At 41.7% G+C, this 72,089-nt stretch overlaps 1 protein-coding gene across 1 annotated transcript; it reads right to left on the minus strand.

Annotated features, from left to right (window-relative positions):
• Positions 1 to 12,541: 12,541 nt before the first annotated feature.
• RAP2A (RAP2A, member of RAS oncogene family) lies at positions 12,542 to 49,075 on the minus strand. The gene is made up of 2 exons (XM_034758234.1): positions 48,719 to 49,075; positions 12,542 to 16,308 (listed from the first exon to the last, which is right to left on the minus strand). Exons 1-2 carry the CDS (start codon positions 49,030 to 49,032, stop codon positions 16,071 to 16,073), a joined length of 552 nt encoding a protein of 183 aa, XP_034614125.1. The 5' UTR covers positions 49,033 to 49,075; the 3' UTR covers positions 12,542 to 16,070.
• Between the last annotated feature and the right edge of the window lie 23,014 nt (positions 49,076 to 72,089).

Raw genomic sequence — 72,089 nt, forward strand, 5'->3', positions numbered from 1 at the left:
CTCTGTGGATCTAGAAAGTTTCTCTCTTTCACCAACAGAAGATGCTGCAATAAAAGATATTACCTCACCGGCCGTGCGTCTCACGTTTTTATTTGATAGCACTAACTAGATTTTTTGCTTGGTGTTTTTTGCTTTTGTTGTTGTTGTGGTGACAAAGTCATAGAATTGTTAGTGTCAAAGAGGCCCTAGCAGATCATTTAGTCCAAGTCCCCAGGTTTTTTTTTTTTTTTTTTTTGGCAGGAATCAGATTTCTCATCAACAGGTTTGTGTAGTGTGAAAAATAAGGCAGGCATGTCAGGTACTTGCATTCATTCACACTTTCAGAATATTACTGTTGTTGACCACAACTACAGCTTGGGGAAATAGTGCAACAGTTATCTATTAATAGTTGGTAGTAATTTTAAATGTGTTTGCCCGATTGTGTTCATGACTCCTTAGCATACTCCATGTAACATGTTACTTAGATCACTCAATGCACTACTAGAAGGCACTCAGATGCTATGGTGATGTGGGCAGTATAAGAACCCATGTAGAATAGCATTTCCCATATAGAAAATATTCTAGACAAAAAGTTTACTGGCAGGGTAGTTCACAGAAACAGTGAATTTTAAATGATTATAGAACATTCATGGAAAGTACATTTTAAATGAATGACTACAAGTATTTGGACAGGGTAAGTTAATTCTAAATGCTATGTACAACAACAGAATAGGTGATATGCCCTGTAATCGTGTATCCAATTAACACAGCTTAAAGGTGACATGAATCTCAGTTACCACAAGCAGCCCTCACAGCAAACTTTTAACAAGTATTTCATACACTAGCACAAAACATTCACATGAGAGAAATAAGACAGCACATTGTGCCTCTGATGAAGGCACCTGAACTGTTATTCATCACAAATCTAACTGGAATTGTGAAAGGATGGGCTCTCTCACTGAAGGCTTATAAAAAAAGTGTCAATTTAAAAAAAGGTTAAAAGGGGAGGGGAAAGCAAATACAAAGCCAAGCTACCACAGTCCATTTTCAGGAATTCTCCATTGACTGGAGCACAGCTGAGCATATAGCCAGATACTATTGTCTAGAGCCAAGTTTCTGCCTGCTCCCAGTTTCTGTCCATCAGTACCTGAGCTCTGCTTGGCAAGCCCAGGCTCTGCCCATTTTATAGGAGATTATGTATAATCTCTCACCTAAAAAGAGTTAAGATCTCTCTCCACTGAAAGGAAAGATACCTTAGTGTCCTGAGAAATCAGAAAGGAATCCTACAAAAAGTGGAAACATGGACAAATTGCAAAGGAGGAGTACAAAAGAATAGCACAAGCACGTAGCAAAAAAATCAGAAAGGCTAAGGCACAAAATGAGTTATAGCTAGCGAGAGATATAAAAGGCAATAAAATAATGTTCTTTAAATAAATATATTAGGAGCAAGAGAAAGATGAAGGAAAGTGTAGGTCTACTACTTAGGGCAGGTCTACACTTACTTCCTGGTCCGGCCGTAAGCAATCGATCTTCTGGGATCGATTATCGCGTCTAGACAAGACACGATAAATTGATCCCGGATCGATCCCGGAAGTGCTCGCTGTCGACGTCGGTACTCCAGCTTGGCGAGAGGAGTACGCAGCATCGATGGGGGAGCCTGCCTGCCACGTCTGGACCCGCAGTAAGTTCAAACTAAGGTACTTCGAATTCAGCTACGTTATTAACATAGCTGAATTTGCGTACCTTAGTTCGAAGTGGGGGGTTAGCGTGGACCAGGCATGGAGAAGGAGAGCTAATAACTGATGATATCAAGCTGTCTGAGGTTTTAATGCCTATTTTGTTTCAGTCTTCACTAGAAAGACTGATAGTGACCAACACAATTAATATTAACAAGATGAAAGGAATGCAAGCTAAAATAGGGAAATGATGAGTTAAAGACTATTTAGACAAATTAGATGAATTCAAGTAGGCAGGGCCTGACGAAATTCATCCTAGGGTTCTTAAAGAACTAGCTAAAGCAATCTTGGAACAATTAGCAATTATGTTTGAGAAATCATGAAGGATGGGTGAGGTTTGGAGGAGGACTGGAGATGGGGAAACATAGTACCTATCTTTTAAAAGGGAAACAAAGAGGATAGTGGGAATTATAAGCCAGTCAGCCTAATTTCAGTGCCTGGAAAGATACAGGAACAAATTATTAAGCAATCAATTTGCAAACACCTAGAGGATAGTAGGGTTATAAGGAATAGTCAACAAGGATTTGTCAAAAACAAACAAACAATGCCAAACCAACCTAATTTCCTTCTTTGACAGTGTTACTGGCCTAGTGGATAGAAGGCTTATAAAAAAAGTTGTGATAGATCTTGATAGCAGTTGTGATAGATCTTGATTTTAGTAAGGCTTTTGATACAGTCTCACGTGACATTCTCATAAACAAACTAGGGAAATGTGGTCTAGATGAAATTTCTATAAGGTGGGTGCACAACTGGTTGAAAGACCATACTCAGAGTAGTTTACTGTCGAACCAGCAGGGTATATCTAATGAGGTCCTGCAGGGGTCAGTCTTGGGTGTAATACCATTCAATATTTTTATTAATGACTTGGATAATGGAGTGAAGAGCATGATTATAAAATTTGCACCTGACACCAAGCTGGGAGAAGTTACAAGCACTTTGGAGGACAGGATTAGAATTCAAAACGACCTTCACAATTGGAAAATTCGTCTAAATTCAACAAGATGAAATTCAATAAAAATAAATGTAAAGTACTACTCTTAGGAATGAAAAAAATTAAATGCACAACTATAACTTCACTAGGTGGCAATACTGCTGAAAAGGATTTGGCAGTTACAGTGAATCACAAACTGAATACACTGCTCTATAGCCAAAATGCTTCTGAAATAAATGTAGTCAAACTTTACTAATTCTGGGTCACTGAGAACGAAAATGATGCTTAAAATTGTTGATTGGCTCTAGTTTTCAATATATGCTATTGGGTCAGTATATACGACCCTTGACTTGGGAATGGCGGAGGATAAGTGAGTTATAAAGGGAAGAGATCTCAATTTAAACCCGAAATGACTAAAATACATCTTTTACTGGATCTATGAATAAATCTATGACTGGGTTTGGACAGTTCTTGCTTTTTAGGCAAAACAATAAATGATGCAATCTGAAGCTGGTATTGTGTCATGCATGATATGAATTGCATCATGTTATTCCTAGAAGTCATGGATGATGCAATCATAACAAAGCTTACATCACTCTGCTGAACAAATTGCCCTATATCAGCTCTAGAAATCATACAGTGTCGTGCTCTCTTATTTGTCCGTGTTTGATTTTGCAAAAGGACACATTTCTGTTTAGCCGAAGTGAGCAGAGATGCCTCGTACTTGTGTGAACAGTGCAGATAACTTCTGCTATGTTTGTGGCGAAATGACTTTTGCATCACAAAAGCGCAGTATAACCACTATGGTTAAGAAAGCCTATCACCTTTATTTTGGCTGCAAAATTGGAGATCAGGACAAGAGGTGGGCCCCACACATATGCTGCAACACTTGTGCAACAAATCTTCGCCAGTGGTTGAACAGGAAAAGGAAATCTATGCCTTTTGCAGTGCCAATGATTTGGAGAGAGCCAACAGATCATACCAGCAATTGTTACTTCTGCATGGTGCCTCCAGTTGGGAAAGGTGTGTCAAAGAAGAAAAAGTGGACTGTGCATTATCCAAACATTCCATCAGCTATACGCCCAGTACCCCACAGAGAAGGACTGCCGGTTCCTGATGCACCAGAATCACTCTCACTTGAGTCAGACGAGGAAGAGGATGAAACTTCTGGTCCTGAACCATCAATGTCACAGGACCCACATTTTCTCCCATCCTCCTCCTCTGAACCACACCTCATAACACAAGGTGAACTGAATGACCTTGTCAGGGATTTGGAACTACTCAAGAGTAAGGCAGAGCTGTTGGGCTCCAGACTACAGCAGTGGAATCTCCTGGCAGGTGATGTTAGGGTTTCCATGTTCCGTGACCGTCAAAAGGATCTTGTCCCATTCTTCTTCATGGAAGGTGATCTTGTAGCCTGCAACAACATCAATGGTGTGATGGCAGCCCTCAACATCGTTCACGATCCAGATGAGTGGAGACTGTTCATGGATTCATCGAAGACGAGTCTTAAAGCTGTTTTACTGCATAATGGCAATGTTTTGCCATCAATTCCAGTTGGTCATGCAGTCCATATGAAGGAAACCTATGACAACATGAAACAACTTTTGAGGTGCATAAACTATGACCAACATCAGTGGCAGCTTTGTGGCAATTTGAAGGTTGTTGCTCTCTTGCTTGGTCTGCAGACTGGATACACAAAGTACTGCTGTTTTCTCTGCGAATGGGATAGTCGTGCAAGAGATTCCCACTACATCAAGAAAGATTGGCCACTCCGACAGTCATTGGAGCCTGGGAGGAAAAGTCTTCAGCATCCACCACTTGTTGAATCAAGGAAGATTTTGTTACCACCCTTACACATCAAGCTGGGTCTGATGAAGAACTTTGTCCAGGCCATTGACAAAACACAAGCAGCTTTCAAGTACCTCCGTGGAAAATTTCCAAGGTTAAGTGAAGCTAAGATAAAGGAAAGTGTCTTTGTTGGTCCTCAGATTTGTGAACTTCTTCAAGATGATGCATTTGACCATGCACTGCGTGGCAAGGAAAAGACGGCATGGAAAGCCTTCCAGTTAGTGGCAATAAATTTTCTCGGAAACAACAAGGCAGACAACTACAGGTTGTTGGTGGAAAACCTCCTCAAGGCATACAAAAGCCTTGATTGCAACATGTCACTAAAGATACATTTTGTGCACTCTCATCTAGATTTTTTTCCACCGAACTGCGGAGCAGTGAGCGACGAGCACGGCGAGCGATTTCAACAGGACATTGCAACAATGGAGAAATGTTATCAGGGCAAATGGAGCCCATCAATGCTTGCAGACTATTGCTGGACAATGACAAGAGATGCTCCATTTAATGAATACAAGAGACAAGCCAAGAAGCGCCGAGTAGACACTGAATAGGACTAAACTATGTACATAATAGTTTTTTGCCTTTTGTTTCATAATAAATTCTATTTATATAACCCTTTTGCTGATTTTTAAAGTGTTACATAAACAGGACAGGTGAAATATTATCATCATGTAAAGCAACCATAAATACATGAAAAGACCTAGGTTTACAATTTAGGATTAAAACTCTACCATCTACACAATATACATAGACATAAAATGTAAAAACTTAAATATCTTAGAAACAGTAGCCAATCAGTTGTTTTAATTGTCATATTTGAATGCAGCACATCAAAATACATAATAAATAGCACATTTTATCTCTGAAGCAGACGACTTCTCAAAAATTGTAGACCAGCGTAATTGGAGGTATTTAAGAGCAAGTTGGACAAACAGCTGCTGGGGATGGTCTAGGTTTACTTGGTCCTACCCAGTGCGGGGGGCTGAACTTGACCTTTTGAGGTTCCTTCCAGCCCTACCTTTCTATGATTCTATGAAAAAGAGATGTACTTGCATGTGATGCAAACTGATAACACCCTCAACCTGAAAACACAAATATTATCCTTATCAAACACAGCCTTTAGTTCGAACAGTTACAGTAAACTGATAATCTGCAGAGCGATGATTCCCTTAAATACAACATGCATATACACCTCTACCCCGATACAATGCGACCCGATATAACACGAATTTGGATATAATGCGGTAAATCAGCGCTCCGGGGGGGTAGGGCTGCGCACTCCAGTGGCTCAAAGCAAGTTCTATATAGCGCAGTTTCACCTATAACATGGTAAGATTTTTTGGCTCCCAAGGACAGCGTTATATCGAGGTAGGTGTATGTGCAATGCAAAATGACCAAGCAAAAATGCATGCTGGTGTGGAAGCTGAATTCCCCTTTAAGTTTCAGCAGAGGAGACCAGGATTGCAGCCTATTGTTCTTTCATTCATAGGAGAGAGAAATTGGTCCCTTCAAGTTAAGATTGAGGCAAATAGGTCATACAATGGAAGGTGGCTTGCACTACCAGAGCTTTATGCCCATTCTATCACTAAACTGATGTCAGTCTCCAGTACCAATTAATTCTGTCCCTTTTGTGAGCCCTCATATTAAGGTAAAATAAACATCTAGACGTTGTAAAATTGCAATTTATGCAAGCAGCAGAAATATATTTTCATGTCCAGCATTTCCAATATAACTGTTCACAAAAGTGTGGGAAAAATCTAACTCTGATCAAAACTATTGGAAGGAAGTTATTCTGGCTGAGGATTCCTCAAGGCTAATCTTCACTTTTGGAACGTCCCAAGAGAGCCATTTTAGAAAGCTGTAATAAATATAAACTTCCCTTTATTCATGACAAAGCCCTGTATGTGACCCACAACTTTTTTTTTTTTTTGAGTTGAAACCATGAGAACTTTTCTGAAATTATTTCTCCTTTTACAGCCAGCTGTTTTTTCATTTATATTAAATGGATTCCTTCAAATGGTGGATGGAGAATAATAACCTTAAGAAAAGTATGTCATTTCCAGAACCTGCATGGAAAGTGCTGATGATATCAAAGCACTAATGCAGTACTGGAAACTCTGGCTTTCTATTTAAACCTGTAGCTCCTGATGAAAGACACCCAATCCTGAAATTATTTTGAAAACTGGTTCCATTTCAATTAAGACGATTTCACTAGCATGTGCCAGCTGGCAGCAGCACAGAAAAGCTTTCTGAAAACAATTTTCAGCAACTATAAGCAGCACTTTCCTATCCATGCACATCAGTAAAGCTATACACTTGAAACAGTTCTCAAGAACCACTCATGAAAACTCTCAAGAATCAGGCAATTTTGATAGTGTGAATCAGGATTTAGATTATTTCCTCACCTTTCATCTTTAGAGCGTGGTTTGGGGGTTGTATTTTTGTTTGATTGGGTTTGATTGGTGCTGTTGTTTCTGCAGGGCAAGCTCACAAACTGGCTGGTCTATGCTGTAAGCCTCCCGTCGAAATTTCTCTATCAATAAAGCAATTATAGACATGTCTCTCCCGCAGGTTTCTTCTAGATTTTACATTAATTTATAGCTCTCAGTCCTACAGCATACATGGTACTCTCTGTACTGTTGAACTCAGAGTGCATTGTACTGAAGAGGATCTGTCTCTGTGGACAAAAATCTGTAAAGTGCCTAGTTGGTTCTCTCTTCATTTGTTCACTATGCTTGTCAGGCTGGATACCTTCCCTCTGTGTATGTAACCTCAATTGTTGCATTCACAAAGCGATGGCTCATTTTTGATTATTTTTCTCCAAACACCCTTTCACCGATTAGGAAAAATTACTGTTCAGAGCTCATAAATCCAAATTGTAAAAAAGGATTATATAGAAAGAGAAACTTGGTACCTGCTTGCTTTTCTAGGTCATATTTACCAACCAGAAAAAAAATAAAAAAATCAGGGCCCTCTCCCACAAGCAGTATTATATATAATTGATTCATTACCACTGGTAGGAGAAGAGTACCATTTAACACATGGATTTTTTCCACAGCATTCCCCTTGCCTCTCACAATAGCACTTTTCTGGAATAATTCTTGCAAATTTATTAAGCCTGACCTTCCCGTTTTCCTGGAACTATAGTCACTTAAGATACTTTCTGCATCTTTCTCCACAAACAATGCCAAATTAATTGGCGTAGAATTTTTGTGTTGCTCTAGACCCTTTAAGTACAAGTTTTATGAAAGCTGCTTTTTTGTTCATAAAAATTTGTAAACAAGAAAAAATAGTTTAGGTCACAAGTATAGTATAGCAAACAAATACAAAAGAGTGGTTTATAACATTCTTCCTTAACTCCACTGGTGCTTATTTTTCCCACGTTAATAGATCTTACAACCACTGTCCAGGACATTGGTTTTTCACATTTCTTTGGTTTCTAAGTTTTAAGAAAGCTTTCCTCATTTTTTGTTATTGTAATAGGGTGATAGCAGTCTGGTAGTTAGAGGAGGGTGCTAGGAGTCAGAAGCCCTAGATTTCATTCTCCACTTTGCCACTAAGTGTGTATGCAACATTGGGGAAATAACCATCTTTCTGTGACTCAGTTTCCACATCTGTAAATGGGAAAAAATAATATTTACCCACTTTTATCAAGAGTTTGGAAATTTACCTGAAAGCATGATATTAACGCAGTGTACTAGCAACAGTAGGCTTTAAATATTTTTTCCCAGTTTATTTTCCCTCAAGGCCTTGTTATCCATGGGCTGTTTGGTTGGTTACAAAAGTCCACGACCAATTCTATTGAGTGTCCTGAGGGAAGGCCATTCCCTTAAAGGGTGTTTGAGCATAAGAAAATTAGAAAGATGCCTCAGAGTCCTCCTAACTAGAAATGGGTAAAAAAATTTCAGTGAATTCACCAAATAAAAAAAAAAAATAAAAAAAAAAATGCAGTTTTGAGTCAACCAACATGGTCTGCAAATTCAGCTAGTAGTTTTGCCTTAAAAAATGGTAAAAGAAATTCCAAAAGATTTGAAACATAGCTCTGGACATTTTCCAAGAGAAAAGCCTTCAACTTTTTGTTTCAAAATGTAGCTAGATTTAACTAAAAATCAAAAGATTAAAAAAAGCACATGAAAACTAAATGAAATATTTCATTTTGGGTGGAACAAAACATTTTGTCAATATATTTGAAAATGTAGAAAAACATCCAAAAATATTGAATAAATTTCACTTGGTATTCTATTGCTTAACCGGGTGATTAAAACTGTGCTTAATCACAAATTTTTTTGAGTTAATCGCATGAGTTAACTACAATTAATCCTCAGCCCTAGTGGCTAGCAATTAGAGGTGCTCAATTTGTGTGTCCTGAATTTGTCACTGGATTTTCAAAAGGTGAGTACTTAGCACTTCCAGGAAGAGTGGTTTCTTTAGGGAGCAGTTGTGTTGGGGGAGGGGAGAGGTTTTAAAAATCAGGCTTTTAACATGAAGCTAGTTTCAACTTTAACCATGGATCTACTATTAACTTGCAATAACATCCAGAAGAAGTTTCCAAGGTATTTTATTCCTAATGGTTATTGAGATCTGCAGGTATCCCTCCCCTTAGCTGGTGTGATGGGTGGAGTCGTCTCTGCCAGACTGGTACGTAGGGAATAGAGCACCATACTTTCCTCCAACACAAGCTTTTCTGACTCAATGGCTGGGCAGTCAGACACATGCAGAAAGAGGGGCAGATTGCAGTGGCTATAGGACTCTCTTTCAGTACAACAGCATTTTGGCCACATGTCATGGGCTGCTAAAGCAGCTGATGCTAGAGGAGTATATAGTGTGCCCCATGTGCACACCGGTGGGGAAATGCAGGAAGATAACTCTCCGTGCAATAGTTACCATAGTTGTGGCTATACACTTGGGAGAGGTCTAAAATGGTAATAAATAAAGCCAACCTTAGCATGCGGGTTTTTTTAAAGGAGTGTGTGGGCAGGGGGATTACAGAATTTGACAATTTATATCCACGGGTAACAGCACTATGCACAGCCAGCCTGTGGTCTGTGAGGAGGTTGAGCAAAATGATTTCATTTCACAGAATGAGAGTTCGGGGCGGGTGAGAGGGAAGCACCTTCAGGTTCCCTTTGCTTGCTGCAGAAGTGGAGCCCAGCTGAATCTCCCGTTCTAGCTTTGCAATTAGATCACATTTATGTATCTGTATACTGTACCTATACATACACACACATATACATAAAAGCTGAGATTCTTCTTTACAAGAGCTCAGCCCCCATTCTCTTGCTCATCACTAATTTTGGCAACACCTGATCCCTTTCTGCTGTAGGCAAGCACGTCACTTCAGAGTCTGTGCTGAGTAGGATTATGAGGACAGATTGGTCTTGCAGGGTGCTGTATGGGTGCAGACCCAGTACTTTGGGGTTTGCTCTGTGTTTTTCACTTTCCCCAACACAACAGCTGGGGCAGACTGAAAACTAATCCCATTGTTTAGTTCAGTTTTAATACAAAGCAGGGTTTCTGCTCAAGAGGTTTGCTTTGTAAAAGTGGGATTAGGGTTCACTGTATCACCTCTCTCAGTAGCACAATATGCTCAGTTTACAAGCAGAGAATAGTTTTTCATAACTGTCATATCCACAAACACATCTTTGCAACTCAATGTCAAGCTGGGTTCTGTCCGGCTCAGGTTTGCAACATTAAACCAGAATAGAACCCAGCTCCTATTTCGGAGCTATTTTGGGTCTGCAGGACTAACAGCAGTAAAAACCAAGCAAAATACATACAGGTATAATTGTGAATAGACAGGCAACAGGCCTATTGAATAAAATAATTATGCAACCACTTTTCAGAGTAAACTGTATTTGAAAGATATTCAGACCATAGTGATGAAAACAGAGATGAAACAAAAAAAATAAAACTACAATCCTGGCACTTCTTGAAGCTGCTAGTGGTATGTTCATTCCTCAATTCCAGGAAGAGAAGAAAAACAACTGTGGCACCAAAGGCATGCAGAACCAAAGGAGAAACTCAACTGAGGAGCAATGAGGCTCAAAATCCAGATGTTTCGACAACATAAGGTGTCACATGATATCAGTGAGCATGGACAACAGGGGCTAGAGAGCCCAACAACTCAACGTATCCGCAAATTCATTTCCTCCTGGAGCAGTTACTGGTTGATGCTTTGGATGCATAATACAATGAAGCCTCACATGAGAAACTTAAATAGTATGTTTATTAAAACAGACTCAGAAGTTGCAAAGAGGGATGGCAAGGTTAATATTACTATGTTCTAGGGCAGGGGTCGGCAACCTTGGGCAGGCGGCTCGCCAGGATAAGCATCCTAGCGGGCCGGGCCAGTTTGTTTACCTGCCGCGTCCGCAGGTTCGGCCGATCGCGGCTCCCACTGGCCGCGGTTTGCCGCCCCAGGCCAATAGGGGTGGCAGGAAGCTGCAACCAGCACATCCCTCGGCCCGCGCCGCTTCCCGCCACCCCCATTGGCCTGGAACGGCAAACCGCAGCCTGTGGGAGTCGCGATCGGCCGAACCTGTGGACGCAGCAGGTAAACAAACTGGCCCGGCCCATCAGGGTGCTTACCCTGGCAAGTCACATGCCAGAAGTTGCCAACCCGTTCTAGGGTGTCAGTGTGTGAGCCACACAGCCCACAAAGCCCTGTTAGTACCATGGGAATTTCTCCTTTACATGTAGTCTGAAAGGGACTGATCTTACACTAGAGAGAGGACATAAAGCAGCATAGCACCTAAAAGGATAGGAGAGATGTTCCTATGGGCCATTTTTAGAATAGTTCAGCACTCTGAAGATGAGCAAGCAGTCACTATACGACCTAAGTGATGGAAGCCAAGGCTTGCCAAGTGAGTATCTCTGGAAAACAGAAAATGTGACAGATTTTTTTAAATTGAAAAACAGTGTAAAGTTTTCCCAGAAGGAACCAGCAGAACAAGTGAAAAAATTCAAATATAATCTAAACAAGTGTTCCTGCATTCCAAAAAAAACACACAGTGCTATAGCATGTTGTGTTTTTTAGCTATTCAGAACAGTGCAATAAATGTCAGTAACACCCATGTGGCTATTCCCTAATACAACCCCCCTCCCACCCAAGGATTCTACTAAATTAATATAATGTTGCCAGGGGTTGTCCAGTTTTAGCCAAAGATGCACTGGAAATTGGTTTACAGAATGAATGGGCCAGTTATCAGTGACTAGAGCAGCTGAAGGCTGTGTAAATTAACATAATTTGTCAATCTTCACAGTGTTGTCCACAGAATAAAGAGTTCTTACAGAATACCAGCCTCCAACTTCTGGCACCTTAAAACCCACATGACCTGTAAACAAAACACAAACACCCCCCCCCCCACCCATCAAGTTCAAACACAATAATACATTATAGTCATGTCAGTAGCACCAAGATGCAACTGCTAATCCACAATTATCTAGAACAATCCTGTTAACATTAGCATCATGACTGTTCAAATATAGCTATCATTGCAGAGATGTATAATGAAATTCTTGCTAACACAATGTATTTTGTAGAGTAATGCAAGACTAAAAAAATAAAATAAAAGCCCAGTCATCAATAGGACAGCTGACATGATCAATCCTTATCTTAACCCACTGCAAATTTTATACAATAAAAGTAACTGTATTTCTGGATATTACATCTTCATGGTTGACCAAGTTCAGCTCATTACATCATTTTAGTACACTTTACAGCAATCTTTATTCAACCTTTCAGAATGAGACGTGTACATTAATAAGCTTCCAATCCATTGGCCTTTTCCTGTAGCACACTTTGTCTTAATATTTTATCCAGTAGCAGTGTATGTGAGGCTACAGTATATGTGCATATGTGAAAATGGAAATAACAGTATTTGCTTGCATCCATTCAATTTATATCAACAGAACATTTCAACAGGAGAGCGTCTCCGGAACTCTAAATAGGTCTGTTTAGTGCTGTTTACAAGTGGTTCTAATTGGCTTTGGATGAGCTATTTGACAAAACCAAACTGTATGATACAAGGAAATCCAAGGCAGGTTTCATTAAATAAATTTATTTGTTAAAATAATTTAACTCCAAATACAACTGCTGAGTTTGCATTGAGTTCTATGTACAATTCTTGTTTTTATTTGAAACATCAAGGTTTAACAACTGACATTGTTACAAAACAATAAATTGTTGCTCCATCTATAGGTTGCCAGTTGTACTAGAGTTCAACAATTAACTGTGAAATATATTTATTCACCTCTGGGAAACCCCAAATCAATACCGTTAAGCCTGGTTCCAAAACCCACTGCAATCATTCTTGAGACCTGATGCACAACAATGCAGATAAAAGCCTCCTGCTGTTGTCAAACATTTGCTTTGTCGCAGAGTTTCACCATTAAAGCCTAACCAGTATTTTGATTCTACACTGGTAAAAAGAAAACCAAACATGCACAACCCACCCCCAACCAAATGGCTGACATCTTTAGGCAACATTCTTTATACACGAAAGCAAATACCAGTAGTTTTCCCACAGAAAAGCGATGGCAACTGTAGCACTGGGGTTAGAGAGAGGCTAGTTACTTGTTGGCCAGAACAGAAAGTCATCAAAAACTGCTTTTGATGCTCTAATAAAAAACCCCATGTGTAATACTTTTGATCTGATGCTGGTTTATTAATTTTACCTACTTTTAAAAAGTGGGAGCAAACAGTTACTACCATTATCACAGCCGAAAAGAATGAAAGTTGCAACATAAAAAAAAATATCAATAAAACTTAAAAAATGTGGTCTTTGTAGAAAAGTACAAAACTCTACAAGACCAGTGAAAGAAAACATGGGTCTTTGGATCAAACCATAATATTTTAAGGCATGTTATAAAAAACGTTCATACACTATATAAATTGCTAGTCTGATCGGGGTACAAAGTAAAAGGTGACCCAAGACACCACTGACTTTCTCCAGGTGGCCACCCATCTTGAATGTGGCTCATTTAACTACCCTCTTGCTATCCTTATGCCTTCAAAAATATCTTAGCCAAATGCAACTGTCATTGATTCAAGCTCCACTATATTCATAGAAGTGGAAACACAAATAGTGCACAACTACCTCCTTAGAATTATACAATAAAGAGAAGAGCATTTACATTTCCCCCTGTCATGTCCCTGGAATGTTGTGTGTTGATGTGTGTGTTAATTAGACATTACAAATGTAAAATGGTAAGGAAAAACAGGTCTCGGAAGTATCTTTTTTATTACAATTTTCTGTTTAGAATTTTACTTGTGCAATTTTTCCTAAATTAAAAGCCCATATGTTTTATGTTACACACTTCAACTTAAGCCCTTCATACATATTATTTATACCACTTTATTGGTCGCACAGCAATTTTTTATATAAGATCTTAACATTTTGTATAACACTGTAAATTGATATCAAATCTGATAATGTTTTTGAGCACTCAGGCAGTAGCTCTCAAATTGACAAGCTGCCTATTTTATTAATAGATTGTATGGTTTCATTAGACCCCTCCTCCATTTAGGTATTTTAGGAAGCGAAGATACCATTGATTCAAGTCTCAAATTTTGCTTATGCACACACACATGGTTAATATTATGTGAAAAAGGTGCAACAACATCCAAGATCGTGGAAATCAGCTGGTAGGAAAAACCTACATTACAAGGATTTAGAAAAATCTGAATAGTAGGGCCTCACGTTTATCAGACTTAACATCCTTGTTTTCTTGAAAAGCTTTTCAAGGACTAAGGGCAGTGGTGGCCAGTTCTCTTCCATCACTAATGTTTCCGTTAGCTGTCACCCACTGAACAAGATTAAAAATGTTACTATATTATATAAGAAATTTTGTGAAGCTGTTTTATATTTGAGTTTCTCATTTCAAAGATTAAGAGCATTTTTAAAGCAGTTCTGCTGATGGAGGTAAATCTGTCAGAACCAAACTCCAATTACAGCATTTCTAAGGGATACACACACACGCACACACTGAACACATGCACCCATTTTCACTCATTTACACACAAGGAACTACACTGTTACTGCACAAGACTGAGAAACTAATAAAAGCATGGTGGTATTTAGACCACAGGCTCAGTGATATTGCATTTTGATAACCAAATTTTATCTATAAAGGTCCAGCTTAAGACAATCGCTCCAACATATAAAACTTAGATGTTTTGATTGAAAACTTTTCTATACTTGATTGTAAGACTTCAGAATAGATATTTCTGTGCCATTACTCATGCAAATGATAAATACTTCACTGCTAGGAAAACTAGAATGTCAGAGATCGAGCACCCTTGCAAAACAAAATATTTGCTCCCACTACTTGATACCCTAATAATCAGGGCAATCTTTGAATAGTGTGTCAGGCAATTACACAAAAGCTTTTTCCTTTCTCACCTAAAGTAGAACCATAACCTATATTCCTCCTGTGAGCCAAAATGATTTCACATGGTTATTCAATTAACAAAAGTTGCCAACATTAAAGCTATGAAATAGCAAACTTGATTTCCAAAGGTTAGTTAGGGATCACACCAAAAAAAAAACTTAGCCCTTAAAGGCAAGAAAGAAATTATCTTCTTTAGCAAACTTAAAAATGCAGGATGTTCATACTGTCCCATGAGGTTTCTGCAAAAGGGAACATCTGGATGCAACATGGCTTTGTTTTCCTTACAAGATGGTACTAGTTAATCTATTAAAGTGTTCCTTGTTAGTAAGGCTAAGCGATTTTTTTCATCACAGTTGCTTCCTCCTGGTTCAGTAAAGTGATAAAGATGTTTCCTGCTTTGTAAACAAAGGGTTTTTGTTTGGCTTTTTGTCTGACCAAAACCTGAAGTGATCCTCCATTCTTGAGCAGCAAAGTGGAAGATTTAAAACATTCCAATGCCATATCGTGTTTTTTTCACTAGCTATTAGTTTTTCAGATCTTCTCTCTCTTCTTTCAAGTACTGATGCAGTGCTTTCTATTTCACAAGATGGGATAAAGTGTAGAAATTGCATCAATTTTTGGGGAAAAAAAAAGAACTTTATAGGTCTTGTAGATCATATCTGCCTGTAAAACTGTCAGAAGTTCAGATGAAATAAACATACTTGTTTGTGTAAACTTGGCCACAAGCAAAAGTACAACTCCTGAAATTCAGTATATCGAAACTGAAAGGCTTTTCCCTCCTTTTGTGTTTATCAGTATAGAATATGCTAATTGCACATCATCTTCACAGGTCTTCTCTCTAGCGGTTTCAATTTTCATCACCAGGAATTTTCTAATGTATGAAATAGCTGCTGCTGTCTGACATAATGCAAATACATATAGTTCAACTGAGATCACCCCGTAGATCAACTGTCTATGACGAAATTGTACGTGCACAAGGGGGTATTGGGTGAGACGCTGTAGTTGTTTAACCCCATTATGTTCAGAGACAGCGATTGACTTTCAATGCTCAGCTCTGACTTAAAGTTGTTACTTCACTTATGATTTATTCCAAGTAACCCACAAACCAGGAAATGAGGCAGACAGTTTTACCATCTTACAAAAATTCTGCAAATTAGGTCCAGGTTAGGTAATTTTTAATGCTATTGAATATTACATGCAGAACAGCATGGATCATCTTTGTCTGGCTGAGCTGCATAGTTCATTTGTCTAACGATTTCTGCAAAGAGCTCATCCACCATTGTTTTACTTTTAGCAGAGGTCTCCATAAAAGGACAGCCCCATTCTTCAGCCAGAGCTCTTCCTTCATTTGAAGATACTTCCCTCTCACTCTCCAGGTCCACTTTATTACCAACCAAAATTACTGGCACCTTCTCATACCTATAATTCAAAACAAAAAGAGAATTAAGATTCCTTAAAATAGATGATTTTTCTCACATACACACAGTGCATACCATGAGAAATAGTTCTGTCATTCATCAAAACCTATTTTATAGTTCGAAACGCAACACAAGCTTTTGCTTTTTCCCCTCATTCTAGTTTGTTGCAGCACCCCCCCTCAGAGTTTTCTAATGAATGCTTCTGCCTCTTAATTTTCTCTCCAGTGAGGAACACTTACAACCCTAGCTCTTTCGGTGTGGAACAAAATTTCTTCCCACTCCAACACAGTCCAGATTAGGATTTGGGATTGGCTGGAGGTTCAAGCCTCCCTCCAATTTTTATGAATTTATGTCTACATTGCAGCTGGGAGCACGCCTTCCAGTCCAGGAAGACAGGACTCACAATAGCTGAGTTCAAGCTAGCGTGCTAAAAATAGCAGTGTGAACATTACGGCTCCAGAGCAGACTCAAGCTAGTCACCCGAGTTCAGACAAAACAAAGAACACACCGTGAAAGAGAGTTACTTAAAGCTGCAGTGTCAAACACTCAAAAGTTAGGAAGTGCAAGAATAAGGATGCACAGACTACTTTAAATTCGGCCCCCTGGTGTGAATGCATTATGATACAGCCTTTAACTACACAACTGTTAATTATTTTTCCCCACAGACCTGCACCACACTCAGTGGACTGGATGGTGCTCAATGAAAGACAGCTATTCAGTGTTTTTTACCCTCATAATTCTATGTGGGTCCTATGCTTTATTTGCTGTACAGCACCCAAACCCTGCTCTGAATACAGCATTACCCATTTCTGTGTCATTTTTTGTTATGTTTAGTTGCCTCAGAAACATAAGTGAATTTATTCTCACAACTCCTTGGGTGATGAGTATTAGCCTCATTTTACAGATGAGGAAACACATTCAGAGCAATTTACCTGAGGCCATACAATGATTCATTGAGAGTCAGCATTAGACAAAGAACATCCTGATTCCCAACCCTGCACTCATTCTTCAGATGACACTGCCTTACTGCCAGAGGTATTGAGCATCGATAGCTCCCAATTACATAATTATGAGTGCCTGGCACTTTTGAAAGTCAAGACAGCTGGGGCCTCATGGGGGCTGAGAAAAGGAACAATTGTGGGGGGCTGTGAAAAGTCTGGTTTAACTGATTTGCTCAACATCACACAAACTCTGTAACAAAGGTAGGAACAGAATCTAGTTCTCCTGTATTGTGTTCACCTGCCTTAACTAGGCCATCCTTTTACTTCCTACATTCCCCAGCTTCATTCACTTCATACCTTCCAATTACTAGACTCTATAGCGTATAACAGAGATCTTACAGATATCAGCCTTATTCACTACACAAATCCGTGAGCACAGCCCATCATGTACAGCCCATCCGTGAGCACAGCCCATGGAACAAGGTTGGGACCTGCAGAGAAACAGGGTGATCATGTGATAAGAGACTGTCATAATGCATAGGCACTATGGGGCTGAATTCAGGTTGCCTATGCAAAGTAAATTCTTGCATTACTTAACTTTTGAGGACCATTTTTCAGTGTAACAATTTTTTTTCAAATTGTGAAGTGACATACTAAAAAAAAAGAAAAGAAAAAGAAGGAACAACTGTATTATGTGCAACTGAAACTAATTTGATGGGAGAAGAAAGAGGCACAGTCCCTTTCCCCTGTCAAATTTCTAAGGCCTGAGGCAAATATTTGAGGGGTTATAGGTTGCAAGAATTTTTTACAATGGAAACTGTCAGAGAAGCATTAATATAGATGTTGCTTCCAGTTCTCTCTATAATGACGATGCACTGAAATGCATATTTTAGGGCAAACATTTACAGTATAATGTGATAAAGGCACAAAGATAGAGCCTTGCTTTACTAGATTAAGTTTAGGACCAAGGATTTTACAGAAGCAACTATGTACATAGTGAAGTCTTTGCAGAACGATATGCCAAAGCCGGTCTCAAAATGGGTGTACTCTCTATCTTGAGATTGAGAGGTACGGACAACTCCTACAGATGTTACATGATCAGGCTCTTTGTAGCCAAATCAAGAGACATTGACACTGATTCAATTTTCACCCTATGTGGGCTTTTACTTCTGTCCAGTTATATTCCCACACATCTAAGACAGCAAAACACTGAACTAACCTGTTCTATAGACATCGCTTTGTGCTACAAATTAAATTAACATGTATTAGGAAATAACACGTTAAAGAATTCCAACTAGGGCAATTAAGTGCTACATAAATTCCTTCTGTAGTTCTAAATGAAAAGTGTTTTTGACTTCTTGTTCTTCATTGCTGGGTACCAGGTCTGTGCACTATCGAACAGTTGTTACCGCACATGACTGCGTTTCAATTTTGCATGAAGTGATCTAGGTTTATAGTTTAAATACCAGTTCACCGAATTTTAAAGACATTTTAGGATCCTTCCAGATGAAAAATGTGGTATAAAATGTAAGAATGTCAGAAATGTTAGCTCATTAGGTGTGCAGCAATTCTCCAAGAAGGGCCCTGTTTTTTGGACTTTCATGTACCCTTCAAACACACATCCACATCATTTGAAAGCTTAGTTTATGTAAGTTTAGATGAAGTATGAGGTGGCACGGCCAAGTGGTGCCACATGCCTGTAGGTGACATTCTCATTGTTTTATGTCATTTTTTGCACAGTTCCAGAAACACTAAAACATGACTATGACTACAGATTTTGCACTTTAGTTTAATTTCAACACCTTGATGTGGTGTTTATTGGTCAAAGCTACCAAAACAACAATATCTTAAAAGATTTTTATTGGTTTTACATGGGCAATATTTTCCCCCCAGAAATGAAGCAGTTTAGCATGTGGCAAAAAAATGCCAAATATCAACATTTTACAAATTCTTGCATGAAATGTTTTCACATTGCATATTCTTATTTTTATTACTATATCTCACAAGTTGTTTTAATAGTTTTCTGTATTTCCAATTGAAATTTCCTGACCAGATCAGTCTCACACTGAAGGCTGTGCACGAGTAGCAGTAGATTGTGTACTCATAGTTTGTACCACATAGTAGGTAGATATAAATGTATGTGAATTCCTAATGTAATGCTTCTTCATCTGTAAGCTTTTGTACATACAACGTAGCACCTAGCCTGCCTGGTAGAAGGTTGGAGTTTGTAATTGCCCATGCATAGTGCAGAGTCTGTCACGGAGGCTGTGGAAGTCATCGATTCCATGACTTCTGCAGCGACCAGTGTGGCTGACCAGAGGGCCACCCAAGCAGTTGGCTCTGGAGCCAGCACCTTAGGTGGCCCCGGGACCAGCCACACTGGCTGGCCACTGGAGTGGCCCCGTGGCCCGCCAGAGCAGCAACCGGTGCGGTTGGCCCTCGAGACCACCTGAGCAGTGATCCCAGTGGTGGCCAGAGGCGGCAACTGGTGCCGCTAGCCCACCCCCCAGCATTAGACAAGGGTATTTACAGTATAAGTCATGGATAAGGCTAAGTTTTTGTCACAGGTATTTTTAGAAAAAAAAGTCAGACAGGTCATAGGCAATAATGAAAAAAATTCATGGAGCAGCAGGGATTCCCCCTTGCCACCTGCGGCAGCCAAGAGCAGCGGATTCCCCCTGCCGTCCATTGTGGCCAGAAGCGGTGGGGGAGCTCTGGGTACCCCGCAGCTTCCATGCACCACAGGCAGCAGGGGCTCCTGCAGCTCCCAGCCAGCACTGCCTGAAGTCATGGAGGTCTTTGGAAGTCACGGACTCCATGATTTCCATGAGCAAATCGCAGCCTTAGTCATGGACAAGTCACAGGCTGTGAATTTTTGTTTATTTCCCGTGATCTGTCCATGACTTTTACTAAGAATACCCATGACTTAAATCGTACCCTTACCCATACATGCAGTACCAGCCTTTGAAATATTCCAGAAACTAGCTTTTTATTCAGTGACACTTATGCACAGATCAGTATTAGTATTAGAGAGGACAATACACAGCGGGCTTCAATCAAAGTGCTCACTAAACAAAACTGTCAAGTTTGATACTAACAGATCTCATTTGTGCAAGTATACAGACTTGTGCTAAAGATGAAAAATGGTGGTAGTGGCGGTGGTAATGCTAACAACATTCTGTGGGAATTTTACCTCTACAGGAAAGAGAGAGTGTATGAAAACATGGAGGATATGAGCCCCTTAAAGCTTACATCAAAGAGAAAAGCAACAGAGGGTCCTGTGGCACCTTTGAGACTAGCAGAAGTACTGGGAGCATAAGCTTTCGTGGGTCAGAACCTCACTTCTTCAGATGCAAGTNACTGCTAGCAGAGCACCTCACCCTCCCTGATTGAACTAACCTCGTTAACTCCACACTGATATATACCTGCCTCTGGAGATTTCCATTACTTGCATCTGAAGAAGTGAGGTTCTGAACCACGAAAGCTTATGCTCCCAGTACTTCTGTTAGTCTCAAGGGTGCCACAGGACCCTCTGTTGCTTTTTACAGATTCAGACTAACACGGCTACCCCTCTGATATCAAAGAGAAAAAGACTCTCCACAAGTTTGAAAAATGCAGTCATGAAAATCAAAAGAATGCAAAAAACTGTCAGGCACCAGTGCTGGAGAGATTTCTGTGATGCTGACAGCAGGAGCCAGGAGAGATGAATTGTACTAGTGGCCACTGGATTAATTTTTTAGTTTAGATGATGTGCCACCAATACTCTATCATAGGGGCTACTTTCAGAAATACATAAGCAAGTAGAATTTGGCACACATCAGAGTTGTAGAGAACCCAGGAAAGAACCCAGACTCTTAATCTGGTCAGATAGCATCATGTTCACCTACATCTATAGCATGCACGTCCTCCAGGAACTGGTCCATTTGCATTGTTAGCTTGAGAAAACACACACAAAAGGAGACAAACTTCATAAAAGGGAAACATTTGGGAGAGCAACCAATCTAAGGGAGGTGGCTCTTCAGAGGAACTGACATGACATGTTGTGAAGAATATCTATGGAAGACTTGATTGCTAAGGATGCAGTTTATCACTCAACATGCCTTTCTTCCTACTTGAGTAAAATGAAATCTTAAGGCAAAACCATCTAGTTACAATGCAACACTACAGTTACCTTATGACACTGCATTTTATCAGCTGACTGAACAGACAATGATCTTATGTACAACAAGAAGGCTCTTCTCCGGTCCAAGCTGCTACAAAGATATAAATCCCTATTTCCCTCAGATGTAGAAACTGCAAGATATTTCAATAGCAAATTACAGTCAAGATTAGAAAAAAAAAAAAATATATGGTTCTGCAATTCCATTACATGCACAGCAAGGACAAGGAAAGTCTACCATTGTTCTATGCAGCACAATAAAATTAGCTGATGTTATCCAAGCTGCTAGTAATCTAAAGCAGGAACTTAAGTCATCCAAATGTTTTGTCGATGTTCTTCTGGCAAGTGAGCCTGATAAACAGCTTTGAAATGAACAAGTGGTTTTGTGTAATGCCATTTCAAACCTTTGGTCTGAAATAGCCAAAGGAGAGCCTCAGAATATTATCCAAAGCCAGGTGATTGAACTTTACAGAGGTCAGTTACTTTTCTGCCTTAGTTGGTACAGAAGTTTGTCTTTTGGTTAATAAAGAGGCATCTAATTCAGTCAGCAATGAGTATCTCCTTTAGAAGACCATTCAAAGAAGGTGCCTCTCAATTGTGGAGTGTACACTATTTAACAGTCCCAAAATTATCACACCACTGCATATATACCTTGCTACACTGTGAATTTGGATCTCACAATTTAATTGACATACCCCACCTTCATGGATTCTGCAACAATTATGGTGAGATGAAGAAATTCATCACTAGTGCTGCAAAAAAATGAAGTAGAAAGACTCCAGGAAGGTGTGTTCATTCCAAATGGAACTGAACCACTTCATGCTGATGGAAATCTCATCCATGAAGGAGCTGATAATATTAGGGTTACCATTCGTCTGGATTCCCCCAGATATGTCTGGCTTTTTGAGTTAAAAATAGCGTCCAGGGGGAATTTGTAAATGTCCGGACTCTCCCCCCCCCCCCCATGCAGAGCGCGCGCGGCTAACAGGGCAGCCGGCCGGATGGTGCCACTTACATGGGGCTCCAACAGCCAGAGAGAGCCTCTCCTCCACTTCCCCTGCAGCAGAGATCACTCCCTCCCTCCCTGCATTCACAGATCGCCTCCAGCAGTCTGGAGCTCCTCCCCTGCTGCCCAGCATTCCGGGATGAGTGGCAGGGTAAGGAGGCCAGGGGGGGTCGGAGAAGGGGCAGGGAGGTTCTGGAGGGGGCAGTCAAGAGACGGGGGAGGGCATGGATAAGGTTTTGGACAATCAGGGTACAGGTAGGGGGTATGGTCCTGGGGGGCAGTTAGGGTGGGGCTGTCGGGGCAGGGGTGGGGAGAGGGATCGGAGCAGTCAGGGGACAGGGAGCAGAGGGGTTTAGATGGGTCGGGAGTCCTGGGGGCAGTTAGGGGCAGAGGTCCCAGGAGGAGGCAGTCAGGGGACAAGGAGCGGGGGGAGGGTTGGGTATTCTGAGGGGGGTGGGAAGTGGGAGGAAGTGGCAGGGGCGGGGCTAGGGCAGGATGGGGGCGGGGCTAGGGTGGGGCTCCTCCCATCCTCTTTTTTGCTTGCTGAAATATGGTAACCCTAGATAATATGGACATCAACGATCATGGATGGAAAGAATACCTTCCATTCAATGGCTTGAACTACCACTCTAGCACAGTCTGCAGACAGTCCAACATCACAAGAAATAATCACTGAAAATGGAAAGAAAAAAAAAAAAGTCACTACTCTCCCTGGGCAATCAGAGTCTCTTATGCAGCATTTGAAAAAACCCAGAACACATCCAGAACTGACTCACCATCAAGAAGAACTTGAGAAAAATCAATTATGCCTGTAGTGAGAACAAACGTCCCTGCACATAACTCCGCTTGCCAAGGCAACGAAGTCTGCGGTAACTCTCGACAGAGATCATAATGATGAACAAGAGGATAATGATATTGACTAGAAATGTCACCACTGGTATTACATTTCAATGACACCTGTACAAATTTATTATCAGATTTTGTTTTACCCTGTAGATTGTTGTTGTGGTACTTTGGAGGTCACAAAGAAATCCAATTCTGTGTCTTAATTTAATGGCTCTCTGTATTATTTCAAGAGAAATGAACACAAAAATATTTCAGAAGTGGGCACTTTAATGTGTGGATTGTATCAGTTTATCCCCCATTGCTATGGTAATGGTACCACTTGACAGCTCCACATTCTACCTCATCTTAAAAGTAGATAAGATTTTTTTAAAATTTATCAGGTGTGTGTATAGAGAGGGTCCATTAAATTGACCAAATTGGTGGTGGTTGCTGCTTGCTTATATTCCCCCACCCCAAACCTAAAAGGTACATCCGGAGATAGAAAACACTGCCCAATGACTGAATCCATGTCTGAAAATTTTTATCCAGCTACTTTTCAGTCTTTGGATCACAGTTGTAACTGACTTGTCAAAAGATGACATGAAGTGAAATTTCTTCACAGAAGGAGATAAGATGACATATAGCAAGCCCGATAGTAAAGAGATAATTTTTTTTAAACTCTGAAAATACCCAGTACCAATCAATCACAAAAAAACTGTTAGAGTTGACCTAATTTTATGTTCTATCATTCACTGCAGACAAATCTGTCAGCTTTTCTAGAATTCATTTTTGTCCATATTTCAAAAAATACTGACGAGATGACATCGAGGTCCCTTCCAGTCCTATGATTCAAAACAGAGCCAAACACATCCAACTAGCTATGCAGAAATTTTTTCTGCATAAAAGTTCAATCTGATCTAGGAACGTATAGGGCCCTACATTAGCATTGATGGGAGTTGAGCTCTGTGACCCCCTTGATGCCACTTGGCAGAGGACACAGGGGGTGCACAGAGATCCCCTGCTTGGATAGTTGCATAATAGTTCAAAGTGTAGCATGTGAGGTCTCTCCTGAGAGCGAGCATTCCCGTGGTTGTCATAATCATTGTGAAATGTGTGTACAGATAATTTCCGGAATAGATACATATCTCAAATATTATGTTCTTAAGGCAGGTTGCCAGGACATGACATACCTCAGAGATGTTCCTTTCAAGCAGGAGGTAAATTACACCCATCTCCCTGCCTGGCCATTTGTGTATTGTATGCCTTGCACTGTATGCCTATTTGAATACTGTGCCAGCTGCAATTGAGAGATTGCGAAAACTACAAGGGAGGACATTTACAGGAAGAAAAACAGGATGGGGATGTCCTGTTCTGAATAAAGACAAAGGATTTGTCTGGTATATCTTGGAGTGCAAAGACATACTGAATCCTTCACCTAGGAGGAAAACTGATAGCGTGCATATCTCATGAGAGAAGGGTCAACAGTTTCTGGGTATGTCTACACAGTAATAAAAAGCCCATAGCACCAAGTCTCAGAGCCCAGGTCAGCTGACTTGGGCTCATGGGGCTCATGCTCGCAGGGTCCCATCCCACAGCCTGGGCTCCAGCCCAAGCCGGAATGTCTACACAGCAATTTTACACCCCGCAGCCCAAGCCTGTGAGACTGAGCCAGCTGACCTGGGCAGCTGCAACCGTACCCTTAGTCCTGCTCAATCAATCTCTTTTAGGACTTTCAGCTCCTAAAGAGCATGGGGGATTGGGTGTGGTGGGAATCCAAGTCCACGGTACTAGAGCAGTCTTCACAAAACCATTGTCACTCCTGACATAGCTCTCAGCATCAGCCTTACTTCCTGGTGCCACATACAACTCATCCCCCCTTTTCCTCGGCTAGAAGTGTCATTTTAAACTATTCCTCCACTGGGAACGTGCCCTCCCTAGCCCAGTACAATAGAACCTCAGAGTTACAAACATCTTGGGAATGGAGGTTGTTCGTAACTCTGAACAAAACGTTATGGTTATTCTTTCAAAAGTTTACAACTGAACATTGTCTTAATACAGCTTTGAAACTTTACTATGCACAAGAAAAATGCTGCTTTTAACCATCTTAATTTAAATGAAACAAGCACAGAAACAGTTTCTTTACTTTGACAAAAAAAATTAAACTTTCCTTTTTATTTTAGTAGTTTACATTTAACACAGTACTGTACTTTGCTCCCTTTTTTTGGTCTCTGATGCTGCCTGATTGCGTACTTCCAGTTTCAAATGAGGTGTGTGGTTGACTGGTCAATTCATAACTCTGGGGTTTGTAACTCTGAAGTTCTACTGTATTGTTCTACCCCCAGCCCTGGTTCAGTGTGGGGTCTGCCCTTTTATTAAGTGCTAAATCCTGGGTCCACTGGAATTAATCCTCTGTAGGGATAGTTATGAAATTAAAAAAAAAACTAGTTAGCTTCAGTTTGCTTAAGTAAGATATTTGCTAGTCAGTAGGCAAAAGCCCTAATTAGCAAATAAAGTAAGACTGTGAGAATAAGCCAAGACCAGAAATAACGTGGGAAGGATGGATGGTTTAAAAGTAACAGATAAAATACAGGACTGCAGTAACAAGGCAAAGAAAAACCGTCTTAAACGAAACAAGAACAAACCTTTCCACTATTCTGCTGATAAGCAAGGGCAGAGGGAGGGAAGAAAAGAAAAGAAGGTCTTGGGGGAAGGAAAATATCAAGGATAAAATGCTTCAGGCTAGGTTTTTGCTAGAGCTAACAGATTAACTGAAGGGTATAAAGAGAGCCATGAATCTGAAGGTTCTTTATCAAATCCGGTCTCATCATGCTGGAGCAAGCCAGGATGAGAGGACTATTCTCTGGTACATCTGAGTATAACTGATCATACACTTATGAATGTATGCTACTCTACTGGATGTAGTCAACTGCTTATTATTTAGGCACATTTAAAGCAACTGAATAATTACCATGTGGCCTTTGGATTTAAAGAAGATTTATGGTTATTTAATGTCTGGTGGTGCCCTGTATCATTATTCATAAATAATAATTCAAATACCACTTTTACGTCAATGACTGTAGTGTTCATGATAATCAGAAAAGTTTTGTACTTGTAATCCTTCTTTAAGGTGTTATTTCAGACTCTAAAGTTTATTCTTTCCTCCGGTTACTATGTGTTCCCTGTACTTTTATCAGGAGCTGTAAAGGACTACAGATATTAGCAGAGACAGTGATACTATAAATAAGGTCTGCAGATAAATACTTTCCCTAACCAAGATCTATCTCCATTTTAGACTTCTGCAACTTTAGTGGAAAGAATCCTATCAAAGCCTAGCTAAGTAAACTAGATTACATGAGATACGCTATCTTAAATGATTAAATGGTAAATTAAGTTTGCCAAACCCAAACACAGAGTAGTTCATTATAAATTATGCCACTTAGAACGCAATTTAGTAATTTAGCCTATGCCCGTCTTGACTGAGGTGAATTTTGCTATAGCTTGAATATGATGGTAGACATCCATAAAAGCAAGGTACTCTACTTTTAAATCCAGCAAGATTTTCCTTATATCCATTTCTAGCATTCTGTGGAAGGTTTTAAAATGTAAAATCCTCAAGATGGAGAACACTGTGTGCCCTAGCCTATTTGTCCCACAGAATTCTTCAAATGAGTTCAGACCAAAAATAAGGCATATATTTTTAACAGTAAGAGTAATTAATCATTGGAACAACTTACCACGAGTCGTGGTGGATTCTTCAACACTGGCCATTTTTAAATCAAGATTGGATATTTTTCTAAAAGATATGCTCTAAGAATTATTTTTGGGAAATTCTATGGCTTGTGCTGGACAGGAGGTCAGAGTAGATGTTGATCACAATCGACCCTTCTGGTTTTGGAATCTATAAACTAGCAGAATGCATCCTGCCTCTATCACTTTGGGAAGCTTAGGCAAAGAAAAATGTTTTCCCCAACTTAAAATTTTCTATATTTTGTAGTGTCACAATTTTAACGTTGTGGGCTAGATCCTCATCGTGTATAAATTAGCACAGTTCCATTACGTTCCACTTAGCTATACAGATTTATACCAACTGAACATGTCCCCACATTTTAAAACACCTAGATTCCTGCATAGCTTTTAAGTGTCTTAGCTGTCCAAACCATAGAAGTTATTCTAGCTACTCAGGTAACTCCATAAAGAACAGTTGTAAAAAGACATTGTGATGCTAGTAATTCATTCCAGTTTACCAATTAGGTGCATTTAATTTTCAACAGCCTTGGAAGCTGTTAGATTGCGTAAGAATGGAGCAACAATTCATTAAGCAATCCTCACATGGGTGTAATGAAGGAATTTTTAAAGCCATTATATAGGTGGGTAAAACATAGTTGTGGGAGTGTTGTCCACAGATTTCTTTGCCTCCCCACAGAAAAGTGACTTCTGAGGGGAAGCAAAGGGAACCCCCAAAAGCAGTCACTTGCCCCTCCCCACTTGCACAGGGGGAGAGGAGGGTGGGCATGCATGCATGGGGAGATGTCAATCATCAACAGGAATGTGGGGTTGGGGATGCTAGCAAGAGAATATGAGAGAGAGAGACTGACTGACTGTCCGTCCGTCCCTCTGGCTTGCTATTGTGGCATGCCAAGCATGGAGGGACAGGGCTTTGGGGTGTTTGGCGTGAGGCAGGCTCTGCCCCTCAGACAGAGCATAATGTAGCAGCCTGCCTGTTTAGTTGTTTTCATTGTTAGTGAATTGTTCCCATTCTTAGTCAATTCCCCCAGGAGCATAAAACAGGTATAAAAGTTTTAAAGCTCTTTTACACTGCGAGAGTGGTGTAACAGTAAAGGAGCTTTATTGTAAATGACAGTATGACGTTATAAATGCTTATGGTACCTTAGTGAGAACTGGTCTAAATTTTTGGACTGAAAAAATTTCCTATCAAAATGTGCTCCATGAACTGTTTGCTACTGACATTTCTGGAGATGGTCAATAGCCAATATAAATTGAGAGTCTGATACCCTAGCCCGCACTTGCTCATTATTTGCCTATGATGCAATATTGAGCGTATGGCTGCATGTATTTGTTGACTAATAACTAGAAATAAAGGATCAAACCTAGCTACATTACTATTACAAAAAGGAGGTTTGGAGATTTCCTCCAATGCTTCCCACTACCAGTCTCCATCCATTGTATTGTAGTTTAAACACATTACCAAAATAATTGAAACTGGCATGATTATATTGTGTTATTTTGACAAATAAAATATGCAGAATTTTAAAATATTGTAAGCAGAATTTAATTTTTTGGTGCAGAATTCCCCCAGGAGTAATTAAGTAGCTTACCCAGAGTCCGACAGCAACTCAATGGCAGAATTACAAAGAAAATTCTGAAGTTCTAATTCGTAGACCCCTGCTCTAGGGAATGAAGCATGATCTAAGCAAGGGATTGGGGACAAAAAAATTCCTTGCATTTTAATCCAGGCTCTAAAATGAATTCCTTATGCAGCCTTAGGAACATTATATTCTCTATGGGCCTCAGTTTACCCATCTGTAAAGAAAGGCTAATAGTACTTACCTACTTCACAGGATGTTGAATATTTAATGTCTGCAAAGCAATCTAAAGAATAAAAGCACTATACATATATTAAGTGATGAACAGACTACATTCTTGTAAGAGCAGACCGACAGATGCTACAGACATGGAACACTCAGACTATTGTAGCAATTTTATAAGTGATAAATGTTATAGGCTAGTGATTGTATTGACGCAGTGGGGAAAGTATAGGATTCCTGCAGGAATTATTTCAGATTAAATAATCTTTTTATTACTGACCTTGGCACAGAAAGTGGGAATGTGCTAATAAAGTTTGTGGATGACACAAAACTGGGAGGTATTGCCAATACAGAGAAGGACCGCGATATCATACAGGAAGATCTGGATGACCTTGTAAACTGGAGTAATAGTAATAGGATGAAATAGGGGGGAGGGATAGCTCAGTGGTTTGAGCATTGGCCTGCTAAACCCAGGGTTGTGAGTTCAATCCTTGAGGGGGCCATTTGGGGATTTAGTGCAGGATTGGCCCTGCTTTGAGCAGGGGGGTGGACTAGATGACCTCCTGAGGTCCCTTCCAACCCTGATATTCTATGAGTCTATGAAATTTAATAGTGAAAAGTGCAAAGTCATGCATTTAGGGATTAATAAGAATTTTTGTTATAAACTGGGGACGCATCAGTTGGAAGTAACAGAGGAGGAGAAGGACCTTGGAGTATTGGTTGACCACAAGATGACTATGAGCCGTCAATGTGATATAGCCATGAAAAAAGCTAATGTGGTCTTGGGATACATCAGGCGAGGCATTTCCAGTAGAGATAAGGAGGTGTTAGTATTATACAAGGCACTGGTGAGACCTCATCTTGAATACTGTGTGCAGTTCTGGTCTCCCATGTTTAAGGATGAATTCAAACTGGAACAGGTACAGAGAAGGGCTACTAGGATGATCCGAGGAATGGAAAACCTGTCTTCTGAAAGGAGACTCAAAGAGCTTGGCTTGTTTAGCCTAACCAAAAGAAGGCTGATGGGAGATATGATTGCTCTCTACAAGTATATCAGAGGAATAAATACCGGGGAGGGAGAGGAATTATTTAAGCTCAGTACCAATGTGGACACAAGAACAAATGGATATAAACTGGCCATCAGGAAGTTTAGACTTGAAATTAGATGAAGGTTTCTAACCATCAGAAGAGTAAAGTTCTGGAACAGCCTTCCAAGTGGAGCAGTGGGGGCAAAAGACATATCTGGCTTCAAGACTAAGCTTGTTAAGTTTATGGAGGGGATCGTATAATGGGATAGCCTAATTTTGGCAATTAACTGATCTTCGACTATTAGCGGTAAATAAGCCCAATGGCCTGTGATGGGATGTTAGATAGGGTGGGATCTGAGTTACTACAGAGAATTTTTTCCTGGGTGTCCAGCTGGTGAGTCTTGCCCACATGCTCAGGGTTTAGCTGATCGCTATATTTGGGGTCTGGAAGGAATTTTCCTCCTGGGCAGATTGGCAGAGGTCCTGGGGGCTTTTTGCCTTCCTCTGCAGCAAGGGTCACTTGCTGGAGGATTCTCTGCACCTTGAAGTCTTTAAACCATGATTTGAGGACTTCAATAGCTCAGACTTAGGTTAGGAGTTTGATACAGAAGTGGGTGGGTGAGATTCTGTGGCCTGCGTTGTGCAGGAGGTCAGACTAGTCGATCATAATGGTCCCTTCTGACCTTAAAAATCTATGATTCTATGAACTAAAGTCACTGGGAGATAATTAATGCAAATCCTGAAGGAAAGTAACAAGTCTAGAGAAGTTTCTCTCCCTCCCACGGGAAGTGAATATACTGGTTTGACCTGGTTCAAGAGGCCTAGTAAACAAAAACTATATCAAGTGACAACTCTGTCATAAGTCACCCTCACCCAGTCCACAAACTGACATGAAACTATGAAAAGGCCCCGAAATACTTTGGAGCCTGCCATGGTTCCCATCTGGAAGATGGATCACCACCACGCTTGACCTGCAAGTCAGCTGTTTATTGTTTTCAGATAGGTTCTCTGTAATGCTTTTATTCTGAATAAATAGTACTTTGCTTTATGCAAGCTGGCTCATCACTGGTTAAACCTGTCACTGCTCTGCAGAAAATAGGACAGCAGGTGCTGAGCTGAGGTCAGACCTGCTGAAATAACTACTGTGAAGTCCAGCCTAAGTCGGGAGAGAAAGGATCGCAGGATCCTGCCAGAAATCTATGTGGGGCTCCTTCAAGGAGGCTATGAAGGGGTCAGAGGTGCAGTTACCTCAAGAACTGTGACAGACTACTATAAATATTTTTGGAAGGGGCATATACAGCCACTTAATTGTGTGTGGTCCTAAATTAAATATAGGACAAAATCAGTTTTAATTCTTTAATACTAAATCAGGGTTGATTATAGTCAATATATTTTTGTTTTCAGTTGGGTTGCTGGGCCTAGCTACAAGCAATGCCAGAACTAACTGCAATTTTGTATGCACATTGTTGGCAGGTGCATAATAAATTAGGGTTACCATGTTTAAACCTTAAAAAAGGAGGACACTCCACAGGGCCCTGGCCCCGCCCCCACCTCAACTCCACCCCTTCCCCTGAGTGCTCCACATTCCCCCTCCTCCCTCCCAGCTGCCCAAGCGCTACCGGCTTCATGGTTTGCCAGGCAGCCCCCAGATCTCCAGACCCTGCGCCCCCAGCCGGGCGCTTCCCCTCCCGGGCCCCAGCTGCGCTGGGGAAGCGCCCGTCCGGGGGTGCAGGGTCTGGAGATCTGGGGGCTGCCCGGCAAACCGTGAAGCCGGTAGCACTCGGGCAGCTGGGAGGGAGGAGGGGGAATGTGGAGCACTCAGGGGAAGGGGTGGAGTTGAGGTGGGGGCGGGGCCAGGGCCCTGTGGAGTGTCCTCCTTTTTTAAGGTTTAAACATGGTAACCCTAATTTATTATGCACCTGCCAACAATGTGCATACAAAATTGCAGTTAGTTCTGGCATTGCTTGTAGCTAGGCCCAGCAACCCAACTGAAAACAAAAATATATTGACTATAATCAACCCTGATTTAGTATTAAAGAATTAAAACTGATTTTGTCCTATATTTAATTTAGGACCACACACAATTAAGTGGCTGTATATGCCCCTTCCAAAAATATTTATAGTAGTCTGTNTGCTAGAAACCAGCCCTGGTGCCGCCGGTAGCGCTTGGGCAGCTCTGCTCTTCTGCAGCTCCCCCCAGACACCTCAGCTCTGTGCAGCTGGAGTGAGGTCAGGGCAGAGTGAAATGAGGGATGATTTTGCTGCTACACTGATTGGTGGGGATGATCCTATATGCTGTGGTGCAGCAGGGTGCTATCTGATAGGGATGTGTATTTAATTGTTGTCAGGGGGCCCAGGGCTGGTTTCTAGCACTCTTTTTTATATGATTGAATCCAAATGAACAAATACAAGCTAGATTATTAGTCATTTTAGTGCATGCAGGTGAACTGAGCACTCCAGCGAAACTACACCCTCAGCGATCACCTCTCCAGCCTCCTGCTTTAAACCCTCATCCTGCAAACCCTGGCACAGCCACTCAACTTCAGATTGGGTCCCACTCACACGTGTAAAGTTAAGCACGTGGGTCAGCCCTGCCTTAAGGAACAAGCATCCCATGTGCTGCTGGCCAATGTCCCAGGTAAATGACAAGAAAACGCAAAGGGCAGAGCTGTGGCTTGGTTGAATAGCTCCCAACACTTTTCGAAAGCGCCACAAGCTGCCGATAGGTCTGTGCAGCTGGGTTTGCTTGCTGCAGCCCGTGCTGGCAGCCAAAGGGTTACCGCCGGCTCATCCCAGCAGACACTTTGTTGAGCTTTGCAAAATTGTGCCCCGTCCACCGTGTCTCCGAGCTGCCCTCGGGGGGATGGAGGCAGCGGGAGGTAAGTCCGGGGGCCGGCAGGGGCGTCTCGTTTGCAGACTGTGGCTGTGCTCAGCGGCCCAGAGGCTGGTGCAGCCAGGCTGATTAAGCACCTTCCCGGCGGGCTGCTCCGGGCGCTCTCAGCCTGTGCACAATGGCCAGGCACAGAGCCTGCCAGCCCCGCGCCGCACCCAGCTCTGTCCCGAGAAAGCAGGCTGCTCTCTCTGCTCCCCCCCCCCCCCCGCCCCAAGAACACTTTCCCAGACATGTTCAGCTTTTTGGTAATCCCCCCCCAGACGGGGATTTGAGTACCAAAAAGCCGGACATGTCCGGGGAAAAACGGACGTATGGTAACCCTATAATAAGTACAGTGACCAGGCATGGAACTTTTCCAACCAAGAGGCAATGGAACAGAAAATTTAGTGATGCATTACACTCACTCCCCAACTGCTTCTATAAGCACTCTTAAGTCACCATGTTTTTGGACAGTCTACAACAGAAAATATGGAAAGGAAAAAAACTCAAATGGTATTGGTGGAGGACAGGATTCAATACACAGCCTCAAACAAGGAATTACTACAAACTTATGTCATTGTGTAATGGCAGCAAAGAGCTCATTCATGTCTTCAGTAATAAAAAGTAGTAAAGTTACTCCTTACAGAACTTTCAAAGACTATGAACTGCATAATCTGAGACTATTTCCAGTTACCTCAGGACTGGACTCACCTCCCTAAAATTTCTCATTTTTGAGAAAATCACCCACATCTGGGATGACCTCACACGCCACCGAAAACAAGCCAAGCTCAGAACCGGAAACACCATCTTCCTTCCTAAAATTCAACCTTGTTCATACACGTCATAGAAGCACTGACTGGAATTAGAGTCACCACAAGAGACTAACCACTATCCATTTTAGATAGTAAGAGAGCAGGGAATACCTACGCACTTACTAATGAACTGCTAACACCTCCTCTGACAAGGAGTCCAACAGCCACGCTAACATTCAATGGTCTAGCCAACACTAAATCATTGCTCAATCCTAGTGAGCTTGCAGGTCTTTTCTCAGCAAGCTAGCAAACCACCAAAAAACTACACTATTCCCAATGCCATGTTTTAGTTGCCAGTATTCAAGCTTCCTCTCAGTCAGGCTTCAGGGTAGGCCATGATACAGAGAATACTTTTAGCTCTGGAGGATGAACTCATCCTGTCCACAGACAGGAGAAATGCATCCATAATCATGATACCAAGGACCACCAAGTACTCCTGTGCCATCTTCAAGAGTACACCTTTCCCTGACTCAGGGCTGGCCCCTGTAATGCATACATGCATGACCTTTAGACCTGGCTATTTCATCTAATTTAAAAATAAAGTCCTACACTCTGGAACAGCTCCAAAAGATACAGTCTAATTGCTTAGCAACAAGGGTCACTGTGAGCACATCAATGCAGCATTCTCATCTTTGCAATTTCTCTCCACTAAATCCCATTCAAGATCTTGATTTGGATATTTAAAACCCTCCATGGGCCTGGCCCTCATTCTTGAGAGATCGCTCTCCTTCTGCAACCATGACCTCCTATGACAGCTACATTCCACTGGAACCATGAAACTGTTGACCAGTGAACGACATACAGAAGATTTTAATAAACTGTACCTAAATACTAGAGAACTCTCAAGAGACAATGACCATAGACCTCACCACATTTAGAATGCAAGGCAAACCTTCTGTTTCACTTGAATTTCTTTCAGTGAGGTCCACAGATCTGCTCTCAGTGAAACACTATGGTTAAAGACTTAAAGGGAGGAAACATAAAAGCAAAGGTTCTCATAGCACCATAAATTTAGCCACTCTTCATACAGAGTATACTTTACTTATATATATTTTACAAGAAGTCTATTAAACTACACATTTACAAAGAAAAGCACGAACAGAAGTTGTGTGCGCAATGTGGTTTTATTGCTATAGAATGTTTGGCCAGCAATTTTAAACTTGGGTGTCTAGAATTAGGCACCTAAATAAGTAGCTTGATTTTGGAGTTGCTGAACACCAATAAATGCTGCTGAATGCAGGAAGGCTCAGCACCTCTGAAAGATTAAGCTGCTCATTTAAATGCCTAACTTTGGGACCCGGGTTTAAAAATTAGGTCTTAAAGATCAGGAAACAATGCAAACATTTAAAAATGTTAACTGGGCAATTTTAATGTCACATTAATACAGTTTTGAGCACTTAGTTGATTGCACAATCAGAATAGTTGCAAAGCTAGTCACTACCAATCAAATTTACAAGCCGCAGAAGACCACCTAAAAATTCAGCATTTTTGTTTTTTAGTTACATTTTTCAAAAAGTCTCAAGTACATTTTTCAAATTCCTTTTAATTTTTATAATCATGCTCACTTAGGCTCAAATGTTAGCCCATAACCTCACTAGAGCACAGAACCCACAACAGAGGAAGAGTGGTCCAATTACTAGGGTATTAACCGAGGACATGGAGATCTAGGTTTGATTCCCTGCTTTGCCCCAGCCTTCGTGTGACCTACAGCAAGTCACTCAGGGCTTGTCTAAATGGGAGCCTTAGCTCACACCGAGTTGATATGCAGTATGTAAGCCACACTAAGCATACAAATGGGACAACAATATCCTCTTTCCACTTGCATCATTGTGTACATACAGTGGGAGCTTGGAGTGCACTGAACATTCAGAGTATCAGGCAGGTATTCCATGGTCCTTTGCTCTGCTATGTGCATTCTGGGATTTTTCTCAATGGAGTACTATGGGAATGCATAGCAGAAGCCACGGGAGTTTCGGGATTGGGGGAAGGGTGTCAAACACCAAAAAAATCCCATGATTCCACTCCTTCGCTATCCCATCCTTCCTCTATTTCTGGGTGGGCTAGCACCATTTTTGAATTGCTGTCAGCCAATATGGGTGCAAGACTGCTACGCACTCCATGGTAGCAGCTACAGATGTGCAGACTATTTGTGCTTTATAAGAGCTCTCAGCATTGAGTGGCTTGTTTCAGACTGACTGCTGCAGCACCAAGCAGATGTGGCTACAATAGTGGCTTCTCCAGCAGCAGATGAATGAGGACACCACCACCAAAGAATTATTACTATGTGAGATCTTCTTGAAGCAGCTTCACATAATGCAGAATTGTTTCTGGGCTCAGGAAACCAGAATTGATTGATGTAAGAGGATTGTTCTGCAGATTTGCACAGACCAGCAGTTGCAAGAGACTTTCAGGGTGGCAAAGGCAGCTTTCTTTGAAATTTGTGCTGAACTGACCCTATTGTTGCGGTGACAGCACACCAGCATGCAATGTCCCATAACCACTGAGAAGCAGTTCATCATTGCTATCTGGAAGCTGACCACCCACAACTGTTACCAGCCCACTGCCAACCAATTCAGTATGCAGAGTTTGACAGTGCGGGCCACTGTCATGCAGCTCTGTGCTGCCACACTGGTGAAAGTTAACCAAGGTACTGGTGAACTGGATTATAAAGCTTGGTAATGCTCAGATTATTGATGGCATGGGATGTAAGGGGCTCCTGAATGGTACTGGGCTACTGATGGAACCCTTGTGCGCCTATCAGTTGCCTCTCTCATCAGGCCTTGGAGTTTATAAGCAGAAAGGGGTATTTCTCCAGGTGCTCCTCAGTCTGGTTGACCACTGAAGTAGGTTTACAAACATAAATGCCAGGTGATCTGGAAAGGTCCACCACGCCTGGATCATTCGGAATTCACACCTGCTTAATTTAATGAATAATGGAGTTTGCTCCCAGGATCACTATGGACATCCAGGATGATCAGAGCAGTCTCTACACCACTGAAGACCCAACTTATCCTCTGCTTCCCCAGCTAATGAAGCCATTTACAGGATGAAGAAGGGAACTGTTTAACTATTTCCTCCATAGTTGCAGAATGACAATGGAGCATGTAGTTGAGCATCTCAAAACTAGATAGTGTTGTCTTATCTCAAGAACAAAACTTGCCTTGGATAATAGGTGTGTGTTGTATTTTGTACAATACTGATGAGAGTCAGGGAGAAAGTTTTGGCAATAGGAGAGAGGCTGAGGTACAGAAACTTGCTCAGCAGTATGAGCAGCAATCAAGGTGTCCACCAGAAACTGTAAGCCACCAGGGCAATGCTGTCAGGATTGCTTTTTGTTCGGTATTTGAATCTGGGGTCTGAAAATGTGCAGCGGTTAACTGCATTGGTGTGTCTCTTTGTAGTGTGAGTACTGGAATTGTTTTTATGTGTGACAGAAGTGCCATGTTGCAGCACTCTGTAGCTTGACTGTGCCTTTCTACTTTTGTAAGAACTGACAACCTATGAAAATGTGTTTGTGTATCACGCATGCACTGCAGATTCTTTACGACTAATGGCTTTTATTGCTTAAGTTATGCCAGTACATAACAGCTAAAAGTAAAACAAGCAGGGATTGTAAAAACCTGAAAAACTGATTTAAACTGAAACAGTCTGAAATTCAATACAGCGCAGTGGAGGGGGTGATTAGCACACAAGAATGGGGGGTGGCTCCTATAATACCGGTGAGTGAATGCTTTTTCTTTACTTCTTGTCTTTCTGTGGTTGAGTGTCAAAAGTTGCTACACACACTGGATGGTTCAATTATGCTGGGCTCCTACGTGGTGGTGTTACCACCCTGTGGTGGGGCTAGGGAGTGGGCTCAAGAAACACAGCTACAGGACTACAGCAGGGGAAACAGCATCACATGTTCCAGTACCCTGTATTATCCAGAGTCTGCAGAACATGGTTGAGTTCTGGTAGATGGCACTGCATTGTCTGTGCTTCAGTTTCCCCATCTGTAAAACAGGGATTATAGTACTTCCTTATCTCACAGGAGTGTTGTGAGGCACTCCGATGAGGCATTATAGATAGCCAGGAGTACTACGCTTGCACCACAGCTCATAGAGCCGAGAAGCAATACTATAGAGGCACGCCGATGAGGCACTATAGATAGATAGCCCAGAGTACTTGTCAACTGGGCTTCAGTCATAGAGGAGAAATCAAATGTTAAATCAGAGCCACCCTCAGCAGAGGCTGTGAGCTGCTACAGTCCTTCAGGTTTCTTTTATAAACTTCTTTACACAAAGCAGCTGCACCCAGCTGTGGGCTACACACCAACATGACATTTGCCAGCATGAAGGGGAGAATTAGGATGGGGGTAAACCACTGGATTAGTGCTCATGTCAATCGAAGAGCAAACAACAACAACATAGGGGAAAAAGAAGAGTCATACTTACTACTTCAGTCCAGCTGCCTAGGCTGGAGAGGCAGCTGCAAGGCCCCTTAATGTTTGCAAACCTTTAGCCTGATGGTTAATTTCTTCCTCCTCTTCCCTACCCATAATTCCTTTAGCAGGCCATAAAGCACAACTATTCTGGCTTCATATGCATTTTGGGCATTGCACCGTATATGAACTCAAAATTTTGGAAAGAACAGTGTTTTTAGATACTTTTCTAAAGCAATTTAGTTTAACCTTCCTTACACATTCTTCATCTACAAGTCTATGAATCATGCTTGACTACTTTATTTCAATGCAATGCTGCAATGCAGCATCCAATACAACTGAAACAGAGTGGCCCTGCCATGCATTTCCTTCGATCTCCATATTAAATACCATGCCCACCCAAGTGGTATATGTGGTATTATTTGAGAGAGACTCTCTCACTACAAGAAGTCTACTTCAAAAACGTGTCCTTTTACACACAAGGTTTTGGATGCAATATTTCAAAAAGCATCCAAGGCAAGGCAAGATCAAGGCTCATCTTTCTCCTCCCACTGTCACCAAACAGGCTTGTATACTATTCCAATTTTGGATGTGAGATGTCAAACCTGCAGTGGAGGCAGGAGAAGGTCTTTGATACGCTGATAACATTAGCTGTACATTTGGAAGTTTGTTACAATATCAAACCTTTCTATTAAATGAATTTAAAAACAAATGCTATGTAGTTGTCACTAGAGTGGTAAATTCTCAGTTTACATTAGTTTGTTCTGCAGTTAATCATTTACACAACTAATAGCCAAAAAAACATGCCATAATTAGAGCCCTTCACAGATACAAAATTTATATCCACGGATGCATATATCTTCAGATATAAAGTGGATATCCATGGAGCTGCAGGGCTCTACCAGGAACTGCAGGAGCAAAAGCAGCAACATGGTGGGCTGCCGCTCACAGGAGCCAGCAACCAGCCCAAGTAATTCCTCCAACGTGGCTGTATCACCCGCAGCCCTACCCACTAGGGTGGGTATCAGGCTCACCGGTATCTGTCCCTGGTCGCATTAGTGTGTGCAAGCGGCTCGCACACTCCCGGACAGGAGTCCCTTCCACACACTGGTGTGAACTGGCCAGATTTAACAGAATTAACTAAAGCTCAATCCTTAAATTAACAACTATTTTTGTCATTATTTTATGGCTTGAATACACTGGGATACACTAAAGGAAAAATATTGGTTAATAGGCAAAATACAAAAAAAGTGTTCTCTAGAAACAAATATTCAAATGCATAAGCTTGTTTAAAAAGCAATTACATGAAAGGCCAGCAGACTGTACTGTAAGATCATTTCAAACTTCAAAGTGAAAATGTTCTCATGCTCCTTTAACCAACTTATACACACTGAAAAAGTCACTCCCACTACAAAACTCATTTAAAACTGTTGTAATAGGATTTTCTCTAGCTCATTAAAATTACACTTTTACAATCTTTAAGCACAGACCCGACCATTAATTCAAAACCTACTTAGCAGCAACACCTGTCTTATAAAGGATTATAATTTAGGAACTGCAGTGTCACATCATTAAATTAGAACTATTTAGAATAAAGAGTATTCAGGTTCTTTTCAACATGGAGAGGACATCTCTCCTTTTTTGGTAGGTAAGTATCTCTGCTCTAAGAGCATTTACACAGATTCCCTCGCAAATATATGCAAGCCTGAGTTACCATGTTCACCCCTGGGAACTTGGTGTCCACTTGCTGGATTGCAGAACTAGATGCTATATAGAGAAAGTACTGCATTTCAGGGGTTGTTCCCCCCCCCCCTTTTTTTTTTTAAATCAGCCCCTTTGCAATGACACTAGCTTTAGGACACCTAAAATCTGGGGGGGGGGGGGGCAGGGGGCGAATGGTTTAAGAGTCATTCAAGCTTGCAGAAGTTTTGCTCCCCACCAACACCTATGCAGGAGTCTGGAGGCATATCATTTGGTTTTTATGCCTCGGCAGAAAAGGAATAGTAAATAGTAGCAGCTATGCGTACCCTGCAGCTCAGAATGAGCCTCCTAGCCAAGGCAGGCAGACTCACATTAGAAGGGCTCGAGCTGGCATACGAAAACAGCAACGCAGACATTGCAGCTCGTGCAGCGACTGGGGTTCTCAAGCCCACCTGGCGCACCGTGTCCGAGCTTGTGTGGCTAGTCTGTCTCTCTGCCAGAGTTGTAATATCCATACTACTTCTAGCACACTTGCTCAAGCCCAGCTAGCATGAGTCTGACCATCCAGGCGGGGAGGCTCACTCCCAACTGCAGTGTAGACAAATCCAGAGAGTTGTGTTACCTTAGTCACCTCAGAACAAAGCTGAACGTCCTTCAAGTTATTAAAACATCTCCCACATGGTTAATAAAAACTTTGCAGAGGCAATGCTCTGTTGAGATGCTTTCCCTCATAGCAGTATAATTCAGTTCCAGCACTCTGGATACAGTTCCTAGAGTACAGATTTCTTTCTAGAAATCTGAAGTAGATTGATACAGTCCCTGCATGAATTACTCTTTATACCAAGGCAATTCAGCACCTCTTTAGTCTATATTTTTCACCCCAAAAAAAGAGTATTATGTCATACCCCTTTTGGCTCCACAGAGAAGTTAACCAATTCATCTTTTATCACACCATACTATACCACCATGTAACCAGTTCTGTGAGCATGTCTTTAAGGTACAGAATTACACATTTAAAATCATATTAGCTGGTAATATTTTAACTTGAGCTTCCTCCAATTATTAGGACAACTGAACTGATTGAGGCCTTGTCTTCACATAAAAGTTGCACTGGTGTTAGCGAAATCATTTAAAAAACTGATTTGAGGTAAACTGATGTAAATTCCTAATGAGGGCACTTTTAAACTGATGTGCATCTGACTTATGTTGTTTTAAGTCAGTCTGCATAAGCCAGGTGTAAACTGATTTAAGAGTGTCCACATTGGATTTGCACAGATTTAACGGAAATATTGTAAAAAACAATTTAGTTAAACCAGTGCAATTTGCGTATCTAGACAAGCCCAAAGAAATTTAAGACAACACAACTGCGAAAGAGCATGTGGTTAAGTATCACTTCCACATTGACACAAACTCCCACAGAGCTATATCCCACAATTCCTGGGGCCTGTTTGTTCCAGTCCTACCTGCTCACTTCTCACTCACCTCCTTTGCCCCAGTCCTATCGACTCACTTCCCGCTCACCCCTCTGCACCAAAAGCTACCTGCCAGTCAATATACCCCTGCTCTGCATTTAACCCTTAATTCAAACACAGCCTGTTCCATTTTCCACATAGCTCTGCCAAACAGCATTACAAGATGCGTATTCAGTGTACTGCTAGTTACCCAGAGGTGCACTCCAGGGTTCCTGTTAACATTTAAGTTCAGAAAGGAGCATGATTTTGGGAGAGGCACCCAAAATCCACAATTCCTTGAGATCCTATCAGAGAAGCTGGTGGAGGAGAGGGATCAACTGGACTGGTGTGCACTGCAGGGAGTGCATCAAGACACCTTAAGACCCTCTACTGCAACACTAAGGATGGTGCCCGCAGGTCCAGCAACTCACCCTCTATCTGTCCTTATTACAAGGAGTTTGAATGGGTGCTCATCACTGCCCCAAGCACAGGGCAGAGCCCACAGCCTTGCACAACATGCTTCTGAACAGGGATGAAGTCCCAGGTATGGCCTCCCTCATTTGCATGTCCTGGCACCGAAGGGTCAGGGCAAGCTCCCTCTAAGGTGGTCTGCTTCCACATGCACAAGTTCTGAAGCCACTGGTGGTTGTCTCAGGTCTGCATAACGATGTGATCCCACCATGCTATGCTAATTGTCTTGTACAACGGGATCGGTGGATACATGAGGAATCTGCAGCGATTGCAGCAAGGGACAGGTGTCTCCAGACTGCCATGAATGAGTTCCCCTCCATGTCCTGTGTCCTCCACCATTCAGAAACTGCTGCTGAAATGCCATCTATCATTTGGTAGAACCGCTTCCCTGCTGCATGGACAGTTCAGCCACAAGTAGGGGCAGCTCTTTCACAAACACTGGCTCCAGGGTGGGATTAAAAAAATTAAAATAAAAAAAAAATTGGATTTTTAAAAATTTGTTTTGATTAAATGCTTTTTGAGGAAAAAACCTATCTAGAGATAGTTTTAATTAAGATGAGATATCTTCTGAGCTATAATGTATCATGGAATACGGATTATAAAAATTCTAATTCTATAGTATGAGACAATATATTCCTGTAACGTTTAAGAAAAGTTTTGTAAATGAGTTCCAATAGTTCATGGATTAGAGACCCAATCTTATGCAGTTCCAGAGGCAACTGTATAGATTATTTAGGTTAATGTTTCTATTTACCCAGTGGGACTCAGTGCTCAGTCTAGAAGATACCATCAGAGATGCTTAGTTTTGCAGTTCTCAAACTGTGGATTTGTGTCTCCAGAGATTAAAGCATTTTTGCTGTTAACAAGCAAGTTAAATAAATATACAGAGGTGAGAAATAACAGACCTCAAACCTATTGTCCCTCTGCAAATTTGTGTACACAGAGTCAATCCCTTACCTCTCTCTAAAAGTGCAAAGTTAAGTTCAATGAATAGAAGATCGTTGGGGGCGGAATAGATCTGGACAAGGAGAAGAAGTCTGGAGATAAATGTGAGAAGGGAGGGACAGGTAGTAGAAACAAAAGTGAAACTGTTTGAGAGCAGCATATTCCAGAAGTCTTGAAGTCTGAGTGTAGCTTTCATTGATTTGAGATCTAGATTACCATTCTCTCACTAGAAATGAAAACCTATAATGGCAGCAGGTCGTAAAAGGGACCCACTTTGAGAATATTTTAATGAAGTTCCTCTACCTGGGGGTAAGCCAGGCATGTATGCAAAATGCAAACAGTGCAACAAAGAAATGCAAGGCCTGGTTGCCCAAATGAAACAACATCACGAGAAGTGTTCCTTCAATGCAGCTTCCTCCTGAGAAGATAATGAAAGCAACATGTCTTAACATGCAGGATCTTCAGGCAGGTTGGTAAACTTTTTTAGTTCATACTTCTTTCTTAAGGACTGCCTGTCTTCCTTATGGCCTATTCTTGAATTCTCATGTTTGAGCAAAAAATATAGTTGTTACTCTATGGTACTATCATTTTAGATGCAGTTGTGATAAAAAATAAATAGCTGAAATAGGCAGATCTTCCTTTTACAATTTCACCTTTAAAGTAGTACTGAGTGTCAATGAATGCAATGAGTAATACAAAATGAGCAGTATGGTAATAATAATTAAATAACTGCATTGACTTATTTTGTTTAGGAGAATCCATCCTCAACATACAGGATTCTGAAGACTAGAAAATGATGGTGATCTTGAAGGTGGATATAGTTTCAGAGTTATCTGCCAATGATAGTGTTTCAGTCACATCATGTATGTCACATAGCCACAGTATATCACCTGCAGCAGAAAGAAAAAAAAAAAGCCCTCCATCATCCAGAAACAACCATAGATAAGTTTGTTGTAAGAACCAGCAGATTACATATGATTGAGAACCCACACTTCACTAACATGGTTCAGTCATTAAGACCAGGATACAGCCCACCCAACAGAGCGGATGTCGCAGGAAAATTGCTGGATAAAGTGTATGAAAGAGAAATTAAGCAGTGTGCAAAAAGTCTAGAGGGTAAAATTGTTAACCCGAGTCTTGATGGGTGGAGCAATGTCCACAATGATCCTGTTGTATGTGCTTGTGTGACAATAGAAGAAAGGACAACTGATACATCAGGAAATACACACAGTTGAATACTTACAAGAAGTAGCAGTAAAAGCTATAACAAATTGTGGAATAAATTCAAATGTCTAGTACACAGCTTGGTCACAGACAATGCTGCAAATGTATCCAAGATGAGAAAAAATTATTTAGAAGAGAGTCCCAAGCTAATAACATACGGTTGCTGTGCTCATTTGATGCACCTCCTCGCCAAAGACTTCAGTGTTCCAGAAATAAAGGCTAACGCTGTTGAAATTGCAAAATACTTCCGAAACAACCACTTTGCAGCAGCTGTTCTGAAAAAAGTGGGAGGAACCAAGCTAACTCTCCCACAAGATGTGCTCAGTAGTGGACTGTTTTGAGCACTATATCAAGAACTGGCCTAATCTGCAACAGTTTGTGAACAAAATCGTGAAAAAATAGATGGCACTGTCACAGCCAAAGCTCTCAACATTGGGCTTAAGAGAAATGTTGAACACATGCTGAGTATCCTGAAGCCTATTTCTATAGCTTTGAACAAAATGCAGGGAAATAGCTGTTTTACTGCTGACGCTGTTGAAATTTGGAAGGAACTGAGTGAGATCTTAAAAAAGAGAAATATGCAATACCAGAGTTAAATTACAAGTATTAAAAAAACAACAACGAGACAAACACTATCTCCAGCTCATTTTCTTGAGAATATATTCAATACTCTGTACCAGGGTCAAACCTTAACTGCTGAAGAAGAGGAGTTGACTATGACAATGACATCCAGCAATCATCCCTCCATAATGCTAACTATAATAAACTTCAGAGCCAAGGGTGAACCATTCAAGAAATACATGTTTGCTGATAAAATTTTAAAGAAAGTCACACCAGTGAACTGGTGGAAGTCAGTTAAGCACTTGGATTCAGAGACTGTTGAAGTGATAATCTCACTTTTAACAGCAGTAGCTTCTTCTTCCAGTGTAGAAAGAATATTTTCTTCCTTTGGACTAATTCATTCCAAATTGAGAAATCGTTTGGGACCTGAAAAAGCACGAAAGCTTGTTTTTTCTTTTCCAGATTATGAATAAACAGGAAACTGAAGGTGAAGATGACTGAGTTAGCTGCAGAAGCCAATATTTTAAGTTTCGTATGTTGACCTGGCTGATGCAGTCAATTTTTTTTTTAAATATTTCATTTAAACTATTTTAAACACAATTTTAACAAAAACAAACCTGATTTAAAAAAAAACTTGAATGTTTAGCTAAATTAAAATATTCATATGCTTGTTTTGTTATAATATTATATTTTTGCTGTTCAAGAAAAAATCCAGAATACATAACAGTGTTGTTTTAGTTTAAACAAAACAATTTAAACGTCTGTCTGGTGAGGTAAATGAAATAACCAATCATTCATTTTCTGATATATCTGTAAAACTAATCTGAAAAGTTTTCAAAATAAATCAGTTTAAAAATGTTTAGTGTGTACTTTCTAAAAATGAAACCTACATCTATCTCTGAGTTGTGAAGAATACGTATTAAGGTTATAACAACCAAAAAGAATGCACTTTTATGTAGAAATCCTTGATTAAATCGAGTCTTCCTGACTAGTGATTTAAATCAAATGCAGCCTGACTGGATGCATGACATGGCCTCAGCTGGAACACACAGAAGTGAGAAGCGTGCAGAGCCAGAAGTGCTTCAACTAAATAAGCTGATGGGCTAAAATCACTTCTGCACAGAGGCCCAGGAAGGACAGAAAATATATCACACGCTGATTCCTAGAGTAGCTCCAAATAGCAAGGCATTAAGAAATCTGGGATACGTGTCCAGAAACCATAGCATCAGATCCACATAACTGCAACGTCTGTGTGAACATGGCTATAGGGCAAGAGTTGTGAGAGGCTGTGCACTGTGGATACCCAGAGGCAGGCTTGGCTAGCATGTATGTGGGCACAGTCTAGCCAGAACACGGGTACACACTGCAGCATAGGAACATATATAAACTGTGGGAGCTGCATTTTAACACTTTCTCTGTAAGTGCTTTTGAATCATGCAAGTGATATTTCAGCTACTAATGTTAGAATTTATCTAATCCCTCTCAACAAAAGGAACATTTCTTGGCTTGTGCACTCACTAGCTCTTTTTCGTTAACCTATTTTATTTTCTTGAAAATCTATTGGGTGTGTCACTTTCAATCTTTGTTTCATTGAAAACTGCTGTGCTTTTACCTCACTCCTGACTCTTGGTAGCACTGGTCTAGCAGCTTAGCCTTGTCCAAACAAGTAAATTTCTTCAGACAACAATCCAGCTCCTTCTGAAATTAAGTGGATTATTTACGTAATGTAAACACACAGTTAATTATGTTTCCAAGCTTGCCCACCCATTTTGTGGGGGAAAATTCTCAGTGCAATAGTATAAATGTAAGCACTCTTAACATTTTTGTATCTCCTCCCCAATGACAAAAAGGTAGTATTTGCTTCTCTTTGCTCACTAACACAGAATCCATCAAGGGCCATTGGAAGCTGTGCCCACACAAAGTCTAATATTTCTTGCACACACAAAGTTTCCCATCATTCAGCACATGTGTAAGTGTTTGCAGGGTCAGGACATAAAACCCTAACCCTTGTAAACAGGATTGAGGTTATGGGCTTGTGTACATGGGGAAATTCACCACCACAACTGTACCGATATAATTATATCACTATAATCTCTGTGTGTATGCTCTTATTCCAATGTCTTTTTTGGTTTAGCTTATGTCACTTTCAACATTAAATGTAATGATTTCTGATTTTTTTAAAACTTACTATGGTTACAAGTCTATACTTAAGATTACTAAACCTAAAAAGGTTAAAATACTTAAATGAAAAATTTTAAAAAGGATCATAAAACTGCAGAAGTTGGCATGGAGACTAATGGTTAGTACAGTAGTAACCAAAATTACTTTTAGCTAGCATTTTTTAACAAAATGCCTTTATTTAAAGTTGGTGTCCCCCCTTATTAACCACAGATCAAGTCCCCATTTAAAGTTGCATGATTGGCAAAGTATTTCCATTAGCAGCTGCAGACCTGCATTAGTTTTAATTTCTGTAAAGCACTGTAGTATTATGACATCTTGATCATACAACTATCCCACAGTGCACCTATTACACATGTGAAAGAGTTACAATAATAGAAGATGTAAGAGTATACGGAAACAGAAAAAAAGGAGAAGCATGTGTGGATCTACTGGTAGCAGTGCTGACTGAAGTCAACTAAGGAAGTTCAAGTTGGATTCTATTCTGCTTCAGCTATCCACAAATTGTACATTTAGGTCTGATTGCAGAATCTCTGTTACAGGTTATAATGTAAGCTGCAAAAGTGTCAGTTAAATTTTCCGATCCCAACTGAATTTGGGATCTGACGGTAAAATCAGTTTTTGACCGATTAGCTAAGCAAATCTGATAGGAATTTAATAAATGTGAGAGACCATAATAGCTAATTATTTAAATTAAAAAAATCCTTAAGTGGGGAAATAGTGAATGACATAATGCAGATAATGTTTAACTGACTTTCAATAGGGCTTGTGCTCTTAAATCACTTTGGTCCATGTGAAAATTCCACCCTCAATCTTTAAAATTTCCCTACTACATCAAACGAAATGAAGAGAAAATAATCTTTTATGACAAGTTATAAAGCACGTGTACAGAGAATTATTACCTGGGAACTTAGAAATCTTCATTGAAATGAGAATTGTGTTTTTCCAAAATGTATTTCCCCCCACCCATTATAATATTTACCTCTACCTTAGAAACTCAAATGACAGCTTGCATGGATAATGTAATGAACATACTTACATGATTAAATGTTGTTGCTAAGCCCTGACTACATTAAGAAAGATGGAAATACGGTTGTGGCCCTATTATATTACATTACATTACAAGGGGTTTTCTTCAATATATCTACATATAGAGATAGAGAAAACAAGTGTCTGTGTTGGAGAACCATGATTTAACCTCGGTTAATACTTAGGCTTAAACATGGTTCTTTGACAGTTACTTTCGTCTACACAGGCAGGAATAAACCCAGCTATAAGATGGTTTGGCCACAGGTATGTCCTCATCCACACTGACATCTCAAAAATTTCAGATTGCTGTACTGCCATTAGTGCAGCTCAACTAGTGGTAGCATTAATGTACACTGGTCACTTATATTTCAACCAGTGTCACCCAATCATTCTCAGACCAGAACTCAAAACAGATGGCCCATATACCCTAATTCACCAAGCACTGCTATTATGACAAAAGCTACAAGGGTGGCAATACAGCTGGGGAGATGCAATGGAAATGACAGGGTAGATGAGGCCTAGGCATCACAGCGATCCTTAAATAAATACAGAGTTTTTGTACTGAGGAAGGGGTTTGTGCTCTGCTATCTCCAAGTGGTGTGGGAAGGTAAGTAAAATCTATGCAGTCATCTGTTGAGCTAAATTTTGTATTTAGTTGAACACATATGTTGTGTGCACACACTGTAGGATCCCTCTTTGCCAATTAATTGATTAGTAAAGTACTTTTAAGAAAGGATTTTGTGGGTGACATTCAAGTACCAGCTACCTCCCTCACAGCCACAGGGTTATACTAAGGACAGTCCCTCGCCTGCACTGGGATTAGCAGCCTGGCACATTTCAGACAAGAAAATTGCAAACTTGTCTGTACCACAAAGCCCCCAGGAGGATCATCATCTCCTGCCGGCCCTGCTCCCATCCTCCACCCTCGGGACCAAGCCGAGCTTCAGCCCACGGCCAGTGCAAGCGGCTGGGTTTGGAGGCCCCGACACCAGAGATGAGTTTCCAGGACACGGGGAACAGCGGCGAGAAAACCCCCGCCCGGCAATTTCTAATTAGCGAGACACCGATTAACGCCCCCGTCCCGCCAGGCCACGGGCAGCCGCAGGGGGCGAGGGGCGGGGGCAGCCGGGCAGGCAGGCAGAGGCTGGCGGACGGCTGGGTGGGGCAGGGAAGCCGGGCTGGCGGCTGCAGGGCGGGGGCACCGGGCAGGGCGGCTCCCAGGCGGCGGGGAGGGGGGGTCACCTCTTGACGCGGATGATCTGGTCGCGCATGGGGCGGATGTCCTGGAAGCTCTGCTGGTTGACCAGGCTGTAGACCAGGATGAAGCCCTGGCCGTTCTTGATGTACAGGTCCCGCATGGAGGCGAACTGCTCGGTGCCGGCCGTGTCCAGGATCTCCAGCACCGAGGGCGACGCGTCCACCTCGATCTCCTTGCGGTAGAAATCCTCGATGGTGGGGTCGTACTTCTCGATGAAGGTGCCGGTGACGAACTGCACCGTGAGCGCCGACTTCCCCACCCCGCCCGAGCCCAGCACCACCACCTTGTACTCGCGCATCCTCCCGTCCGGCGCCCGCCCGCCGCCGCCGCCGCCAGCGCGAGCCGCTCACCCCCCCGCCATGGGCGCGCCCCCGCTCTGCCCCCGCCCCGCTCTCGCCCGGGCGGCGGACGCTCCTGCCGCGACAGCTCCTCCTGGGCGGCGCTGCCGGTGGTGGGGCCGCGCGCTCACGGGCGGCGGTGAAGCGAGGCGGAGATCCCGCCCCTTATTCCTCTGTCGCCAAGGAAACAACCCGCCAACCAGCCAGCGCGAGCCACGCCGCCACGTGACCCGGAGCAAAGTTGCCCCGCCAATCACAGGGCAAGGGAGCGGCGCACATGAGGCTGCCACCAGCTTCCTTCTCTTCCACTGTAGCTTAGGAAACAGCGACCCGCCTCCAACCCTCCTTCGGACATGCGCTTCCCCAACGGCCAACCGGAGGCCGGGCGTTCGTCACGCGCACGACCGAGTGAGCCAATCGGAGAAGGGCAGGAGAGGCTCGCTGGCACGAAGCGCGGTGGCGGTTTTCGCAACGGAAGCTGCTTGCGCTGCGGGCGTGGTGGCTGCTCCTTGGCGCTGGTAGCGCGGCACGCGCAGTTCCGCGCACGAGGCGGCTTTGCAGGTGTCGGGGCGGGGGCCCCACGCGGCTCCAGGGTCCGCTGCTGCCTGCGCCTGACCCGGGCTCTGCAGGCGGCGCAAGTAGCCAGGGGCTGGGCTGGGTTGCGAAGGTGTGGTACCATAGCCAGCCAAAGGCAGTGCAGCGCCTCTCTGTGGCCCGTGTTATTTAACAGGAGGCTGCCAACAACAGTCCTGGCCTGGATCTTGCAGGCTTATGCGTGAGCGGCCGCCTGTAATGCAAGGGGGCTGCGCTACCGTGTACGTGTTCGCAGGCCTGGGATCGTAGGCGTAAAACACGTTTCTTTGCCTTTGTTTCTAATCACAGTTTAGGGCTAAATCCCACTTTGGATTTAGCAGATGCGCACATTTGGAGGAAGCCAAGCAGGGAAGAACAAATGAAGGAGACAGCTGAATGTTGCCTTCAACATTCTGGCAAAATTCTCACTTTTGGGTTTTGTTTGCCCTAACAAAAGACAAGTGGAAGGCCCCAGTCTCTGAAATTGTTGATCTGCCAGGTCGGTAGTGGTTGAAGGTGGTGAGCAAGCAGTGCTTAATTTGTACCAGCACCTCAAGGCTTGGAAGTTCATAGCCCTAGTAGCTCCGGGCTTCCTGCATCAGTTATAAATGTAAAAAAATTTCTTGAGCCCCAGTACCTCTTTCATTACAAATTAAGCAGTGGGCGCAAGACTCTCCCACTTGCGATTTAGGAGTTTAAGCCCTGCCCTTAAGAGTCTTCTGGTTGGTTCCTTTTTGACTGCAGTCAGCAAATTAACTCACTTTAGGTGAGGCTCTGCTTTTCATCCTGTCTAGCTTTTAGTCAGCTTTGAGTAGCCTTTTGTGTGTCTGCTTTTCAGACAAATCCAATTTTGTTTCCTTATTAATTTTATTTTTAAGCCTCCATGCCTTGTGGTTGATGCTAAGCAGGGAGTCTTTGGTCTCTGGAGACCTTGGAGAACCCTTGCCTAGTAGTCAGGTGTTCTTGTACTTTCAATGTCTACATGTCTGGTGCTTCATTTCAATGTTTTGCTGTGGCACTTTGATTCCTTTTTTCCTCGCACCTTCTTTCTTCTGTGGCTTCAGTTTTGAACTTTGAAGCTTTTTGCTTCAAGGATCTCATTTTATCTTTTAGGAGGTTGTCATACCCCAATCTCTCAAGAAGGAGGAAGACTGCTCATTCGCATCTAGTGAGGTTCATGTGGCAAAAGGATATCCAACTAATGATCTGTAGCTAATGAGAATGTTCAGTGCATCTTCTGCCTGGGAATTGGACATGGGCACATGTCTGAGCGCTCAGGTCGTGGCTTCCAGTCAGATCAGAATTGAGTAGTCTAAACCATATGCCAAAGCATGGCTTATACCTCATATGCCAGATTCTGTTCAGATAGCATTCAGAGGCTCTCTGCTACCTTGCATGAGACAGGCCAGGACTCTCCTAGCTCTGAAAGATTTGCCCATTTTGAGACCATGCATCATTGTGGCGCAATAAGCAGAGAGGTCGCTAAGTGTAACAGATGGCCAAATAATATGTTTCTGGTCTGAAGAGACCAACAGAAACAAAAAAATCACTGTCACTGAGAAGACCAGTGGCACTTCTACAAGTGTCAGCACTTGTAGTGCTAAAACTGTACTTAACAATCTTGGCTATCATTTCCCGAACGATTCTTGAACAGTGTAGACAAACCTGGCTAGTATTTTGAGCGTGGCTCCAAACAGCCTTGGTGCCTTTATGCCAGCAATGACTGAATGAGGCATTGATGCCAATGGCCTGTTGAGCTGGAGCTCCAATGTACTAATGGAGATCAGCTATCAGAGCACCATGGTGTTCCATGGGTTTGCATTGCAATATGGCTGCATAAAAAGACTGCACATTCACGGCCTCATTTTCAAAAGTGCTGAGCCCCCACCAGCAAGTGTTCGGAAAGTAGTAGTGCTGAAACCCTTTTCTATTTGGCCCTCTCAAAAAATCCACTGTTAGTACAAATGGAAGGAGGACGTGTAAGGTAGCATACCCTAGAAGAGAGGGAAACAAAGACAGTTGTTACAACAACTTATTGCTGGCCATGCAGTGTTCAGTTATTTGCATAATGTCTTCTCAGCAAGAACAAGTATTCTCCTTGGTGTTCTGCGCTTGGGGAATGAAGAGTATACCTGTTCTTAGGTCTTCAGCCTCTCCTTACCCTAGCAGGACTCAGTTCTCTCTCCCTTTATAGAAATAAATAAATATAGAGCCTCTTGGGCTCTGTGCCAGTTCTACTGGACTCAGCTGCTCATGCACATTACCTGCACCCTTTTTATTCCTTGTCTCAGGGAGTAGTTGGCAACCAGCAGCAAGGAAAATTTGGGTCAAATTGAGGGGGGAAGAGACTTTTCCTGGCAGAGAGGAGGTGGCACCAGTCAGGACTTCAGGCAGACATCTCTGTCACATCCATACAGGCAGAAAGGCTCTCTCTTCCCCAGCACAGCATCCCTATTAGCCCCTCCAACTTGTTGGAAGATATCTAATCCCGAGGTGCCATCTTGCTGGGATTTGGCTAGTTTCCAAACAGCTAAAAAGGTTTTGTGTGTACTTATTTTGGGCAGTTTTACAGTCTGTCTCACACACAATTTATTCTTCTTTTTAGAGTTTATGTTTGTAGTGTCACACTTCAAGCCAGAAGATAGTTTCTGCAGTCTGTGGCTAACCACATAGTTTTATGATTCAATACAATTTCTCAACAAATGTTGATTTTTAGCTTCTGCTGACAACATAATGTCACAATTTCTTGCTAGATATTATACCAGTCTGTCTTCATCTAAGATAATGTATCTAGTTCTTATTTTTTTCCTCTTATACAAAGTCTTTATCAATTTCTCTGGGCTCATACTGCATACAAGCTTTGTTGTTCATGCAACAAAAATTACACTATTAAAATTAAAGTTGTGACAGAAAACAATAAAAGCAAAGAACTGCATAGCTATGGATGAAAGATTCCCTCTAATATGAGTACAACAGGTTGTATAAAATAAAGGGCCATCTACTTTACAAGAATTGTGCTAGAAAACTGTTATTTTCCACTCAGTTATAATGTAGATTTTTTTTTTAGTCAGCGAGGACGGAAAAACACAGCTGAACCGTATTTTTCTGTCCATGCTGGCAATCAAATTTGTCATAATGTGGATTGCCCTGAGCCATACACTAGCAGTTTTTTTGTTTTTTTTTTTTTGAAGCATAGATAGGTCTTTCGTTCACATTGTTAGAGGAAACAATGTTTAATTATTTCCCTAACCCTTTTTGTTGAATGCACTGGTATTCTTATTAGATCCAAAAAAAAAAAAATTAAGCTTAATCCGCAGGTTAAGCTCCTGGAAGAAAAGATGACTGGGTTTTTTCTCTCTCACATACACTTTTTAAAAGGAAGAGCACAAAACAGATGCTTTTATGAACACATTAGGGCACGGTTCTACTTTGTTTTATGCTGCCTAAGGCTACAATGAGTTTTGGGTGAGTAGACCCTTGCATCTATGCAGAGCCCCTTCAAAGCAAACGGGGCTTCATGCATGCAAACAAGTCCATCTACCCTGGGTTTATGGCAGAATCAGGATCCAAATTTGCAATGAAGGAATGTAAATTGTTAGCACTTGCACGTGCAGATGTCAAAGGACTTTCTAAACAGTAATGAATTAAGCCGCATAACATCCTTTGCAATAGATAAGTATGCCTATTTTACTGTTGGGTAAATTGAGGCACAGAAAGGTTAAGGCCCAGCTCCACAAAAGGGGGGGGAGGGATAGCTCAGTGGTTTGAGAATTGGCCTGCTAAACCCAGGGTTGTAAGTTCAGTCCTTGAGGGGGCCACTTAGGGATCTGGGGCAAAATCAGTACTTGGTCCTGCTAGTGAAGGCAGGGGGCTAGACTCAATGACCTTTCAAGGTCCCTTCCAGTTCTAGGAGACAAAATATCTCCACAAAAGGACTTGGATGTTGAGTGTGACAGTGTCCAGAAAAATCAGAGGAATAACTCTGCAATCCAAAAAGCCTGAGTTAGGCATCTAGGCTCCTATATAATGAAGGGGGAGAGAGGCACCTGGGAATGTGATCTGCAAAGCCAGCACACTAGGTTGTGAGCCACCTAAACTAGAGCATGGGAGATGCTGAGCAGAAAGGTGTATGCTAAGCCCCACACTCTCACAGAGATAGGCGCCTAAGTCTGGGTTGTAGGGAGGTTCCAATTTCTATTCGCAATTCACAAACCAAGGGAAGATAAACCATTTGCTGCCTGAATTGCATGCCAGATGCATGCTGGTAGGGGTTCTCAGAGGCCACCTACTGGATTGGGCCCCTCAGGTGAGTTCACATTAAACACATGAAGCAGGGGAGGAGGATGTTCTCCCTTATAACCGTTAGCTTAGTGGGTACAGTACTCACCCAGGATGTGGAAGATTCCCAGTTTAAGTTCTCCCTATGCCTGATGATAAGAAGAGGTTTGAACAGGGATCTGCCACCTCTTAATGAGTGCTTTAACCACTGGACTATGAAATATTCTGATATGGGTCTTCCTCAATCTCTTCTATTGAAGTTGTTGCACTGTAATTAAATGAATAATGAAATCTGAAATAGGCCAGAAAAATTTTGTGACTCTATGGGCTTGCTGGTTAGAGCAATGACCTATATGGCTGTGCAAGGAAAAGAACCCAGGTCTCCCAACTCCATGTCATGAACTTTAATCACTGGACCATGCATTCATTAGTTTACTATCTGATTTGGCAAGCTTTGTTGTATAATTTAAGATTGAAGATGGTTTTACTTTAAACAAAGTAAGCTTATTTATTTCTAAATTTCCTAAAATATCGCTCTCAGCAAATTTAAATCTGATGTTTTTCATTAGAAAATCCTAATTTTAGAGAATTTAAGATACCAAAAAAAAAAAAAAAAAAAAAAGCCAGCTAAATGGTAAAAGGGGACATAAGAAGTGCCAGACTGGATCAGACCCATGGTTAAGGCTATGATGAGGTCACAGATTCTGTGATTTTTAAGAGATGTCCGTGAGTTTGGGATTCAGTCCCAGGGGCGGGGCTTGGGGAGAGAGCCCCACCTTCACCCCCTGCTTCACCTCAGTGGGCCACCCAGCCTGTGGGTCAGTGTCAATGCCTCTGCCTTACATTGTAAAAACTTTGTTAAATTGCTACACATTTTTGTTGTTGCCATGACTATACCCTGATTTTGTACATTTTTCCCATGACTGTTCTGTGAATTTTGCCTAATTTTACCATGACAAATTCATATCCATGCCCATGGTTCACCTAGTCCAGTAACCTGTCTCCAGCAGTGGCCAGCACCAGACACATCACACAAAGGTGTAAGAACCCTTTAGTAAGCAGATATGGGATAATGTTCCTAACTCCTATTGAAGATTGGTGCAAGCCCTGAGCATAAGGTTTTTCTCTCTCCCCCCACCCCATACCCTTTTTTAGCATTAACTGTTAGAACTTTGGATATTCTTATTAGCCATGAAAATGTCCAATTCCTTTTTGAGTCTTGCAACGCTCTTGCCAGCAGTGGCATCTAGTGGCGTTGTATTTCAGTCAATGTATGTATTGTGTGAAAGTGTTTATACTATTCCTAATTTTATATATTTTTATCATGTCTTAATCATCTCCTGTCTCATGTAAGCAATCTGCATCTTTTCAGTCTCTCTTCATGTGAGAGTTTTCCCATGCCCTTAATCATTCGCAGCTCCTTTCTGACTCCCTCCTGTTCTTCAATATCCTTTTTGATCTCTATGCTCCAGGAATAGTGGGTGTGCCATAGGTAGGTTAGCAGTGGGGGAAGGAGTTCTTTTCTTCTCATGGTACTCACTTTTGTTCCTCACTGGTTCTCAGAGGACCCTCTAGAGTGGAGCTTAAACCTGTCACCAATAAAGACTTGCACTGCACCACAATCCCGACTCCTTCATTTGCTTTACTATTTATCTGATTCAATAAATACTTAACTTTTAAACAATTATTTAGAAGTACAATTTCAAATATATGCAGCATAATAGCAGTAGCAGGCACATGAAACTTTTCCCTCAGCAATAATTTAGTGTTCTTGTCAGAAAAACTATTCAGATTTAATCCTATCATTTATTTCACATGGTGCCCAGATTAGTACTGTTGCAAATCAGCAAAGCTTTCTATTATCACCTAATTAATGCTTGCTCTTGATTTTACAGAGTATCCAAGTAATGGATGGAATCACAGAGCTCAAATAACTACTACAATGGTTTGAAAAAAATACGAACCCTTGATCCAGTCAAATACCCATCTGTGTCAGGTGATAAGGTCATTGTATTTAATTGAAGCCCTCAGTTACATTTAAAAAAGAAATTACCCTTTTTTTTTTTAGCTGCACAGGAACATTTGATCGTGCCATTTCTCAGAGCTCTAGTAAAATGTAGATAAAAATACAGTGTATTAGCCAGTGACTTGATTTTGTTGTTTTAGTGTTTTTTCAGGGTCTGTTGCTGATATAGCGTGGTGCTTTCAACAAAGCTTTGTTTCTCATACACGCAAGAAAGAATCCTCAGTCATGTTAATAGTTTTAATGAAAAGCTTCCACCCCATATCTAATTGATCTGAGAAATACATATCTATCTGCCAAAGAAGTTAGGTTAAATGTCTGCGTGACTGTGTTCGCTGTGGGGGTATCCTGAGACTGCTCAATCAGGGCAAACTGCAAATAGGGCAGATGATCCCCCAAACAGGTGGTTTATTCGGTAATTCAGTTTCACCAAGCCAGTAACCAAATAGCTTCTGTAATACCTTACTGGCTACCAAGAAATACAGTCCTCTGTAAGCAATCCAGCCTTTGGCTCCCAGCCAAGTCTAACAGAGGGGGGGTTACTTAAAACCTTACTCACCCTATATAAAGTTCTACCAATCACAAGAGATCGGACACATTACCTACCAGGACAATGAATATTTCATTCGTTATTAGCTAAATCTAATCTTTATTGAAAAAGAAAGGAAAGAGATACTGTGGTTAAACTATCATTGCACATACAGATACAAAGTTCTTAGGTCAGTTTTATAGCAGAGGTAGTGATGCTGCTGATTTGTAAAAGTCCCTCTAGAATCAGATCCAATAGGCAGCCCATGAACAGAGTTTGATCAAATTCTTCCATGAGAATTTGTAGGGATAATCCAGAATACACCTGGAGATCTCAGTCTTGCAACATAGACTTTCCCTGACAACCTTTAAACAGATCTGAGATTGTAAAGATCAGACCCACAAGATCCTTTTTAGTTGAAGTTCAGATCATAAGCCTCTTGGCAGCAAATGACCACAGCAGGCATTCCTTGGATGAAGAATAGGTAATGTACATTGTTGCTTTGAAATAAATCTCTATTTCCTAGGCATACACTGATAACTAGTTCCATTCATTAGCATTCGACAATTAATCATTCAAACAATTCGTAGGTAGTTTACTACAAACTTCGAAGAGAAATAAAGACAATGATATTATTACACCACAAGTTCCATTTAAATGTAAATATCCCTTTTTGATCTCTGAATCAAGAGAATATAGTGATGAAATATTATAGACCGGAACAAAAGTTTAGCATCTACAAGCTAATTAGATCACATTGTTAAACTTCTAACAAGGTATAGGTAAACACAGACAAATACAGTTAGTATCTATTTCTGATTCTCTAACAATACAGGCCCTACATTTCAACAATTCTAGTATATATAACATGGCTTTGCTAACTATAAGGAAAGGCCCTGTTTACCATAGCAATACTATTCTAATGTGTCCTTAAGGGTTATTTTCAAGTCAAGCAGCCTATTAGTTGCTAAACCCTTGCTGGCTCAGCATCACAGTCTGATATTTAGATGCAGCTTCAGGACTGAAGACGTCAGTTTCAAAGTATATAAAGATACATAACAAAATAAACTGAAAATGGCTAATTTGTGACTTCATGGCTTTTTTGCTTCGGATGTTCAAAAGAAATCAATTCAACATAAGATTTATGAGGAAGTGAGACAATGAATAGTCTGGTTTCGTTAGGTTGCCAGAGTCTGAGTATTCACCACAAGTCACACTGCTAATTTTTTTGAGTCAGACTTAAAAGGAAATGTTTAACTCCTTATTTTATAGAACAAGATTATCAGCAGCAGTGTCGTACATTTCATAAGAATTGGATTTGTAAGCATTGCCAACAGAAGATCACAGATACTGCACCTATTTTCCCTCCTTCAATCAGTTTTTTTTTATCATTTAGTTTTAATGCAGTGAGATCTTTAAAGACTGGAGTAGTTATGTTCTAGGGAAAGTACAACAAGGTGAGCTAAAATAACACAGTTTAAATTAGCTTTTAAAATAGGTTCCTCACCCCCCCCCAATAAACAGATAGTTATCCTCATTTCTCAGACATGGTCTACAGACAAACTTGCATAGATTTAATTAAATTGTTTCCTAAAACTGATTTAGTTATTTCAGGACAAGTCTATTTGTGGAAATGCTTCTTTTGGAATAAAAGTGGCTTGCATCAATTTGCCTATTGATCTTTAGCCACTTTATTCCAAAATAAAAGTCTTGCATACAGACTTGCACTGAAATAGTTAAATTAATTTTGATTCACACTGTTACAACCATGAATGAGCTTCCCCTTGTGGATGCTCATCAGGCTGCTATAACAGACCAAACTTGGGGACAGTCTGGAACTAGATGGAATCCAGTTACTGTATCAAGCTCTGGGCTTCTATGCACACTTTCTGGGTGCAGAGCCTTTATCTAGCAACTCTTCCTGGAATATGGGACACTGTAGTCCAATTTGTGACAGGATCCCTGGGGTACAAGCTGGGATTGGGTACCACTGTGCCCGCTTAACTTTCCAGCCTGGGCTGTGTCTCACAATGTTTTGCTAGTGACAAGCAGCAAACCCCTCCAGGTGTTATCACTCAGTACAACAGCATGTGGAGCCCCACACCCAGCTAAATTGCATGACTGCTCCCTGGGACACTCACAAATCACACAGAGAAAGGCACCAGCCAATTCTCCCCCCCCCCCAAGCTCCCTAACCCTGCATACCCCCAGACTATATGACTTGCCCCAGTCAGAAGCCTGACCAATGTAAGTTCATTACCTATTCTGACCCTCCCTCAATGAGGAGAGGACATGTACCAGCCTTTGTAAACTGAGCTGAGATTTCCCAAGCACTTTAATCAAAACCCACTGTTTTAGGTAAAATATAAAACAGGTTTATTAACTACAGAAAGATAGATTTTAAGTTATTATAGCCACAAAAGTTCAGAGACAGTTACCAAAGAAAATAAAAGGTAAGAACACAATCTCAATCTTAAACCTTATTAGACTGCGGTATTTGGGATCAAGCAATTTTTCTTATCCCACTAGATACTGCAGGTAGGTTACAGTCCTTAATACACAGGCATTCCCTTTAAGCCTGGGACCAATCTCCTCAGTTCAAGTCTTTGTCTTCCCAGCATTGTTGGTGCTTTCCCCTGTGCATGTGTCTATATGCAAACACATGCATTCAATGAAGGGTAAATAATCTATATTTAACCATGTGATTTTTTGGGGGGAGAGGGAATAAAAGGCCCAAGATATCCTTAGTTGTAGTATTTCCTCCAAATAGGAAGTCCTGGGGCCAGAACCTCAGCAGGTATAAATTGGCATAGCTCTATTGTCTTCAGTGAATCTACAATCAGTTTATAATCAGCCGAGGGTCTGGCCTCTGGAATTTGTGGGTCAACTGTACAAACATGAGTGTGTGTGTACCCGTCAACCGGTCATGTTCAAATAAATAATAATAAAGGTCCATTTCTGTCCTCATTTACACATCTGCCTCTCCTTGATTTAAAGTGCATTCCATGACGTAAATGAGAGAAGATTGTATTCAGCTCTTATATTGCTCTGTAACTACTGTATAGCTCAAAATGCTTCATAAAAGTACCTTAACCTTCATTAGCTTCATTTTCAGATGGGGAAACTGAGGCACAACAATGTTAAGTGGTTTACTCAAGGTCAAGCGAGTCATTGGTAGAGCAGGGAACAGAACACAGGTCTTCAGATTTATAATCCTGTGTCTATCTACTGAATGATGCTGCCTCCCTAGGTGTGGGACAATGGTTCAGAATGAAAAAACACAAAATAAATGATAGTACAAGAAGCTTTAAATGACGTGGGACAAATTTAGCATAAATAACAAGATCTTAGCATCAAATTCACAATGTCAATAATTTACTGTAATGAAAATAAAGCGTCCTTAAGATGAGGGTGGAGCAGAGACGAATTTGAGTCTAAAGTAAGGGATGCCCTCCACCCGCATCCCCACTGAGGATAGTTGAGAATTTTCAGAGTGTTTTTCCAAAACAGTCCATTAAAGAGTTTAATCTGGTTTAGAACATTGAGATGGAAAGATCAAAAAAGAGCGGAGCTACAGGAAGAAAAATGATGGTTCCTTAAAAAGTTAAAACCAGTAAGAAGAGAGTTTGTTCTTATTAACATCATAGCATGGAAAAAAGGTGACAACACATTCCACTCCTGGGTACTGCACAGAGATTTTTTTCTTTATTTCAAAACATCTGCTGGGGAAAGCAGGAATCAAAGAGTCTCCCAATCTCAGACCATTATTGCCCAATTACAATGAGGTGGTTGCCTTGGGTGGAAGTGAAGGGAGGAAAAACTGGAATTCAAATATATTCCAACTGAAAGGCAAAATGTAACACAAATGACTGAGTAATTGAAAAAGTTCAAGGATATAAATGATGACCCCAAACATTGCTTGGAAAAAGGCCCTAGTGCAAGTGGAAATCAAACACTGTATGGAAAACGCACAGCAGTGGAACAGGAATACAAAGCAATTCCTCTTCAAGATTGAATAGCTGTACAAGCAGAGCTGGAAGCAGTACTAATCACCAAAAAAGAAAAAAAAATCAGCCTTTTTTTTCCCTTTAGGGTTTATTTAGAAACAAATACAAAGTACAGCTCTAAATGGATGAAATGTTATACAAGCCGTCTGGAACTTTTCCTAACACTTAAAAGAAAAGAAATGTATTCCATGGCTATAATGTAACAACTGGGGAGTTGTGAGTACTTAGGGTTTTTGTCTGAAAGCTCTGTGTGGAGGCTGAATGAATAGCTGTAGCAGTGAGACAGTGTTGATAATAATGAGTGGGTGGAGCTGAAGCAGACATAAAGACCTATGACTTGGGAAACACAGTGAGCCAAGAACAGGGAAGATCAGCCGACAGAGGGAATTCTGGGAGGAAGAGATTGAAGTTTGTAGACACTGACAAGTCCCAACAAGTGAGGAGACTCCTATGAAGAAATAACACAGTTGGGATATTGAATGGATAACGAAAGAACCAAGGTGAGCCAATGTGGAATTTTCTCGATGTTTGTTTTCCGGAACAAAATACAGAAGGGCCATTATTGGTATCACGTCCGCAGCAGTTCCCCTCTTTTGAAGTGAAAGATCTAGGGGCTTGAGCAACAGCTAGAGGCACTGAAACTAATGGAGCAATCCAAATGAAGTTTCATGTATTTTAAGGCCAGCAGAGACCATTAGGTCATCTTGCCAGACCTTCTGTATATCATAGGCAGGGCCGGCTTTAGGCCAATTCCACCAATTCCCCCGAATCGGGCCCCGCGCCTAAGAGGGCCCCGCACCCAGTGGCAGGGCCGCCCAGAGTGGGGGGCAAGTGGCAGAGAATCCCTTCCCTGGCTAGAGGCGCCTTTTTAATTTTTACTCACCCAGCGGTGCTCCAGGACTTTGGCGGCACTTTGGTGGCAGGTCCTTCAGTGCCGCCAAAGACCCGGAGCAAGTGAAGGAACCGCCACCAAAGTCTAGGAGCGCCGCCCGGTGAGTACACGCCCCACGTGGGTTTTTTTTGCGGGTTTTTTTTTTTTTAGTCATCCCTGTAGGGGCCCTGTCAAAACTGTTCGAATCGGGCCCCACACTTCCTAAAGCCGGCCCTGATCATAGGCCATTATATGTCACTCAGGTATCTCTGTGTTGAGTTAAATTAAAGCATTTCACTACTCAGGAGACTAAATGTTGTATGTCACTGGCAGAGAACAGGAGAGAGACTGGAGTGCCCTCCCCAATGCCCAAGGCCCCTGCAATGGCAAGGAATTGATTGGGTGAGATTTTCCCAGATTCTTGCAGCAGGCAATCCATACCCCATGCTGCAGAGGAAGGCAAAAACTCTTAAGGTCTGTGCCAGTCTGACCCAGGGGAAAATTCCTTCTCAGACCCAGTTAGGTGATCAGTTTGACCTTGAGCATGTGACTGAACACACCAGCCAGAGAAAGATGATTCTCTATACCATCGCAGAGCACTGGTCCAATGTGACCTAACAGTATTCCAATGCAAGCGGCTCACTGATATCTGATAGTAAGTTTCAGATGGCCTGACCAGTTCAGTGTACCCCAACTCACTGTGGTTTTAACCTGTATCTAAAAGGTGTAATGTGAGATATCAATAGGAAGCCAATACCATACTGATTATTAATAGTATAGTGTGGTGTATACATGGAGGACAAAGTCAAAATTATAAATTTATTGGAAATTATGTTTTCAGTGTATTTGTGCAGGTAGGGCTAAAGTTACCCACCCTCAACAAAGGAATGTGGTTCTGCCACCTTGAGGTATTTCCAGCATACATTAAGAGACAATGGGAACGCAATTTACATAGAAGGCAAACAGGACCATCAAGGGGAGGAGATAACCACTTTTTCAGAACTTTGGGGGGTACTCTTCAGAAGGATCCATTTCAATGGTGCAGTGGGCTATAAAAGAGAGGGACAAAGAACCCCAAGTTATCTGTCACTTAAGACAACAAAGGAACCAAGCACTTTGGACTTTGTGGGACAGCCTGGCCAAGGGGGTGGTTAGCCATCTTGCTGGAAGGTAGATTGGTAAGGAAACTACCTTGAACAAAGTCTGTAGCTTGTTTTCATTCTTAGCCTCTAGAAAGTGTTTTTTCACTTTTATTTGCTTGTAACCATGTCTAACCCTATCCTTTATACTTCAACTCACTTCAAATCCTATCTCCTTTTGTTCATGAACTTGTTTTACTTTTAATCTAAACCGGCTCAGTGCTGTGTTTGATTTAAAGTGAATGTTAACGCCAGTTAATGTGGCAAGCTGCTGGGTATTGTATCTGCAAAGGAACAAACAACCCTTAGGATCTCGCTGAGTGGTCCAGAAGAGGGCAGGACATTGCAGAGTACATGGTTTTGGAATGGAGGGTTGCTGTCATGAGGCCAGAGTGTGGCTCTGGTGTAACAAAAAGGCTGCTGGAATGAGATTTGCTGAGTCAGAGCTGATTAACCCAGAGACACGCAGTGCATGCTCGTATGCTGGCTGGGAGTGTCCAGACAAGGGAGCTCCAGCAGCAGAGTGTTTTGAGGCACTTAGGGATATGGGACAGGCAGTGACACAATCTCTCACCAGTCTGAACTGCACCCCAGAACATGACACCACCCCATCTGGTGTCATGTTTCCAGCTGTGGCCAGTCTCTGATGCTTCAGATGAAATCCCTCCCCCCGAATACATCTGGCCAATTGTGCACTGGAAAAAAAAATTCCTTCCTTACCCCTGCAGGTGACAGGCTGAAGCCCTGAAGCAAGAGATTTGATTGTAGTCACTGTGGAAGAGTGCCCTGTGGCAGAAACAGCCAGAGACACTGCTAACTGAAACAGTCAAGATAAATACAGGGGCAAGAAAAGAGATGGTGTGTCGCAATGAGGAAAAACAGAAGAGGGTAAAAATCTATGGAAACTTTCAGCCTAGTTGCCAACACTAGATATTCTGCCTTTCAGCAGAGGGTAGATGAAGAGCATGAACAGACAAAGGACAGACTGCAACCCAAGTCATGACCAAGAGTGAAAAGTATTTCGCAATAACTGTACTAGCAAAGGAAGATTAGATATGCTTTAAATCATGATGTGAGGACTTCAGTAACTCAGCCAGAGGTTAGGGGTCTATTACAGGAGTGATGGGGTAAGGTTGTGTGGCCTGCGATGTGCAGGTCAGACTAGATCAGTGATGCTCAGCCTGAGGCTTGCGAATTGCAAGTGGCTCTTCAATGTGTCTCCTGTGGCTCTTTGCAGCACATGATATTAAAACATTGTGTGATCTAATTATTAACTACTCTAAGCTATTAACTAATCCGGATGCTTTTACTATGTTATTGACCAATTGTAGTTGATAAAATAATAATACTTGGTCAATCATTTTGCTGCGAGTGTGTGTGTATATATATATATATATATATATATATATATAAAAACACAAACTAAATATTTCCCCGTCATACTGTTTAAATATGACTATCTACCAATATAGTAAATGTAACAATGAACTCACACTACTGTGGCTCTTTTGGGTAATGCTGATCACTAATTTGGCTCCTGAACTGCTGAGGTCTGAGTATCACTGAACTAGATGATCATGATGATCCCTTCTGGCCTTAATGTCTGTGAATAAGTGCAAGGACTTAGAAAGAAGTCCACGTGGGAGTGATTCATGTATATGATCTTCTCAGAGACCTCGGGCCTCTGTCCAGGTCCCTGTCCCCACTGATTCCTACCTTTCTTTGGACAGCTTGGCTCCTGCAGGCGCTATGCTAGTAAGGGATCCCGCAACTGCCAGCTGTGCCCATATGCTGAGTAAGTGGGTTTCCAAGTGTGGAAGAAGCAGCAGTATAAACCTCTGCTGATTCTGATCTGCAGTGCTTTGTCCCACAGTTTTGTAAGGAGAATATGGATGGCTCCTGCCCTCTTCAAACTGGAAGACCTAAAGCCCCCAGAATATCAGCAAAAAGAATTCCATGTAGTCAGAAGATAGGGTAGCATACTGTGGAGGTCACACTCTCCCCTTTTGCATCCCTGCCCCCGTCCCTGCTTCAATTCATGGGCTCAGGCTATTTTCCCAATGCAAAACAGGAGGGGAACGATGAGGCTTGAATTTTAACAAAAGTTATTTTACCTGGGGAAAAGCACCTCGAAGAATGATTGTTGAGGGCACTGTGACATCAGAGGTTAAAAAAAAATACATCAAGCCAGTGACATTAGCTCATTTACTACTTAAGGAAGACTATAGCACAAACCTGTACTGACAGGGAAGTGAACTATATGACCGAACATCACAGTCTACTTCCCATTTCTCATTGCTAAATTCTCTACATAGTGCGCTCATAATGATTAAAATGTTGTGAAAGTGGATATTAAAAGTTATGTTTGCATTAATGAAAATATTGCCTTCTAAGAGAGGGACAGACATTTTCCACTTGAGTGTGTTTCTATATCCATTAAGTTTGGAGAGGCAGGTGGGCAGGCAGTACTTAGGCTGACCCTTCTGGTTTTTGTCAATGACACATTCTGCAGAACAGCAAGGCTCTGAGAAATTTTCAGCTTAAGTGTATTTTGCAGGTTCAGAACTGCAGGCCCAAACACATTATCACAGCTGCAAAATATGTTAAAATTGGTCACACAATGTTCTTGCATGGAAGTGCTGTGGAATTCAAGGGACATGACTAATGTATACTTTAAATAACTTCAGAATACATTGTTCTAGATCATTAGGAGGTCTTGAATTTTCTTTCTTTTTTTCTGAAATCTCATAAAGAGTCTCTGCTGTTTGACAGCAGCTATGATTGTGAACAATGAAAAAGATCAAGCATTAAAACATTTGAATTCATGGAAATCCTTTTTTAAAAAATAGGCCTTTTGTACTAACTGGCTTAGAACCTACATATGACCTACAGCAGAAAATGCCTTCACCATTAGAGTATAGTGAACCTCTAAAAGCCAGCTTCTGTGTTCCAGACCCCTTTAGTGCACCCCTGTAACCTTTCCCCCATAGCCTGAGCTGTATCTCCTTCCTTGCTCCTCTCTCTCTCTCTCTGTCTTACACCCCCTAAACTCCATCACAGTTTCTGCCAATCACCATAATACATCCCTTTGAGCAGGCCAAGAGCTGCATGTTCCCCATCTCTCTGCAGCGACTGGCTCTGGACACTATGCCAGTTCTTAACTTGCCCCCCCCCTCCCCAGCCTCAGCTTCCTTGGTTTCTGCCATGGGGATTGGCTGGGCCAGTTGGGAAAAGAGTATCTCCCCAGTTTTGCCTCCTAGAGACCAAAACCTCTCTTTTGGACTCCTCCTGTTGTTCCCAATTCCCCAAGGAAACCTCTAGTGGAACCAATTTGTTTAGTAAATTGGTTAGTTGTGAGATTGCATCCATCTAGGAATAAGCTACTATCACTTCAGAAGGTTTAGACATCAGAGGCCACCCTCAACCCAAACCTGCTGTCCCAAGGAGGTAAATATAGCTCTGGATGAGAAACAGCTGGCTCATACTCAATCTAAATAGGACAGAGGTGATGGTGAAGGGAAGAGATAAGCAACAGGAGGAACTAGCAGGAAACATTACCTCATCCTGTACTGAGGGTGTCTCCCCACCATCTGACTTGGTGGTCTGCAATTTCAGGGTCCTGAAAAAAATCTCCTTCCTAATTTGTGGATGACCAGATAAAAGCAGTGGTTCCATCTTTGACTGGTCCCAAGACTATGTCCATTCCTTTCACCTTAGATACAATAATCTATGCTTTTATCACCTCAAAGCTTGATTACTGCAAATCATTCTACCCAGGCCAGTCAAAAACAACAACTGGTTCAACATACAGTAACCTGACCACTAAGTGAAGCAAACTGAGAACACACAACACCATGGCTCTACAATGTACGCTAGCTGCTGGTCCAATCCTAGAGAAAGGTCACGATCCTGGTTGCGCTCAAAGATTGCCAGCCTCTGTCTTTCTCTGCAGCAGTTCTGTTCCATGTGAATATTATGACTGATGGACTCAAGGTTCAACCTTAAGAGAGCCAGTGTCAGAGTATTCTTGGTTGAGGTCTCCCATATATCAAACATGTTCCATCACTGATCAGGCAGAGCCCAAATTCTGCAAACATCAAATCACAGTATAAAGCCTGTTTTTTTTCTTTGCCCACTCCCCTACCAGTCATATTCCAAACTGGCTCCAACACTGTACTCCTGGAGCAACAATCTAGTCCCAACTACCTATAAGGAAGCCTCTTAAAATAGGGAGGAAGGAAGGAAGGAAGAACTGGCTGCTTCTCTTGAAGGATTTGTGATACATGCAATACTAACAATAATGAAAAAGTAAAGTAAATTTCCTTCATCGCAACATTTTCAAATTTCAAGAATTCAGTTGAATGTAAAATGATCTTTGATTTTACACATTTTGGCTTCCCAATATTTGATACGAAGGGTCACGTTCTGGGAAGGGTAGAAAGAGTGCTGTGTTAAGAAGAAACAGCTCTTGCTTTGTACAAAGAGGTGCTGCTGAAGAGCTCTGACAGAGTCCTTTATTTAAACAGGCATAATTATATTCCACAGGAAACTTGGATTTGAAAGCAGTTCCACTGATAATTACTCTGAAAAAGAAACACATCTGCTGTCTTCACCACAGCTTGTAGGCAGGTCTCAAAATTTTTGTTCTTGGACCTATCTCAGATCCCTGGAGGATTGTTCATATTTTAGTACAAAACACAATGTGGTGGCTTTTGTTTTGTGCCTCTCATACAGAAAATAGTTCTTCTCACCATAGGAAACAGACTAGTCACACGGGGGTAAAGATAAGATACAGAGGGTGGGAGGAAACCTGGAAGAGAATCAATATGTCATTCTTTTAGGTTTCACCACTAGCGCCTGCTTAATGGTTCCTGGTCCACTCTGCAACCTTCTCTCTTCAGCTTTCCCATGATCCACAAGAGATGTAACTGAACAATTTGTTGTGAATAATATTCACTGTGATAGTTGTCAACTTTTTCACTAAATAATTATATGCAGATATTTGTTTCCATTATTTGACCACCATGAATCTTTAGGCAGTCTGAGACAGACTTTCACCTGGTATATTCCCCTTGTCCAGGATCACAAAATACTGCCCACAGCAGCCTGTCCAGCAGCTGCTCGAACTTGTTGCCTTTTCTAGGAACACATGAACCCCCATAAGTGAGCTAGATTGAAGTAACATTTTATTTAAAATGCCCATACCATATTCCCACCCTACCCCACCCCACCATTCGTGTGCAATTGCGTATGAGCAATGCAAGGTAATATTTCTAACTAATCTATACGGAAATGCTGAAAGGTGCTATATTTTTTGTTGTGAAACTGCAGATAGTCTGGATAGCCTTACAGGTAGTGATCCTTCAGATACGACAGTATAAGCCTATAAGAAGATTCCTGCAAGAATGGCATGGCGCGTAGTGTGGAACTGATGAATCCCTTAACAGGGCCGGCTCCAGGCACCAGCTTAGCAAGCAGGTGCTTGGGGTGGCCAAGGGGAAGGGGTGGCACCTCGGACTCTTCGGCAGCAGGTCCCTCATTCCCCTCTCGGAGGGAAGGACCTGCCATCGAATTGCTGCTGAAGAAGAAAGCGGTGCGTCTGAGCTGCCGCCGATTGCGATTGCGGTTTTTTTTTTTTCCTGCTGTTTGGGGCGGCAAAAACCCTGGAGCCGGCCCTGTCCCTTAAATACTGCCAGCAAAGTTATGGCTGGGAATATGAGGGCCTGAAAGAGTATTTGAAGGTTGCTTAAAATGGGATCAGATGGTGTTTCTTACAGGTTGAGAGGATGATTTTTCTTCTTCTGTTTTTCCAATTAATAAAGGATTTATTTTAATCTGAAAGGGATGCAGTTTTAGTTACTTCAGAATAGTTTGCTTGCAAATTACGTCCTTTATGCGGTGAGTGGAGTGTGTTTGCACAAGTACAAACAGTATAGGACTAAGGGACAGGCACACTTTAAATAACACCAGTGATGGTGAAAGGGTTGAAATATGCTCCTGGAGCATAAAAGCAATAAAACTGCACCATCCAATGAAAACATTACAAAAATTAAAAAAAAAGCTGATAATCAGGATGGGTTTTTCATAGCACACGTCCCCAGAAGAACACAGCAACTGAAAGTTGAACTAAGTAGGATGTGAATAGTATTCGTCTGATCCAACTTCCGTTGAAGCCACTAGAACGATGCCCACTGGCTTCCATGGGAGTTGGACTGGGCCCTTGTAGAAAGAGGGAAGCACAGAATGGAAGGTTATTACTTTTCTAGCAAAATCTGTGTGGATGCAGTTATATTGGTATAAAGTGTGCCAGTATAGCTTACTCCCATGGGCCGTGGATGTAATAGTCCAGGGGAGGCTAAGCCTCCCTTAAGCCAAGCCCTCGCCCTACCTACGCTGCACCCTCCTCCAAGCCAGCAGCACCTCGGCTCCCACCGGAGGCCAGCAGGTGGTTGGGTCCGGCGGGCGGCCAGGAGCTGTTGGGCCAGGGCTCCTCCAGTTGTGTGGGAGCTCAGGGCTGGGGGGAAAATGAGGGGGGCTCAGGGCTCCGGCAGGCAGTGGGTGTGGGCTCCGGCAGAAGGGTCAGGGCCGGGTGGCTAGCCTCCCTGAAGGGGGGGCTCACACATCGCCCATGCTTACTCCCATGGAATAGGGAATAAGCTATACTTGTATAACTGCATCAACACTAGGGGTCCTGTTGACCAACTATATTGGTAAAAAAATCATGGCACTAACAGACATAGTTCTAACAGTACAAAAACTATGTGAAGACCAGGCCTGAGAGACCCCAAGGTGGTGCTATCTGACAAAGACTTACCGTACTGATATCCCCTCTTCACCTATGCATTTCCCATCTGTGTCAGAATGAGAGATAATATCCCAAAGAAAACAAACCTTATAAAAATGTCAGTGTTGCCAACTTTCATATTTTATCATGAGTGTCATGATATACGGTATTTTTCTTAAGCCCCACCTCTTGGAGTCATATGAATGCATGGGGATCTCCATTTTGTAAGTATGTTTTTGGGCCCTCATGGGTGGGGAGAAAAGCTTTAAAAATGTGAGCTGAGTATTCTAAACATTCAAAAACCAGATGTTAAATAAATAGAACTCAACATTTATGATTTTTAAAAAAATCACGAGGTTTTAAAGCCAATCTGATGATTTTGGGGTGTTAACTCAGGATTTTTGAATGTTTGGGGTTGGCAATATTGTAAAATTCATCATAATTTCTGGCTTTATTGCTGGTTACTTGTGGCTGACAGTGCTAGAAATCAAAACAATTTCTTCATGAGAAAAAACATCTGCATTTGCCTCAAGCTGAAAAGTGGTATCTATTAGTTCTGAATAGCACTGCTAGCTGCTAACTCCAGGCTCACTGACTCTAATGTCTAACACCTATTGAAAAGTCCATTTGCTCTCAGATGAGTAACTGTTTTCATACAAAGGAGAAGAAAACACCTCTGCTTCCCTGCCACACCCTTCCATGAAATATAAGCAAATGTATTGCTAATGAAAGTACAGAACTAGCTTTGGCTTGGCTCAAGTTCAGTGCATCCCCCCACCTAGGTCCTCAAATGTATGTGAATCCTGACCTATCTATATCACCCTTGCATCACAAGGGTATCTGGTGACCTTGTGCTATTTTGATCCTGTGACTCTATTATCATTCAGGCTAAACTGTACTGGTTTGTGATGTGGACTAAGACTAGGAAAAGCCTCACTAAATTTATTCCCACCTGAAACTAGGATTTGAACTCAGCTCTTCAGAGGTGAAAGGCCACTGTAACCCACTATGTTCATTTTTATAAAACAATGTATTCACTAGTATCTACATAATTCTTCAAGCACCTTTGGTGAAAATATCACAACTACTCAACATGGCACAGACAGTCCTTTCTTGCTTTTAACCTTTCCTTTCTCAGTTTCATGCCACTCATCTTCCTTTCACATTTCAAAACATTTTTATTTCTCTTTTCTTTGACGTAGGAAACATTTTCTTATAACATTTCAAATTAATGTTAGTATCCATTGAAAGATAACACAGCTATGAATTCAATGTTAATCTTTATCAGCCCCACCATTCTGTTTACCAGAAATTTTAATCACTTTGATAGTGTATTCCAGAATGTACCTTCTAACAAAAGCAATACAAATAGTGTTGAACCATTAAAAAAAAGTTACAGCCAAAAATGTAATCTTAACATGGCATTGGAAAATGGACCCAGAAAAGAGGCTTTTCAAAGGAAACAAGGAGAATACTATGCAAATAATCTGATACCAAAAAGATGGAGGCATTTTTAAAAATCCGTTGAGTTTAAACAAGGAAATATCTTCAGCAGAAGACTCATTCAACCCTCTGCACACTTCAGTGGTTATAAACAACACTGGGTTACCTTTTGCCTTGGGTGAAACTTGGTGGAAATATCTAATAATTATGACTCCTCATCTCTTTAAAGTGCTTTGTTTCATTTTTGAAACCCCACAATTACCTGAGGTAAGGTAGGTTTACTAGTCAAAACACAGAAGTTGGCTATAGAGTTAAGCTCAGCACAAGAGAGGAAGTTCAGAAGGCATGGGAGCGAGAACTTCTTCTTAACTGACATGAAAATAAGGCGCCAAGTATCAGGAGGTAGCCGTGTTAGTCTGTATCCACAAAAACAATGAGGAATCCGGTGGCACCTTGAAGACTAACAGATTTATTTGGACCTAAGCTTTCGTGGGTTAAAAACCTCACCTTTTCAGCTGCATGGAGTGAAAATTACAGATACAGGCATAAATATTGAAATATGAAAATATGAAATATGAAAATAAGTTTTTTTAAAAATTAAAATCAACACCAACATTTCCTGAGCCTTCTTGGCAGCAGTCAGCTGTCCAAATACTTACAGCAGGATGGGGTCTCGTGTGAAAGTGTAAATAGAACCAGGTGAAGCTGAGACGTTTTAGTAATTCAATTAATCAATTCTGAAATCATCTTCATGCCTTTCTCTTTACTATGTCCCTAGCAGGCCTCTGCCCTTCCATTCCTCCCCTTACCCAAACATACTCTTCCTTGACAAGCATTGAGCTTGAAACACCTGCCATTGGACAGGCTCGCCTGGTGTTTTTCCAGAATCACTGAGACATCGGGTTCCTCTCTAACTAGCTGTCATTGGTGATGGTACAAACTCTCCTTGCCCTGCGGGGTTTTATTTCTTCTGATAGCCATTTAACAAGTGAATGCAGTGTTCACAAAAGGTGTAAAATTGACAACCCTAGAGAACAAAGTTTTATTTGCAATGGAACTGGCACTGCATTTGCTGCGTGCGCTTCCTCACGCTGCCTGGCCAGCACTCCTCATTCATCCTGACCAAGAGTGACCATTCTAGGGAGTCAGAAGCCTTCATGCCAATCCTTGGATTCTGACAAAAGGAGTGACAGCCCTTTATTTATTTCTGCTCTTTTTGAATGAAGAATAAGCCTGTCCCTAAGCAAGTTTGTTTCTCTCTACACTGAATGCAATGGGTTCTGCCCTGCTACTGAAGATTCATATGTCAGCATGGTCTTGTAAACAGATCATGGGACTGTGAACCAGGAATTTTAATCCCTGCTCTATCA

This window comes from Trachemys scripta, chromosome 1, assembly GCF_013100865.1.
Source record: "Trachemys scripta elegans isolate TJP31775 chromosome 1, CAS_Tse_1.0, whole genome shotgun sequence".
NCBI classification, from domain to species: Eukaryota; Metazoa; Chordata; order Testudines; family Emydidae; genus Trachemys; species Trachemys scripta.

Excerpts from the sequence above, each read along its gene's own strand:
- RAP2A (XM_034758234.1), bottom strand. The coding sequence starts at position 49,032 with ATGCGCGAGTACAAGGTGGTGGTGCTGGGCTCGGGCGGGGTGGGGAAG. Across the intron at positions 16,309-48,718 it reads CAGATCATCCGCGTCAAGAG|GTATGAGAAGGTGCCAGTAA; the intron begins GTGACCCCCCCT and ends TTTGAATTATAG.